The following is a 72,089-nucleotide window of genomic DNA, read 5'->3' on the forward strand; positions in this document are numbered from 1 at the left end:
GGAAAGCAATATGGAGGGTCCTCAAAAAATTAAAAGTAGAAATACCATATGATCCAATAATACCACTACTGGTTATTTACCCAAAGAAACCAACAACACTAATTTAAAAAGCTATATACACCGCTATGTTTATTAAAGCATTATCTACAATAGCCAAGACATGGAAGTAATCTAAGTGTCCATTGATAGCTAAATGGATAAAGAAGATGTGATACCGCTCACCCTACACACAGGAATAGTATGCAGCATTAAAAAAGAATGATATCTTGCCATATGTGGCAACATGGATGGACCTAGAGGGTATTATGCTAAATGAAATAAGTCAGTCTGAGATTTCACTCACATGTGGAAACTAAAGAACAATCAAAAAGCAGAATTAGACCAAATTGATGGTTGCCAGAGGGAACGGGGATAAGAAGATGGGAAAAATGTCAAGAGGGGAATGGGAGAAACAGACTTGTAGTTATGGAATGACTAAGCCATGGGGATGAAAAGTATATCATAGGGAATAGAGTCAATAATATTGTAATAGCATTGTATGGTGATAGATGCTAGCTACACTTGTGAGCATAGTATCACGTACAGAGATGTTGAATCACATTTTACACCAGAAGCTAATGTAACACTGCATGTCAAATATACTCAAATAATAAAAATATAAAGCCTATAAATGAAATATGGGTAGCATAGGAGAGCAAATGGAGTCCTAGGTAGAGTCTAGATAACCTATGCTTGAATTAGTCTATGACTCTGCTATTTACTTCCTCCACAGATTCTCAGAAAATTACTTAACCTTCTGGGCTCAGTCTTATCTGTAGAGTCACTTACCAATCTTAATGGCTTAATGGACCCAATAAAATACATTAAAAAAATTTAAAAATAAAAAAACAAAAAACAAAAAAACCTACCCGAGTGGCTTTCATGAAGCATTTTCTAGATAACTGTCCAGAAACATGGCTACTGCTACGCTGTACTGCAATTTAGGAGAAAAGCAAATGATAAAAATACTGGGAAGGTATTTTGAACTTAAATTTTATATTGACATTATGGTCTCCTGTCAAAAACAAAACATACCTGGCTCCACTTTTATTTAATATAGTATTGGAAGTTTTAGAGCAATGAGGCAGGAAAAAATCAAAGGCATCCAAATTGCAAAGTAAAGTCAAACTGTCACTATTTGCAGATGACATGATTTTCTATATAGAAAATATAAAGATTCAACAAAATTTATAGACTAAATGAGTTCAGTAAATTTCCTGGGTACAAAAATCAATATACAAAAATCTACATTTTTTACACTAACAATGAAATTTCATAAATAAAATCCCATATATAAGCATCACAAAGAATAAAATACCTAGGAATAACTTTAATCAAGGAGGTAAAAAACCTGTACACTGAAAACTAAGACACTGATGAAAGAAATTGAAGAGGACAACAGTATATGGAAAGGTATTCCATGCTCATGGATTGGAAGAATATTGTTCATATTTCCATATCACCCAAAGCAGTCTACAGATTCAATGCAATCCCTATCAAAATTCCAATGGCATTTTTTCACAGAAATAGAACAATTTTAAAATGTTTATGGAACCACAAAAAATCCTGAATAGCTAAAGCAATCTTGAAAAAGAACAACAAAGTTAGAGGCAACGCACTTCCTGATTTCAAACAGTATTACAAAGTTATAGTAATCAAAGCAGTTTAGTACTGATCAAGAGACAAAGGCAGAGATCAATGGAACAGAATAAAGCCCAGAAATAAACCCATGTACATACGGTTAAATAATACATAACAAAAAAGGAATGAATATCCAATGGAGAAAAGTTAGTTTCTTCAATAAATGGTGCTGAGAAAACTGGACAGCCACATGCTAAAGAATTAAAGTGCATTATCTTATACCATACTCAAAAATTAAAAAGTTATCAACTATAAGTCCAGCAACCACAAAACTCCTAGAAGAGAACAGGCAAAAATCTCCATGACATTGGCTTCAGAATTTTTTTTTTTTTGGCTGTGACTCCAAAGCAATGGCAACAATAGCAAAAATAAACAAATGGGACTATATGAAACTAAAAGGCTTCTGCACAGTAGAAGATACCATCAACAAAATAACATACTGAATGGGAAAAGGTATTTGCACATCATTTATCCAGTAAGGAGTTAATAACTAACCAAGAAATAGATAGAATTCATACAACTCAACAAAAAAATCCCAAACAATCCAATTAAAATTAGGCATAGGATCTGAATAGACATTTTTGCAAAGATATACAGATGGCCAACAGGCACATGAAAGGATGTTCAATATCACTAATCTTCAGGGAAATGCAAATCAAAACCACCATGAGATATTGCCTCAGACTTGTTAGAATGGCTATTATCAAAAAGATAACAGGTATTGGTAAAGATATGGAGAAAAAGGAACATTCATTCACTGTTGGTGGGAATATAAATTGTGTGGCCACTATGAAAAATATGGAGCATCCTCAAAAAATTAAAAATAGAACTACCATATGAGCAACTAATTACACTTATGGGTATTTATCTGAAGAATAAGAAAAGACGTACGTACTCCAATGTTTATTGCAGCATTATTTTCAATAGCCGAGATACGGAAACAACCTAAGTATTCATTGATGGATTAACTGATAAGATGATGTGGTATATGCAATGGGATACCACTTTGCTCTAAAAATGAATGAAATTGGGGCACCTGGGGCGCTCAGTCAGTTGAGCATCCGACTTCGGCTTGGGTCATGATCTTGCAGTTGACAAGTTCAAGCCCCTCATCGGACTCTGTGCTGACAGCTCAGAACCTGGAACCTGCTTCGGATTCTGTGTCTCCCTCTCTCTCTGCCCCTCCCCACTCATGCTTTGTCTCTCAAGGATAAATAAATGTTTAAAAAAATTAAAAATTAAAATGAATGGAATCTTGCCATGTGTGACAACATGGATGAACCTAGATGGTATTAGGCTAAGTGAAATAAGTCAGAGAAAGACAAACACCATATGATTTCACTTATAAATGGACTCTTAAAGGCTAAACAAATGAACAAACAAAACTCATAGAGAACAGAATTGTGGTTTCCAGAGGGGAAGGTGGTAGGAAGTAGAAAAAACAGATTACGCAGATCAAGAGGTACACATTTCCATTTATAAAATAAATCAAAGGGATGTCATGTACAGCATTGGGACTACAATCATCAATACAGTGTTGTAAATTTCAAAGCTGCTAACAAAGTAAATCTTACAAGTTCTGACAAGAGTTTTAAACTCTGTACAGTGACAGATGGTAACTAGTCTTATTGTGGTGAACATTTCACATGTATACAAATGACAAATCATTATGTCGTACACCTCAAACTGATAATGTGTGCTAATTATACTTTGAGTTAAAAAAAAAAAAAAGATACCTGACTCCATCATCAAGTCATCAAGCTTAGGGAATGTGATAATTAATCAAATATTTGGACTAAGAGGAAGTTATCAAGGGGTACTTGGGTTTATTTTAAAACCGTTTTTAAAAAAATGCAAGGCATTGAATGCATTTGAAGTTGTTTTGAGACTCCATATTTATTTATAATGCAGACCCTTTAGTTACCATTTTGTCACTATGAATACCAATAACTACCCAAGTACTTCCTGACCTGTTCCAAAAAGCAGGTAGGAAAGATTCCATTAAGGCCATGGAAGAATAAGTACCAATAAAAGTACGATAACTGTAAGTATTTTACAATTCTGTTTGCCAATATACCCCAATACAGCTGGAAAAAAAAAAACAACAGTAAAATAGGGCTATTAGGATATGGCCAAAATGAGTAGGAAAAAAAATCCAATGAGGTCAGGAGAAAGATTAGTATACAAAATATATTTTCTGATCATAACTTTTCCTGAGTTTTGTGCATACAACCATTTTTATGAACTGTGAGGGACTTTATATTAAAAAATGTTTATTAGAATTATCTATAAATATTCTCAAAATTCATCATCAAAACAGCTTTTAACTTACATGACCACTTTGGTTGTGTTCTAAAATGATGGACATATACACATTATATGACACACATACTTTATATATAATATATATAAGATTTTTTACTATATACACTATTACAATTATATTATGTGTACTATATAAATTCTATATAGTATATATATACCATATGATATATATACTCTGTGTATAGATAAGTCCTATTCGTTTAGATATCTAAACAAATCATATATATATATATACTCACACACATATAAATAAGTAATTTTAAGTAGTGTTGGAGAATTTGTTAAAATTGAATAAATATAATCCCACCAATAATAAACACTTTTTATTCTAAAGTGAATTCAGATCAGTGCCTTCTATTTTATTTTTAAATATACAAATATGTCATTTTATATGGCTTATAAGCCTTAAGGAAACCTAAATTTAACTGATCAATCATATCACTGGAGTTTCATCTGAGGTTTATAAAAATTAAAGATGCATCTATACTGTACAATTTCAAGTTAGCATTGAGTTTGGGTCAGAGATAGGTCATACTTTAATAATAATGATTATTAGGAGAATCTGCCCTGAACTATTACTTTGCAAACCATATCAAAGCCATGTATACTCAGGGACATGTCTATAAGATTGCAGATATTTTATCTAATGACAATTTTTACCTAATGGAAGAAGATAATATGGTACTTTCAAAAGGAACTGATTAATGATTTAACAAACGAATGAATAAGAAAATCTATTCACTATTTGTGCTTCTCTCACCTCCTACCTACCACTCCAACATGTCAACATTCAACAGGGCTGAAGCTTTGTCTCTTATTTAGGGTTGTAACCTGGGATCTATCACAGTGTCTGTACAATTTTATCAAGTACTTAATAAAATATGAATGTTCTTGAACAAATCAATGAATTAAAGGCAAATAGTGTAACTCATGCTCTAACACTAAATGAATACAAGTACAAAGCTAAAATGCACATAAACTACATGTTGAATATTCTACAGTCTCAAAAACCAACCCTTTTATGTGGATCCTGAGAAACTTAACAGAAGACCATGGGGGAGGAGAAGGAAAAAAAAAGTTAAAGAGGGAGGGAGCCAAGCCATACGAGACTCTTAAAAACTGAGAATAAACTGAGGGTTGAAGGGGGGTGGGAGAGGGGAAAGTGGGTGATGGGCATTGAGGAGGGCACCTTTTGGTATGCTGGGTGTTGTATGGAAACCAATTTAGCCATAAATTTCATATTAAAAAAAAAAACAACCCTTTTATATGACCCGTACCTAGTGTTATAGTCAATTACTTCTTCATCTGGTTTCACAAATGTAGCATAGACCACCTGAAGGCTGGGATCAACCACCGTCACTTGCGTAAGTTCCAAACCTTTGGCTGTGTAGCACTATCAAGGGGGAAATATTAAACTCATATATCATATTGAGTAAACATATTTTAACATCTAAGATATCTTAAAGGAGTATTTCTAACTAGAACATACAATTTAATCATATTATTCAGATTTACTAGCAAAAGCCAGTCAGTGGATCTGACAGTCTTGTAAAAGATGTTCCAAGCTTTAATTTTTTTCCTTAATGTTAGTAATATTTCTGCTAAGAAAATAATTTCATTTTCTGGACTTAGCCTTTACAATTGCTTTCATTAGAGATCAGTGCTATCCAGGAGAGCCTTCTGTGATGATGAAATGTTCTACTGCTATGCTGTCTAATATGGCAGCTACTAGCCACAGGTGGCTACTTAGTATGCGAAATATGGCTAGTGTGACTGAGAACTTGAGTGTTATTATATTGGCTAATGCAGTTATAGCTCTTGTTGAATGAAAAAAAGAAAAACTTTACCATAAATATCAATGTGGCACTGGAGAGGACAACATGCTAATATTTTATTTCAAAGCCTGAAGCAGCCTGAATTGTTTCCAGTTGAAGACCTAAGCTGGAAACTGAACAATGTCCTTCTCTATTTATTGTAATTCACTCTAAAATCCGCTCTCCAAATATAATAGAGGGAATAAAAACTTTATGTCTTGGTAGAGACAACCGTTCATGTGATGTTTGACACGTCCCACGTACATTCCCTTATTTTAGTGTATCTGATTCTTACTGTTACCGTGGAACGATTATTAACCCCATACTTGACAGAGTAAAACATCCATTATACCTGCTCCAGGGTGACAGAAGGAAAGCAGTGAAGCTTCCCAGGTCATATGATTCAGTTCTGTTTGTTCCCTACTTTCTCATATTGATTCTCAGATAAAGAAAAATCACCATAAATATTTTGCTGCCTCTATAAACAATAGTTTCTGAAAATTCGTTCAAGTTTTTATGCTGATGCTGGGGATAACAGTATTATTTGTAACATTTTCCACCCGCACAATTTCAGCAATTTGAGCAGGAGAAGCACCACTGGTGATAGATTAAGAAAAATTAATAAATAAAAAGAGACCCACGGACCAGTTCCTGGCCTCATTTCTTACTAAGTACAGAAATTCCCCCAAGTCACCTCTCCTGCACTTCAGTTGCTTCTGAAGATCGGTGTATTACACGCAGAACTATGTGGCCTCAAGAGAAAGCCCAGCCAAGTGATGTTACACACACCGTGCCAAGTGCTCCACAAGGATTCAGTTGTAATTACTGCAGTAAGAGAGAAAACACGGACGTACCACCTCACAGTTCACAGCAAATACACCATGATTGCCGTCGGGGGGCGGGGACTTGACAAAAGTCTTCACAAAGCCCTCTAGGTTTTCCTTTTGGTCATGAACGTGAAGCTGAAATAAACATTGCCAAATAAATTACCGGCTATTTCTGCAAGCACCGTTAAGCTCATAAAAATTTCACCAACTAAAAATTAGCTTAATTAACCCTTTCAAATTCTTTCACATCTCTGGAGGCAGCAAGTCTGGTTCTGAAACAAGCAGCGGTCTGGGTGACAAGCCCTACCTTGGCGACCTGACACCCGGCAGAGCCAAGGACACCTTCACAACAGCTGTACCGTGTTTCTGAGCCACCGAGGACTGCAAACCAATCAAAAAATAAAAATCAAATCAGGCAAACTTTATAAGGCAGAGTGGCTCACTCCCAGAGCATGTGTCTTATCTTACCCTCCAAGACCTGTAAGGACACTGTGCAAGTACTTGATGTTACTCCTCCCCGTAGTCATGTTTTTGGATATTCATATTGAACAGGAAAAACCAACTCCTGGAACAGAGTTCTTGTGGGTTGCACTTTGAAGGTGAATTACAGTTACCAATGTCCTGAACACCTTCCACCCCCTTACTTCTCTTATTTTGCCCTGATCCCTCAGCTCTCCTCTGGCATCACCCCCTTATTCTGCTTGGACTTAACCTCAAGTATGTTTTCAACATCTTCCCCACTCTCTGACCTTTTCTTCCCCACTCCCTGACCTTTTTACTCTGGCTGAGGGGCTCCAAGTACCACATTCTCCCTTCCTATGTCTGAGTTGTTGATCTGATCCAAGAAACATCACCCAGTTATGTAGACTGAGACCATGACGCAGATGTCATCTCCAGCCTTGGCTGGACCTACCAAATCCTGATGCCCTCTCCTTCTGTATCTTTGCCCAAGTACTATGTACATTTTCACAGCTATAATCCAAAATCTTCCTATCTCTTACCCCAATCCCATAATCCAGCTCATCTCTTCCCATATCCACCTTAGCCCTTCTTCACTCTGGCCCAAGGTAATGTTCTCCCAACTGTTCCTATTACTTCCTTCTGTCTACAGTGGTTTCTGCATCAGTTTTCCTATAAAATGGGCTAGAATGATCTCCTTAAAGCACACATATTCATTTTATCACTTTCCTCAAGTCGTTCCCTTGTTTATTACTGATCAAATGCAAATTTCTCAGGCTGGTGCTGAAGGCTCATGCTTAATCAGTCTTACATTACTCATCCAATCTTGACATCCCACAGCTTTCTCTTACCTTCTCCTGTGATAAGTAAAGAAGGCAGAGAACCAGTATTAACAGAGCATCTGTTATAAGCCAGGACTTTGACATGTCAGCTCACTCAATTGCCACATAAAGCTCATTCTATGAAGGTGGAAACAAATGCTCAGAGAGCTTAAGTGACTTGCCCAAGGTCTCAGGGAAAGTTGATGTCAAAAGAGCCCCAAATCTCAGGTCTGCCAGTTCCAATGTCCTTGTTCTGTTCATTATGCTGTATGGTCTGGTTAGCCCCGATGGTCTATCTGCTACACTTACTCCTCTTCAGTGCCTTCCCTTCTTTGTTCTACTCCTTCTGGAATTCATAGTCCCTCCACCTTCCAAAACTAAGCCCTCCATGCTCTCAACACTCAGGCCAAAGTTACCTGATTTATTATTTATCCATGTATTTATTCAGTCATTCAATCACACCCACTGTTCTCTTCTATTTTCTCCCGGCTTTATCTTCTTCATACTATTACAATATCATTCACATTCATATCAATCTCTACATCAATAGTTCATCTGTCCACCCATCTCTCCAAATGTTTATTGACAGTCTATATGTATTAGGTACTATGCTAAGTGCTGGGGAGAACATAGGGAGAAAAAAAAAGAATGGATGGTGGTCCTTCCAAAGCTCACAGTCTTTTGGAGATGGCAGATAAACTAGTAGATCATTACAAAATGTAGTTAAGTGCTATGAAAGGAAGAGGCAGGATAGAAGAAGGCAGACCTATTTCAGACGGTGGGGTTGAGAAAGGACCTTGTGGAGGTACTACTGAAGCAGAGACACAAAGGATAAAAAGGAAACAGCCATGGCAAAAGCAGAGAGAATAATGGGTAAGAAGGCTCTGGACAGGGGGTCAGTGTGGTGTGAAAGTAACAATGGACAGGGGAGAAAATGGTGGGCAGAGACTAAGTCAGGCAGGGTCAGCAAGGTAACCAAAGGGTTTTAATCAAAGCAGGCAGAGACAGGACCAGATATGTGATGTAAAAAATTACTCTCGAGTTTCTGGGGTGAAAAATAGACTGGGGAGGTGCGTGGGTAGAGAGAGAAAAGGGTACAGTACAAGCAGCGAGACTGGGCAGGACACTGCAGCAATTGGGGACCGAGATAGGGATGATTTGGACCCAGACAGTGGCAGTAGAGGTAGAGAAGGGACAGGCTCAGACTACATTACTGAGGGATAATACCTAAGACATACACACTGCTAAGACAAAAAGGTGCTAAGACAAATGACAGCACCCAGGTTTTTGGTTTGAATAGGAAAAAAACACAGCTGAGTGGATTGTAGCAAATTTATGGTGTTGCAGGCAAGATGGGGGCCGGTGGGGGAAGGAATCAACAGTTCATCTTCATTCAGGGCAGGGGCGGGGGTGAGGGCAGCAAGGAATGGAAGCTATTGACAAAGAAATGATTCTAATGCTGGCAGGTGCAAAGCAGGTGACATCAGGAGGCAGTTGACTGCTGTGAGGTCTTCCCGCACCCCCCTCACAGCCTGGGACTCCCCACACCAGTGGGCCACAAGGGTAGCGAGTGGTGGTCAGAAGTAGGTGCTTGTAATTCAAACTTCAGATTCGGTACAGTTTCTCTCGACTGGACTGCACCTGACAAATACAGTGAACTGAATACTTTATCGCACTTTTCTCTGAACAGCTCTGGCACTGGCTTGTCAAATAAATGAAGCAGAACTACCAAATACTTGCCTTTCTGAGTCAGCACTCGGCCAAAGTGGTAGTAGCATTCTTCTACCCTACTGTGTTTGCCTGCGGGAGTCACACCATATATTTTCCCACAACGACAACAGATCTTCCTAGAAGCTGAAACAAAATATGAAATTATTCATGAATACTTGGGGAGAAAAGACAAATGAACCAAAATGCAGGGAATTAACTGCCTTTGCATTCTTGATCACGCATGGATTACACGCCCAGGGTTGACCGTGAGGTAACAGGGAACTTAGCAGGATTACCCAAAGCAATACTTGTAGGTGACCAGCTCCCGGCACCAGGGGTGCCTGTCTTCCAACAGGCATCCTGTCTGCCTCCAGATTCAGCCTAATGCCAGATAATTGTGGTTTTAGAGCCATAATTTGACTGTAGCCAACTTGATTAATTATCTACTTTTAGTACATAGTAACTCCTGAAATAGGACATATGTCTTCCTTATTATCCCCTTTAAACATGGATGGGCCTGCATGCTTATTAAGTCATTGAGAGTAGATCTGGGCTTTTCACTAGACCCATTTGTGAACATTGGTTTTCAGTGATAATCCTCAAATTGGTTCTGATGATGATGGCAACTCTTAGTTGCAGTCTATTATGAGCCTCTGAGGCAGGTACTGTGCCGAGCACTTCGCATGCATTCTTGTAACTGATTCTCACAACGACCTGAGGGGGTAGCTGTATGATCCAGATTTGGGAAAACCAAGGCTGGGGGGAAAACCAACAACCAAATGCAGGTTTCCCTTCCTCCTTCAGAGCCCCTGTTCTTAACTGGGTCAAGGGTTGAAAAAAAAAAGGTAACTCAAATGGCAAAGACAATAATGAGAAAAATTCTAAAGATACAAAAGATAAATATTTTCTAGTCATTGAAAAAAATATTTTAAAATGTTCATTTATTTTGAGAGAGCAAGTGAGAGAGCATGAGCAGGGGAGGAGCAGAGAGAGAGGGAGAGAGTGAATCCCAAGCAGGGTCTGCACTGTCAGTGAGGAGCCCGATGGAGGGCTTGATCCCATGAACCATGAAACTATAACCTGAGCTGAAACCAAGAGTCAGATGCTTAACTCACTGAGCCACCCAGGCACCCAGAAAAGTATTTCTAAAATTCCATTTCCAACTCCAATGGACTTAAGGTTTGACAGCTGGAATATTAAATATTCTCTCTTTCTTCTTGGTGGAAGGAATGAATTTTAACTATGCCTAGTATTTAGAGAAAATGTAAAATAGTAACACTAATTGTAAATCTTTCTTATAAGAAACTGACACTGCATATGAATAGTTGGTAGGAGTAGGGACTCCAGAATCAGACTCCTTGGGTTCAAATCCTGGCTCTCCTACTTATTTTCGGAGTGACCTTTGACAAGTCATTTGACCTCTGTGAGCTTCAATTTCCTCATTTGTGTGAATGGAGGTAATGCTAGTACTTACCTGAAATGATTATTAATAATTAATAAATTAAGAAAATAAACTTCTAAGACAATGGAAATGAAGTAGAAAGGGAAATAATCCTTTTAGTGTTCCAGCCTTAGCATGTAGCAAGGATCATTTTCAGTCCCATACACTTACTGTCATTTAGAAGAGCTTTGGTCATGCCCGGGTTTAAAAGAATACTTCCTGGTTTTTCAGGGCTGGGTTGTGGATAGTCATTTTCATGTAACTGTTCTTCCGTTAGAAGGTAGTCTTGCAGATGTCTGTAGAGAACAATTCCTGTGAGTGCTAAGAAAAAAAGAAGTGTGGTTCAATAAAATTTAAATAACATGTTTTAAGGTAGTGGTAAGGTTAGAGTCTGTCTACTAACCCTTTCAGATATGAAAAGCTCAAATGCTGATTAACATTAAGTAAGGAAGTAGTCTAAAAAAACCAAAGTCTTCATATCCTTTGATATGATCCTATAGATATGTAGATACTGATTGCTCTCTGCATCATCTGAGGTCCTATACTATGGCTAAGAGAAGGGGAAGTAAGAATCCCATCAGTAATAGCCAGTGCATATTAAGCATGCCAAAAACTATTGTCAGGACTTTGAACTTTATATTAACCCAGAAGCGAAAACCTATTGACCTCATTTTTACAGACAAAGAAAATGAGGCTCAGAGAAATGAGGGCACATGACCAAAGTTACACAACACAGTTAATACACAAACTCAGGTCTTCTGACTCCAAATCATGCTTATTGATTCTTAATAAACACTGAGATAAGCAGAGTACAGAAGCTTACAAGCAGGAAACATGGTAACTCTCACAAGGGCAAAATGCTCAAGTTCAAGGATCTCTTTCCAACATCACTAACCCTAACCCTGCACATGAATGGATTCCTAAAATTTCTCCTAAGGCGTTATTTAAAATTCTGGAAGAATTTGCTACACTATCTTTGGCAAACCCTTTTTGTACAAAAAAGAATTCTTCTGTGTGAGAAATATTAGGAGATTCTAGAAGGACCTGCTTTGTTTCAGACAAGTACTTAGAGGACAAGACAGGTGCTACCATCTGGTTTTATTCAAAATACGACCAAAATCAAGTAACACTTTTTCTTTAGCTTTTTGATCCTGGGAGTTTGTTACAAATGCAGACTTGGAGGCTGTTCCCAGACATCCTGAATCAGAATCCGCACTTGAACAAGATTTCCAGGTCATTCCATGCATGTTAAGTTTGAGAAGCACTACTCTCACTGACTGGATAGGTATTAAGTATCCCCTCCTGCCACTCTTCAAAAAGGAGGCTGAGAATTCAAATGCTGCCTAAGTAGAGCCCATTTTTTCATCTATTTATACTAATTTTTAAAAAGGCTATTAAATATTCAGTCTGCAGATGATCCTTCATAAACACAAGTTTATTTATTCATTTGTTTTCATCTCCATTCTCTGAAAGAGAGAACGAGTGGGGGAGGGGCAGAGAGAGAGGGAGATACAGAATCTGAAGCAGGCTCCAGGCTCTGAGTTGTCAGCACAGAGCCTGACGCAGGACTTGAACTCACAAACTGTGAGATCATGACCTGAGCTGAAAGTGGACGCTTAACTGACTGAGCCACCTAGGCGCCCCAACACAATAGTTTACTAATTGCATCACACCACATTTACTTCTCCTTTAAGGTAACAAGGACAAGAGTCTGTCAACATTGCACCAAACTTACCACTTTTCTTTTCATTCTTTTTCAATCCAGTTGTTTTATCGTTGTTATTGCTTCCAGGGACACCTAAAACATATAAGAACTCTTCTTCTGAGACAATGAATTATTTTTGTCTGCTTTATAAAAAAGTATAAAACATGAGAAAGGTCCACAGCACAGTTAAGTCTTTATTTTTACCTTAAAATAGGCACCCAACATGGGAGACCAAACTACTTCATAACCAATGCTAAGTTGGGAAAAATGGTAATTTATGAAATAATTAGATCAGGACTTCATATTTTCTAAAGCTACTATATTCTGTGTATTGGTTAGAGTATGTCTAAATATGAGTCAATGAGTTTTACATCATTACTGACTATAACTCTCACAATTTGCAAACCATTTCCATTTCATTGCAAATATCCAAATGTGTACTTAGACTTCTATGTTCAGTGTCTTTATGCTGTATTTAATACGAAGAGAAGGGAGGGGAGTGAGAATACCATGAAAATACTAAAACAAGAGACCCTGTGTATTTTATTTTCTTATTATTTCAATTTTTATTTTATTAGGTTTTTTGTTCTACTTCCAGTGTAGTTAGCATAGTGTTTTATTAGTTTCAGGTGTACAATATAGTGATTCAACAATTCCATACATCACCCAGTGCTCATTGCGATAAGTGTATTCTTAATCCCCCTCGCTAGTTTATCCCATCCCCCACTCTCTTCCCCTCTGGTATCCATTAGTTTGTTCTCCATAGTTAAGAGTATGTTTTTTGATTTGTCTTTTTTTTCCTTTGTTCTTTTTTTCCATTTTTCTTTTAATGTTTATTCTTGAGAGGGAGAGAGAGGGAGAGAGAGGGAGAAGAGAACATGAGCGGGGGAGGGGCAGAGAGAGAGGGAGACACAGAACCTGAAGCAGGCTCCAGGCTCTGAGCTGTCAGCACAGAGATGAACTGCAAGATCATGACCTAAGCAGAAGTTGGACGCTTAACCAACTAAGCCACCCAGGTGTCTCTCATTCGTTGTTTCTTAATTTACCCATGAGTGAGATCATATGGTGTCTTTCTTTGACTTACTGTGCTTGGCATTATATACTCTAGATCCATCTTTGTTGCAAATGGCAAGCAAGATTTCATTCTTTTATATGGCTGAGAAATATTCCATTGTGTGTATATGTATGTGTATATATATATGTATACACACACCTCTATCTATATACATCTTCTTTATCCATCATCTACTGATGGACACTTGGGCTACCTCCATAATTTGGCTGTTGTAAATAATGCTGCAATACACACAGGTGTGCATACAGCCTTCTGAATTAGTGTTTTCATATTCTTTGGGTAAATAAATACCCAGTAGTGGGATTACTGGGTCACATGGTAGTTCTATTTTTAAGTTTCTGAGGACCCTCCACACTGCTGTCCAGAGAGGCTGTACCAGTTCACACACCACATCCTCACCAACACTTGTTTCTTGTGTTGTTGACTGTAACACTCTGTCAGGCGTGAGGTGATATCTCATTGTCGTTTTGATTTTATTTCCCTGAAGATGAGTGATGTTGAACATCTTTTCATGTGTCTATTGGCCATCTATAGGTCTCCTTTCAAGAAATGTCTGTTCTTGAGACCTTGTATATTGTAACACAGGTATTCAAGTCTATTTCAAGTGCTGTACATAAAAAAATGCCATAGGGGCGCCTGGGTGGCTCATTTAGTTGAACATCTGACTCTTGATTCTGGCTCAGGTCATGATCCCAGGGTTATGGGATCAAGCCCCGTGTCAGGCTCCACACTGAGTGTGGAACATGCTTATGATTCTCTCTCTCCCCCTCTGCCTCTCTCCCCTGCTCATGCTCTTTACTATAAAATTTAACATTAAAAAAAATGGTTTAAATGCCATAAATTATCAAGTTTTTATATTCTTGAAATTAAAATAGCATTTCTAAGCATGACACAAAACCCAGAAACCAAAAAGCAAGACATTAATTACACTTTTATTTATTTATATACATATATTTTTTTAAATGTTTATTTATTTTTGACAGAGAGAGAGAGAGACAGAGACAAAGCATGAGCAGGGGAAGGGCAGAGAGAGGAAACACAGAATCCAAAGCAGGTTCCAGGTTCTGAGCTGTCAGCACAGAGGATGATGTGGGGCTCAAACCCACAAATCGGAGATCATGACCTGAGCCGAAGTCAGATGCTTAACCGACTGAGCCATGCAGGTGCCCCTAACTGCACTTCTAAAATAGCTTCTAGGGGTACCTGCGTGGCTCAGATGGTTAAACGTCTGACCCTTGATTTGCCTTAGGACATGATCTCGCGGTTCATGGGATAGAGCCCTGCCCCAGGATTCTGTCTTCCTCTCTCTGCTCCTCCCCTGCTTGCATGCACGTGCACACGTGCTCTCTCTCTCTCTCTCTCTCAAAACAAACATTAAAAAAGAGAAAAAAGTAAAAGTGAAAAGCTTTATTATTACAAACTTCACAAATAAGGCTGAAGTACCAGTGAGTGACAAACTGAGGAAAACATTTGAAGCCCATTAAAAGGGGATATGCGAAAGGTTGTTGCAGATGAATAGGCTGATAATAAAAGGGGACAGAAAGATGCAAAAAGGCAATTTAAATTGAGATAGATAAAAGGAAGATCTTCAACCTTATAATAATAATAAAAAGCTAAAATAATTTCATTTCTGGTCTATACTTTCACACTCCAGAACGGGATAAATGAGGAACTTTTCCAAGGTGTGAGGAAAAAGCTTATACTCCTACCCTATTAGTGGGGAATGTAAACAGCAAATGTTTTCTGGAGGCAGTTAGCAGTATTTACCCATTTTAAACATGCAGACCTTTTCTGCTAGCTACTCTGTGCACAGGGATTTATGTTAAGGATACATAGGCTCTAGTATGAGGAAATGTTTGAGTTCACACTCCATTAATCACAGAACGTAAAGTAGAAAAAACATGTAAGCCACTTAGATACTCAGTGCGTGTGTTTCTTCTGTATTCTACACTCTACACAATGGAGTATCAGTACTACAGGTCTGTACAACAGAGTATCATGTAGTCATTAAAATGTACGATACCGATCTGGATGTTAACACACATTCTAGATCAACTGATGAAAGATTTCTAGGATCCTTTATTCAGTGAAAAAAGTTAGAGCATACATCAAATGACTGCATTCATCTCAATTATTAAAATTACATATATTTCTGTAGTCATTATGGAAGGGTCTATATCAAAAATTTGGAATAAAGTTGTCTTTGGCTGTTTTGTTTTTTTTAATGTTTTTCTGTATTATTTGAATCCATGCTATATATTCTCGAATACCCCCAAGGAAACAAAATTGGGGGTAGGATTACCCCCAAGCAAACAAAACTGGCTCTTGAGGAATAAAGAAAAAAAAATCATAGATATTACAATGGTATGTGGCTTTCCAAAACTCAGCCTTACCCAACAAAATATTATTCCTTAAGTACTTAATACTACTGGAGGTTGGGGGTGGGGGTGGTAGAAAAAACAATGTCTAAAAAAGATCTTAGGGGGGCAGTAATGAAAAAAAAGAGCTGAGAAATACTATTTCACATGGAATGAGTTACTTTTATAACTAGAAACCAAATTTAATTATCTCCATGATAACTGCTCTCAAGGAGTTATATTCATATGTCTAATTTCAAATCTAATTTGTTATTTTCAACCAAAAATCCCACTTGCATGTTCTACTCAAGAGAATATTTTTAAACTATGTTTCATTGAATACCTAAAAATGACCCTGCTAATGAAAAAAACATGTTTAATGTCAGGTGTTGATCACAAGTTTTTATCTTATCACTTGATTAATTATAAAGAAATTACCTTGATCTCTCAGTTTCTTAAGAGTATTTATCGCTATGTTCACATACATATTTCTACTGCCACAGCGTTCATAAATGGCCTTTTCTTCTATTTTAGCCTAGACCATGAAGTGAATAATAAAAGATATTAAATCTCAAGATGATGGATAATAAATGTTTACAATATAATGGAATAAATATGGCAAAATATAACTCAAGGGATGGGGGAAAATGGCACAAATAAAAAGCAACTTATTTTACATTTTTCTGTTTATGGCTTTTGAGAGGAAAGAAAAAAAATTACCCCATGAATCAAATCGAGGAACTAGATACTTCTCTTCACAAACTAAAACCACAGTATAGAGTACAGAAAGCCTACAGTGCATATTCATTTGATTCTCAAAGCAAGCCTCTAATGTATCAAAGGTGCTTATTATTATTCTCGTTTGAGGAACAAAGGTTCAAGGGGGGGAGAGAGAGGATAAAGAGGACAGAGAGGAGAGAGAGAGAATCCCAAGCAGGCTCCATGGCCAGCGCAGAGTCTGATGCAGGTCTCAATCTCATGAACTGTGAGGTCATGACCCGAGCTGAAATCAAGAGTGAGACACCCAGGTGCCCCAGTAATCACTATTTTTATGCTAGGATTCATGAAAATCCTAAAGGTCAGTAAAAGAAAACAAATGGATAAAAAAATGACAGAAACCGGTAAGGGTAATATAACGATAACATTATATTAACGCTTTATTGGGCACCTAGTATGTGCAGGTTTGGTAGAATAGTCATTAAATGTTTTCTCAGTCTTCATTGTGAATCAGTAAGAATGGGTGCCATCATGACTAACTTGTATGAGGCTCAAGAAAAAGTAGATATCTTACTGTTGCAGAGCTAGTAAATGAATCCAGGAGTGACCAAACGTCAAAGCCAAGATTCTTCTCACTACACTAAACTTCACAGAGAGAAAGCCATGGGGGGTTGGGGAGAGGAGAGAAGAAAAGCAAATTGAAATAATAAAGGATAACATGTCTCTGTAACAGGTTGCTTTTTTGTCTGTCTTTGCATTGCCATTATTCTTCAACCAGTATAGAATCCTGGAGGAGACAGACTTCCGGAATGGCTGAACAAGAACGTTCATGAACTCACCTTCCCATAAAAATAATTAAAATACTGGCAAAACAACTAAAGTGACCATTTCAAAACTCTGAAAATTAACCAAAGCCACAGAACAAACTGAGAATTACTTAAGAGAAACTACTGAACCTCGGTAGGACAATGGAGTCTATACCATTTTAGCTTGAGGGTTTTCCCATTACCCACTTCCCACATGCCAGCTTAATGCCATAGTGATAAAAAGTTGGCAGCCTGGTAGCCAACAGAGAGGATGGACTTCTTTTACAGCTACACTAAAAACATCATCCCCAGAACACAGACAATATTTTGTCTGAATAAGCAGCTCCCTGGAAAATCTATTCTCAAGGTGTTGTGGGTATTTGAGTCAGAACTCAGCTCATGGTGGGTGCGGGGGGACCCTATTGCCTGGGTGCTACTAAAACAATAGCAACTGGGTGGCAAGATGACAGCCACCTAAGGTTATGATTTCTTGTTGGGCAAACAGGAACCTGGCCAGGAATTTTAATTTTTTAATGTTTTTAATGTTTATTTTTTTTGACAGAGAGAGAGAGAGAGAGAGAGAGAGAGAGAGCGAGCAGGGGAAGGGCAGAGAGACGGGGAGACCCAGAATCCAAAGCAGGCTCCAGGCTCTGAACTGTCAGCACAGAGCCTGCAATGTGGGGCTCGAACTTACCAACTGTGAGATCATGACCTGAGCTGAAGTCGGAAGCTCAACTAAGCCACCCCAAACCTGGCCAGGAATCTAAAAAACATTTTGGAGACCTAGGTGACCACAAAAAACTTTGAAAGGTCCTGACATATTCCTGGAGCTTAAAAGGTGGCCTGGGAAAGACCTGGGGAAAGATAAGACCCTACTCACTCACTACTGACTGTTCTTGAAGCCCTGGAACAAGGACGTAAAAGCTAAGTCTGGCTGTCAACCTAAGTTTTAAGGCACTTCTTCTCACATAGATTCCCCCTGGCAAAGGGAGGAAGACATACAGACAAGGCATTTAAGGAAATTTTCTAACCAGTCATTGGCGAACAAGTGGATTATGCTGACAGAGGGTGATCCTTTTGAAGGAGGCCTTAAAATAAAAATTAAAGGCAAGAACTTAAAAATGCTACTGGAGAACTTAGTGGCCGTACATTGAAAGGAATACAGAATCTACAAAATTAGTTCAGTAAAGTCACTAAACAAGTAAGTAGCAACAAGAAAAACCAAAACCTAGCAACAAAACAAAAATGTACCTGAAAACAGTTATTATTTAATCATACAGTTTGTAACAAAAAAATTATGAGTTATGTAAAGAAACAAAAAAGTGTACCTCATACAGAATAAAAACCAGCCAAGAGAAAATGTCCCTGAGAAAGTCCACATTTTGGACTTTAAGTACAAAGACTTTGTAAATATGTTTTAAAAATGAAAGAAACTATGTTTAAAGAAGCAAAGAAAATGGGGTCTTACCACATGGACAACATGAATAAAAAGAAATTTTAAAAATAAAAAGTTTTTAGGAATTCTGGAGCTGAAAAGTGTAAAAATTTTTATCAGTACTCTAGGGGGTCCACAACAGATACACTAGATGGTTATTTGAATTCACATGAGAATTAATATTGGTAAATATAACTTTATAGGAAAATATCAAAGAATATATGTGTTCGTATGTAATCATTTTCTCCTGTTTTAACAATGGCATAGAGCAGTAACTACAAAATGGTGTTGATAGGCTTATATAATGTTATAATCCATGTAATAATAATGGTATAAAGAAGGGGGTAGGAAACATACTGGAACAAAATTTTTATAGGCTATTGAAATGAAGGCAGTTTTAATCTGAATTAGATTGTTTTAAATTAAAATGGTAAGTGTAATCCTAAAGGCAAAAAGACAGTAACCAAAAAAATATAGCCAAAGAAATGACATGGGCATTTAAATGATACACTAGAAAATATCTATATAACACAAAAGAAAGCACTAATTATAGAGAAAATAAAAAGACACAAGACATATAGAAAACAAATAGCAAAACACATGATGTAAATCCTCTTATTGGTCAGTACTTACTAAATGTTAATTGATTAAATACTCCAAGTGAGGGAAGAGACTGGAAGAATCATGAAAAATATGTAACTCTACACTGAATACAAGGTAGACACTTTAGATCTTTAAGTAATATCTGCACCCCACATGGGGCTCAAACTTACAACCCCAAGATCAAGAGTTGCATGCTCTACCAACTGAGCCAGCCAAGCACCTCTAGATAGACACTTTAGAGTCAAAGACCAAACAGGTTGAAAGTAAAGGAGAAAAAAAGATGTACTTTGTAAATAGTAAAATATATGTGAAGTGGCTATGCTAGTATCAGACAAAGTAGATTTTTAAAACAAAAGTTGTTACTAGAGACAAAGACATAATGATAAGAGCCAATCCATCAGGGAGACCTAACAATTATTAACAAATATGCATTTAATAACAGAGCAGCAAAATACAGAAAGCAGCAGCTGACAGAACTCAAGTGACAAATAATTCAACATTAAGAATGGATACCTAAAGTTTCTCTCTTCTCCAACCATCCAAGATGCTGAAAGGAAGGAATGTCAAGGAGAGGAAGGTGGCCTGGTGCCTGCTGTTGTGAAGAAGCAGGAGGCCAAGAATTTAGTCAATCCCATTTGATAAAAGGCCCAAGAATTTTGGCATCAGACGGGACATTCAGCCTAAAAGGGACTCACCCACTTTGTCAAATGGCCTTGCTACATCTAGCTGCAGCAGCAAAGCGTTATTCTCTATGAACGTTTAAAAGTGCCACCTGTGATTAGCCAGTTCACCCAGGGCTTGGACCACCAAACAGCTACTCAACTGCTTAAACTGGCCCACAAATACAGACTAGAGATAAAGCAAGAGAAGAAGCAGAGATTGTTGGCCCAGGCTGAGAAGAAAGCTGCTGGCAAAGGGGATGTCCCCACTAAGAGGCTGCCCATCCTGTGAGCTGGGGTTAATACTGTTACCACCTTAGTGGAGACAAAGAAGGCTCAGCTGGTAGTGATTGCACATGATGTGGACCCCATTGAGCTGGTTGTCTTCCTGCCTGACATGTGTCCTAAGATGGGGATTCCCTAGTGCATTATCAAGGGGAAGGCCAGGATGGGTTGTCTGGTTCACAGGAAGACTTGTACCACTGTCATCTTCACACAGGTTAAGTCAGAAGACAAAGGAGGTCTGGCTAAGCAGATGGAAGCCATCAGGACCAATTGAAAAGACAGATATGATGAAATCCACCCCCACTGGGGAGGCAATGTCCTGGGTCCAAAGTCTGGCTTGCATTGCCAAGTTGGAAAAGGCAAAGGTTAAAGAAATGGCCACCCAGCTGGGCTAAATGGATGCTGAATTTTCTGTACATAAAGCAATAAAAAGTTCTCTTTCAGCCAGTGTCAAAATAAAAAAAAAAAAAAGAATGGAGACCTCTGTACCCTACTTCAATAATGGGAACAAGTCAAATGGTGAAGAAAATAAAATATTTCAACAACACTATGAATCAACTATACCTAGAAGACATCTATAGAACACTCTGTGCAACAATAGCAGAATATATAATGCCTCTCAAGCAGATACAGAACATTTTCCAGAACAGATCATGTGTTAGGCCATAAAATAATGCTCAATAAATTTAAAAGGATTTAAATCACAGAAAGTATGTTCTCTGATCACAATGGTATTAGATTATAAGTCAACAACAGGAAATTTGGGAAATTCACAAATGTGTGGAAATTACACAGTGGGGCAAAGAAGAAATCACAAATGAGATTTAAAAATTGAGATGCATTTAAATGGAAACACAACATACCAAACCTTTTGATTAGAGAATAATTCCTATTGTAAATGGCTTTACTAAAAATAAAATGGAAATTAAAAACTTTGCCTTCCATCTTAAGAAACTGTAATTTTACTAGTAAACCAAACCCAAAGAAAGCAGGAAAGAAATGATAATGAGTAGAAATAAATGAAATGAAGAATTTTCTAAAATAGAGATAACTAAAAAAGCAAAAGTTGGTTCTTTGAAAACGTCAACAACATTGACAAAACTTTGGCTAGGCTAAGAAAAAAGAAATAAGACTCAAATTACTAAAATCAGTAATGGAAGAGAAGGCATCACCACACAATTCACAGAAATAAAAAGAATGATAAAGAAATACTATGAACAAATATATACCAATGTATTATAAAATTTAGATGACATGTGAAATTTTAGAAAGATAAAACCTCATGAAATTGACTCAAGAGTAGACCTATGAGATGAATTGGTAATTAAAAAAATATCCACAAACCCAGACCTCATTGATGAATTCCCCTAAACATTTAAACAAGATTAAAAAAAAAAAAAAAAAGGAATAGTAACCATTCATAAGATCTTCCAAAAATTAAAAAAGGGAACATTTTACATCTCATTCTATTAGGTCAATATAACCCTGAGACTCCAAAAAAAGAATAAGTTACTACAAGCAAAGAAAGCTACAATGTCCATCACTAGAATAAAGAAAATGTGGTACCACAAGTAATAAAGTATTATTCAGCTGCCAAAAAGAATGAAATTCTGATATGTGCTACAACATGAATGAACTATGGAAACATTACACTAAGTCAATGAAGCCAGAAACAAAAGGACAAATATTGCATGACTCAACTTAGATGAGGTACCTGTAGTAAGCAAATTCACAGAGACAGAAATTAAAATAGAGGTTACCTGGGGCTGAGGCGGGGAGAGAAGAATGAAAAGTTATTCATTACCTTAATAGGTACAGAGTTTCTATTTGGGATGAAGAAAAAGCTCTGGAAATGGATAGTAGTGATGGATAAACAACATTGTGAAGGTACTTAGTAACACTGAATTGTGCACCCAAAATGGTTAAAATGAGAAATTTTATGTCATGCATATTTTATCACAATAAATATAACAGTAATGGGGTACCCAGGTGGCTCAGTTGCTTGAGTATCCAAGTCTTGGTTTCAGCTCAGGTCATAATCCCAGGGTTGTGGGATGGAGCCCCATGTTGGGCTTCATGCTGAGAAAAGTAGTATTTAAAAAAAAAAATACAGACTCGTGTCTGTAGACCTAATTAACATTGACACAAAAATTCTAGCACACTGAGTCCAGCAACATAAAAAGACTATACACCATGACCAAGGGTGTTTATCCAAGAAATGCATGAGTTTAAGATTAATAAAAAAAATTAATAAAAAAATTTTATTTATTAATAAAGTCAAGATGATAAGACACTTAAACTAGGAATAGAAGGGAACTTCCTCAACTTGATAAAGGACATGTAAAAAAAACAACTAAAAAACCACCTACAGTAACCACTGTACTTAACGGAGAAAGACTGAAAGCTTTCCTCTTAGGGAAAGGAACAAGACAAGAATGCCCCCTCTTACCACCTCCACGCAATATTCTACTGGAAATTTATGCTACAGAAATCAAGCAAGAAAATGAAATAAAATATATACAGATTGGAAAGGAAAGAGTAAGACTGTGTCTATCTGCAGTTGATATCATCTTCTTTGAAGAAAATCCCAAGGAATTCACTGAAAACTATTAGAGTTAATAAATAGGGGCGTGCCTGGGTGGCTCAGTCAGTTAAGTGTCTGGCTTTTGACTTTGGCTCAAATCATGATCAAGGTTTTTGAGTTCAAGCCCCTCATTGGGCTCTGTGCTGTGTGTAGCCTGTTTGGGATGCGCTCGCGCTCGCTCTCTCTCTCTCTCTCTCTCTCTCTCTCTCTCTCTCTCTCCCCCCCACTCTGTCCCTTTCCCACTTGTGCATGCTCTCTTTCTCTCTCTCTGTCTCAAATAAATAAGCTTAAAAAATTAATAGGCATATAAGGGTTCAAGACACAAGATAAAAAGTATTAATTGTATTTTTGTACACTGGCTATGAACAATATGAAAATAAAATTACAAAAATAATTCCATTTATAATAGTGTTAATACAGTATCTAGGAATAAATTTAACAAAAAAGTTAAAGACTTATACTCTGAAAATTACAAAACACTGTTGAAAGGAATTAAAAGATAAAAAAAACCCACAAGACATTCCATGTTCATGGTTCACAAGACTTAATATTGTTAAATGACAATCCTCCACAAATTGATCTAGAGATTCAAAGCAACTGCTATCAAAATTATAATCCAGTATTTCTGTAGGAAATACAAGCTGAACCTAAAAGTTATATGGAAATTCCAGGGACCCAAAACAGTTTAAAAAATTTAACAAATATGGAGGAGTCACGTTTCCAACTTCAATACTTACTACAAAGCAATAGTAATTAAGATTGTGTAATACTGGTATAGGATAGAAATAGAGATCAATGTAATAAAATGAGTCCAGAATTTATGTTCATTTATATCTAGTATTTATGATCAACTGATTTTTGACAAAGGTGACAAGACAATTAAATGGCGAAAAAATAATCTTTTCAACAAATGGTGCTGTGACAATTGGATATCCACATTCAAATGAATGTTTGGACTCCCTGCCTCATACCTTATGTAAAAGTCATTTAAAAAAGTGAATCCTATGCTAAATGTAGTAACTAAAACTGTAAAATTCTGAGAAAAAATAAAGTAGTAATAAATCTTTGTGTTCTTTGTTTCTTAGATAGGATACCAAAATCACACGTGACAAAGAAAAACAGATGAATTGGAATATATCAAAATGAAGAACTTTTTGTAATGCAAATGATCCAGTCAAGACAGTAAGAATACAACTCAAAGAAAAAATATTTGTAAATACTGTATCTACTAAGACACTTGTATCCAAAATATATATAGAACTCTCAAAACTTGATAAAAAGACAACTAAAAATATATGCAAAGGAACTGAACATGTGTGTACAGACATATCCAAGAAGACATACAAATGGCCAAAAAGCACAGAAAAATATGTTCAACATCATTAGGCATTAGGGAAATCAAAGTCACAATCAGATACCATTTCATGCCCAATAAGTTGGCTCCACAAAATACAGGTAACAAGCACTAGCATGGATGTAAAGAGACTAGAACTGTTCACATCACTGATGGGCATATACAACAGTGTAGCTACTCTGGAAAACGGTTTGGTATTTCCTCAAAAAGTTAAATATAGAATTGTCATTCAACCCAATTATATGCTCAAGAGAAACATCATCATCTGTTGACACAAAATCTTACAATGTCCATTTATGTACAAATGTTCATTAATAACCAATAAATGGAAATAGCCCAAATGTCCATCAACTGATGAACAGATGTGTATATCCATAAACCAGTCTTATTTGGCAAGAGGAAATTAAGTAATGATGCATACTACAGTATGGATGACCCTTGAAAACAGTATTCTAAGTGAAAACATTAAGCTGGTCACAACAAAATCCCTTATTATCAGAGTCCTCATTCTAGAAATGTCCAGAAGAGCAAATTACAGAGAAGGTAAGTGAGTGGCTGCCCAAGGCTAGGAGAGATATGGAGGGCTAGGGGAGTGACAGATGAACGGTAACAGATGATCTCTTTGGGGTGATAGAATTGTGTTAAGATTAATTGTAGTGATTGCACAAGTGGTTGATTTGAGTATATATACTCAAAGTCACTCCAGTGTACACATAAAATGGGTGAATTAATAGGGTATGTGAAGTATATCTCAATGAAACTGTTAATAAAGAGAATCTTCTGAGTCCTTCCTCGCTCTTAATACAAGAATCTGTTATGATGACAACTCACTTATATCCCCAATGTTTCTAGCAACTGGCAGTTCACTACTCTCTAAGAAACAGCAATTTTATGGGCAGAGGTGTCAGTTATAAAGATCTTCCTCACAATTGGGTAAGATTTGCCTCTCGTTGCTTTCACTCATGGTCCTTTTCATAACCTCCCAGAGAAGTGGGAATTAGCCTCAACCAAGCCCAAATCTAGTGTTCAGATGTGTGTTTGTCTAACAGTATTTAAAATATTAAAAATTTTAATATTTAAAATATTAAAATACTTTAACATAAAAAGTCTTCGAGGACTAGAAATCTGTAAATATTGACCTTGAATTGCCAAACTGCAATTATCAGATGGAGCTGAGTAGTGTTTTTCCCCTTTAGATTGCACTTATTGTGTGTATGAGCCATAGTTCCCTGACTCCTTATTACTCCCAGAGTCCACAAAGGCTTTTGAAGATATGCATGGGGACAGGAGCTATGGTTATTGCTCCTGATTTGTAAGGTTTCATTTTGGAAAAAAAAGGCTTTGAGTAGATTTGCAAAGACAAGTGCCTCCAAGAGACCAGATCTGGCCCATAAATGAGCATAAATAGTGGTATGTAATAGGGAGTAGTGGGGACTATGGCTCACTTGACAGTATATGCTTCATATAAAGGAGGGGAGACACTGCTCAGATTAATATACTATTGGCCTTGACAAGTGGGCGCCTGAGTGGCTCAGTCGGTTAAGCACCAACTTAGGCTCAGGTCAGGATCTCAGGATTCATGAGTTCAAGGTCCACTTCAGGGGAACCCTGCTTCTCTCTCTCACCCTCTCTCTCTGCCCCTTGTGGGATTCTCTCTCTTTCTGTCTTTCTGCCCCTCACTCACTTGAGCCCTCCCCCCAAAAATAAAAAATTAAAATTAAAAAAAAAAGAAAATTACAGGACTAAGACAGTTTTTGTCACTAGAGTAACCAGGGTACTCTTTACAACTTAAGGATAGCAAAAAGATCCTCTAGGAACCAGTCCCACAGCCTGGTTTTGAAAAAGGGAAAGAGAAAAAGAATAAAGTTGTTTCTTGAGGTTTTTTTTTTTTCCAATATAATACTTTTGAAGTGTGTGTCTTCAGATATACTGACCTTGTTAACAGCCTCATCCTCTGTTTTATAAACTGTCAAATACTTCTCAACGAAGAGGTTGACATAGCGTTGTCTTACTTCCTCAGGGACTTTGACAGAGGATTCTGATGTGACTAAAGCCCGCTTCCGATGAGCCACTTTGTATTTCGGCATCTTGTTAAAAAGAGTTGTTGATTAGCGAAAAGAAAAACACATTTTTCTGTTTAAAATTCCTACTATGTGTAGGAAACAAGTACAACTATCTCAGTTAAGTTCTCTATCAATTAAATTCAAAACTAATTTAAAGTTATAAATTCATTAAAAATAAAGTAAATAGGAAGGCGCCTGGGTGACTCAGTCTCATGGTTCCTGAGATCAAGTCCTGCATCGGGATCTGCACAGTGAGGAGCCTGCTTGGGATTCTCTCACTCCCTCACTCTCTGTCCCTCTCCTGCTTGCACACATGTGCTCTCTCTCTCAAAAAGAAACATTTAAAAAATAGAATAAATATAAGGCATAATGTTACCTACACTCACAAAAGGGAGCCATGAGGATGTGGAATCAGTGAAGCTACCTGTGAGTACCCCATTCTAGCTGACCCGATTACTCAAATCATCTCTCTACTCTCCACAGCCAGAATCTTAGAGCTCTGGTGTGCTCTTCTCAGCAAATAGGAAAGTTTGTCACGTACCATTCTTAAGAAGAATTTATGTCCCAACGTCAGTTACCATTTCACAAAGAAAAATGCTCAGATTAAATAAAAGTTATCAAAGATTTATACATACTCAATATTGTCAGTAATATCCCAGCTATAAATAATGTTAGCATTCCTTTAGAAGAACTTATTGATACTTTGAGAACTGTACAATCAGTGAATCTGTCTCACTTTTGGGGGAGGGGGGTAAAAAAAAGTTACACTTTCCTGTAGTTGTTCCCTTGAAGCACAAAGATGTTTTAGGAGGAAGAAATCCTTAAAAGTGACAGGTAGTTTTCTGCTGAAGAATACTTAGTAAACAGAAAAAAAAAGTAATTGCCACAAATAGGAGAAAAATTACTAAGGAGGGACTGCCATCACTGATGGCATAATTTATGAAAGGTCCACCTGCCTCTCTCTCTCTCTCTTTCACATACACACACATATACACCCCTCACTGGATGTCTCTGGAAAGGTATATTCCAATGTGAAACTTTCCTTTGAAAAAAAGTTGAGAAGTCTTAATCAGAGCCACTGAAGTTTTACGTCTAAAATATGCCTAATATTTCCAGGAACAGGATAAACAACATAGTTAAATATGGACACACAGACACAAATCCCATCATAAAATGATAATAACTATCTGACAGTAACTAGAAAAAGCTGAAATTTCTCTCTGGTGTCTGCCATGTATCTGAAGGAGGGATCTCCAGGAAAAAAAATATATATATATATTTTGTTAATATAAAATATATTTTTATATAAAAATATTTTTAGATAAAATATAATTATATATATATTCAATCTCCCAGGACCTCTATATGTAGACAGGTAAGTTGATTATTAGCACTAAAATTCTGGCCTTCAGACCTAGTTTATAATACCTTTACAGGAAAAGCAGCAACACTTTTCACAGGAATGTGTGATCTGCTTGGTTTTGCATTTGGCTTTTCCTTTGATAGAAATACATCCTGATGAAGCTTGTTTGATAGAAGTGAATTTTCTGAGATGTTTCAATGACAAAAAAAAAAAAAAGAAAAAAAAAGAAAAAAAAAAGGTAAGAGTTAATGACATTAGCCTCAGATGATTAGAGTTTAATTATCAATTCAAGGTTTCATAATACTTCCTTTACAGACTATTTTTTTCTTGAAACAAAATGTAAACACAAAAAATTCCCAATAGCTAACCCCAGTATCATAAGAACAAATTTAGATAATTTATAAAGCAATTCACTTTATGTAGAAATGCTTATAAGGTATTACCATCTATAGCTTAGCATTTAGGGACAAACAGCATACATTATATAAATATCATGCTAATCATATTTTTCACATAAAGTTCCACATGAGTGACTCAGCTATAATTGGTAATATATGGATTGCATAGGAAATGCTTTTTAAAATAAGGTAAAATCCCATTTCTTGACTAAGTGATTTTCTCATACCTCCTGAGACTCTCCTTTGGGTCTGAGAGACTGGACATGCAAATGTAGTTTTCTTTTGTTCTGAAGTGGCAGCAACAAAAGCCTGCCCACTCTTTATGTCAGCCGTGATCTGTGCTGCCTGTTGCTGGGCACGAAGGATGCCAGGGCGACTCATCAGTGGTGCCACTGGCTCCCTGAATGGGCTAAGGATGTCTTTACTGGTTGGAACCTATACAGCATCAACACAAAACGGAAGAATGATTTTAAGAAGTTTTAAAAAGACTGATCATTTCACTATCTCTTTTTGCACAAAGGCTTGTGGAATGGACTACATTTGTAATACCCCATGTGATTCAACACACACATAAGTGGAGTATCCCCAGAAATATGCAGAGATAAAACTGAACCTTTGAAGCATTTACTTTAGTAAAACTTTTGTGAACTGAGAGACCTTAATTCTCATATGAAAATGACACTTCACTTTGTATGAAGGTAAAAGTGTTAATCAAACTGCTAACAAGACATATCTGACCAAAGTGACTAGAATTTGAAGTTAAGGAAAGAATTCTTTAGGTAACCAGGCTTAAGTATCCGGTGACTCATAAAGGGAGAAACAGCAGGCTAGCATCAGACTTCTCTACAGCAACATTCATTACAATAAGAGAATGAAGGCGTGCCTGGGTGGCTCAGTCAGTTAAGTGTCTGACTTTGGCTCAGGTCATGATCTCACAGTTCTTAAGTTTGAGCCCTGCATCCTGCTCTGCACTGACAGCTCAGAGCCTGGAGCCTGCTTCAGATTCTGTGTCTCCCTCTCTCTCTGCCCCTCCCCCGCTCATGCTGTCTCTTTCTCAAAAATAAGCATTAAAAAAAATAATGAAAAAAGAAGAGAATGGAACACCAGAATGTTTAGCTTGATTAATAACAAATGTCCTATAAAATGTCCTACATTCGTAGGAAATGTCCTACAAAACAAGGAAATAAAATTTCACCCAGATTGACAAGGTTTTAAAAAATATTTAATACCCATTTTTGGTCAAGGTTTGTGGGAAGGGAACTCTGAGACACCACATAGGAATGTACACTGTCACAATCCTTCTGGAAGGCACTATGGCGATATACTTTTAAAATGTTAAAACTATCTTCCTTTGTCCTGTTGCTTACGATTTGTGAGAATTTATTTTAAGGTGGGGGGGGGAATCACTGATAAAACCAACCAATACTTAAATAGAAGAATGGGGGGGGAGTTACATAGCAAAGTAAAATGAAAACTATAAACACTGTATTATTTGCCAATAAAGGAAAATAATGTTTCCAAAAATTTTTTCCTAAGAGAAGGGGAAAGAAATTATTTTCGTAAGTACCTATATATCTGACCCTTGGATACTCAATATCACCATTTCACAGATAAAGAAAATAAAGCTCTGATAAATTAAATAACTTGCCCAAGGACATCCAACGTCAACAAAGAACTAGAATCCAAGTTCTTATTTGTGACTTGGGAGCATAAACTCTTTTGATGTCATGCAGAACATTCTGTTGTCAGTGTGTACGAAGTGCAAATAACACAGAGAATTGAGCAGAGAAATAAAGCTTGTTAAATGGCACTTTTTAACACAGAAGTGTTAAAGGAGTACTACTCACACCAGTGCCTTTTAACTTCTTTACATGCCAGCATTTACCATGTTACAAGAGATTTACATGATTTTGAGAATCTACAGTCGATTCCCCTTATTCACCACACTTCTGTTCTATAGAGTCCCACAAACAATGAGTTAGTGAATACTGAACCATTGCTCCTAGGGCATATACAGAGTCAGGTTCAGGTGAGTCTCTGATCACACTTTTGCCAACCAATCAATAACCTAACCTTGCTTTCTGTGTGTTTCTGTTTAAAGACACCTTAGTTAGTACATATTGCTGGTTCATGAACATTGAATTCGTAGTCAATAGCACTGTAACTTATGCCTATAAAAAGCTTATGTAACACATCTCTGTAAGGCAGACTTCTTGCTCTTAGGAACACTGGATGACCCTATATTTGGGGGCCATTTTAAATAGCAAAATCACCAACAAACAACACAAACATGCAAAGAACGCGGCACTAAATAGATTAAGAAAAGGACATATGTTAACAGTATGAGAACTAAAACAAGAAGGCAGTATTGCCTTGTTCAGCCTTAGCTGAGAATGTGTGTGGGAGGTAATTTTTTTGCCATGACACAGGCCTACAAAGGTCCCCCAAAACACGAGTCATGATTTTAAGGTTACAAATTAACTTCAGTGAAGAGAAGAATTTGCAAATGCAGAATCTGGAAATACTGAAGATCAACCATAGTCATTTTGGTTAGAAGTCTATGTGATAACAACATCCCTGCTTTTTATGAAAATGTTAGATAATGGGGGAAAAAGTGAATAATGTGGAAAACGCTTACAAACAGATCAAGTTACTGAGTGTACACTTGTGCCCCCAGGTGGCTAACAAGACACTAAGTATTGGAATATACTTAAGGCTCAAAATGGCAAGGCATGCATTTTATAAAATAATGTGCCCCGTAAGACAGGAGCTAAGGAACTCACATTGAACTTGGCAATGTGTGCAATTCTCTTTTTGGGTCCAGAAAGGTTTTGATAACACAACTTATCTAATCCCGTTTGCTTTCCTGAAGCCTAGTGGGAAAAAGATAAGAATTACCCAATTTCAGCAGACTACAGGCATATTTAGCACGTTTCCTGAAGAGCCACAGGAATCCAAGCTATAAAATACTAGGCAACTTATTTATTAAGCAATAATTCACACAAAACCTAACTTGAATAATTTGACATGCATACACGACTACAGAGGATTCCTCTAAGCTGGGAAATCAACTGTAATCATGTAATACCGTGGCTTCTTCAGGCTGTTGAGTCTACACGACACTATAGCCAGCCAATTGTCAAGGTTTTCACCGTGTTGTTCTAATAGATTATTAGCCCCAAGTATTAGAGCGTATATATTAGATACGCCCGTTATATAATTTCTATTTCTACAGAGGGCAGAATAGAGTATGCGTTTAAGGGAAATGCCTTCAAATTTAGGAAAAGGATTTAGAAGAAAAAACGGACTGACCTGTTTAGTAGTCTCTCCCTTACAAGCTTCACTTTCTGTGAACTCTGTGAAAATTCGAAGGCATTCCTTCCTAGTGTCACCGGAATGAGAGGGAGTGTCCTCCTCAGTAGGTTCCTTACCAAAATCAAATTGGACTACCTTGCGGTCCTCAAAAGTAGTGAGGTCCCGACTATTGTCTGGTCTTTCTAACACTTCGCCTTCTGCACGCTCACCTGCGGGAGAGACCCGGGGCCGGCTTGAATACCAACCTTCAGTTTCTTCATTGTGAGGACTGTCAATTGTTTTTACATATTTTTTGTGATGTGGATACCTTTCATTATGCATTCTGTTCTGTTTTTCTTTGTCACTGAGAGGTCCATGAGGTATGCTCTCTCCGGAAATACAGACATAGTTTTTCCCACCACCACAGCTTCCCATCTTAGGGAGCTGGTTTTTAGCACGATTCAAGTTTACGTTACTTTTAATATCTAGTGAGCTATGCGTGAGCAATTCTGGTGGTTCTGATTTGTTATCGTCATCATCTACTTGTGTGGTTAGTTGGGTTTTATCGATTTTTTCCTCTTCTGTGCCAGTAATTTGAAGACTCCTCTCCTCTGGGGACATTATAGGTACCCTTTCATCCATATTCTGATATTTGAAGCCTCTCAATGGTTTAGGTTTCTTAGAAGTAGGCATGATTGGAGGTACATCTATTACAAGGTCATCTTCATCAGATTCTTGAAGATTTATTGTAATTCTTATTGGTGAAACATGAGGCCTTTGGCTCTCCTGGGACATGTGGCGATTCTCATCCACAGATTTTTTCAAGCGGCAGACTTGCTGTTCGTCAGGCTCAGCCTGTGTCGCTTTCGATGCCCCAAGCAGCTCTGCAGAATAATTCAGCAAGGGATCATATTCAAGATCAGTTGCTGGACATTTGTGGTCCAGTACATACTTTCTGGCCTGACTCTCTTCATTCTTTGATGGCTCGTGCCACTCTTCCTTTGGAAGCAGGCGATTTTCAAGAAAATCTTGCCTCATATTTGTATTCCTGAAGGAGGTCATGTGACTTTGCGATGGCTCTTCATGTGTTAAAGCAAGCTTGGAGAGGCTCTTCTGCTTTTCTTCAACCTCAGTCTTGACGGATTCAATTTCTTTGCTGAGCCTTTCCAGTTCTTCCATGGTTGTGCCTAGTTTTGTCAATGCAAGAGAAGTTTTGTTTTATCTTTAAAAATCACTTCAGATGAAATGCAGACTCCAGAATATCCTGGACAAGGAGTTTACTATCAAAAGGACATTAGCTCTTCCAAACCCAGCCATCTACTAACTGATCGGTTCTTAGAAGCAGAAGAAGTCAAGAACTAGCTCTGTTTAAGTCTTTGAAATGTCGAGCTCATCTCCATGACTGATTAAAGTACATTCGTGCCTTATTACTAAAGTGCCCCACCGATGTGGGGCCAGGTTTATACATAATTATTAAACTCTGTCAAACATGATATAGTTTGGATATAGCCTATTGAGATTATTTACCAACCAATGACAATTTGGAACCAGTTCCAATACCCGAATGCCACTAACACCGAATTGTACATCGTTTCATACACCAATATATCTTCTCTAAGAAAACATTATTTAAAGCACTAGTCTTTCCTTAATTCAGTGGGCTTCAAAATTTTCATTAAGGTCCCTGGTAGTCTACTGATTGTCTCAAACATAAACTGCCCCCTTCCCTTGCCCACCAACATAAAAAATCTTAAAAAAAAAATCAATCAATAAAACAAAACTCTAGAGCAGCTGGATTCACACTCCTGAGAAAAAACCAGGATAGTAACAAGAGAAAAGGCTCACAGTAACAGCTGTTCCCAATACCTGGCAGCTCCTTTCTGACTTTTAACTAAGGAAATCAAAAGTTTCTTCCCTCTTTTCAAGATACATTTTCCTATATCATTTATGGGATAATTTATACACTTCTCTCTTCTCTCAAACAAGAGATTTCAGATAGAACATGTGGTCCAACTTTTAACCTGTGAATTTATTTTCGATAATCCACATGTTTTGATAACACACATGCTGCTTTTTTACACAAGGAGCTCTCTCCTGGCTCAACAACCTCTCTTTTCCTGTTACATTAACACTGCTGAAATGTACAAGAATGGGTTACAAAGGTGAATGACATTTGGGGGGAGGAAGGAGAAGGCCAAGAGCAAGCCCCAAAACGAGAACTATCCTAGGATCCAAACATAAACGCCTGGATCTAATTTCTCTTTAAATAAACGCGGACAGGGGTCTAAACTCAGGATAACCAGCCGGAACTGCATTCTGGCATCAGCTGGGTTTCATTTGGTTGCCTTGATTGAGGAAGGACTGTTTAAGCAGTGCTTTGGGGGCACTATTGAAAAAAAAAATGTGTTTATACTTTCTCTCCATCTCACAAGTTAAAAAAAACAAAAAACTTTTTTCCCCCACCAGAAGCTATATTTGGAGGGTTAATTTTGAAGTTTGAAGGCACACTTAAGAACCTTTGGTCAGGCTACAGGTGCCTGAGAAAATCTCCTTTGGATTATAAACACTTCTTGCTGCAACCAGGGTCCCACCGCACCTCCTTTCACCAGAGCATAGTAAACCCCTTAGAGTAATTCCATGATGGGTATGGGTGACACAAGTCCACGCACATCCATCTTACAGCCAGCAAACCTGTGCATGCCTTTCTAGGATCCAGCGCGGCGGGAGCAGGCATCTCCTGGTCGGTAGCAGGGAGACCACAGCCCAGCGAGCGCCGCTCACCCCGCCTCCCTGATCACGTGACGACGTGGGCAGGGAAACCCAGGTAGAAGGGGGCGTGTGCGCGGGGCTCTCAGTCACTGCACCCCATGTGCCCTGTCCTTTGGACCCAGGAAAGAGGGGCTCTTGAGACAACCAGCCCACTCCATCTTCCCGAACATTACTGCCCCTCCACGCCCAGGTTTCAGGAATCATGGGACCACCCAAAAGGCCTGAGAAAAACTCTCCCACTTAGGATCCCCATAGCACCATTACTGTTCAACATATCTCAAAACATACTTTTCATGGGAGGGATAAAGAAAAAGGGAATAGAGGTTGGCACTTAAGGCTCCTGATCCTGGGTGTGATGCTGGGGAGATTTTGCCCTTGGAGACTCGGGGACAACTTGGTTCTTCTCCTAAAGCAAGAGCTTTTCTCTTTTAACAGCCACCCTTAAGGAATTGCCCTTAAGTAGCCAGTAGGAAAATAGATCAAAGTACCTCTTTGTGGGCTGGGGAAGAGGCAGATTATGGGCATCAGAGAAAGGAAATAAGAGTCGAGACAGAATGCTTGGGAGACAGAAATTAAAAAGCAATTTTTCATGACCTTTCAGGGCAAACAGAGATCTAGAGAACCTGCTGAGGAAATGTACGTTTGGTTAGTAGAGGACAAATGAGGCACCCCCACCCCCAACACACAGACAGACAGGCACACACCAGCCCGGGCTTACTTCTTACTTCTCTCTCTCCTTACTTCTAGACCAAGCAAGAGGCCAGAGGTGGATACTAGTAAGGTTACCTGATATGCTTCATGCCCCACCCCCACTATAACTTGACTGAACTTTACAATGGTATCTGCAGTGGTCTCCACAAGCTATGCCAATTGAGGATGAGACACCAATTTTTAAAAATATGGTTTACATCTCTTTTGGCCATTTAAACTATAGTAATGAAATATTGATTAATTCTCTAATACTTTTGAGTCCTGGAGAGAAGTTGGGTCATTAAAATGCGACTTACATCTATTTCTATCAAGGAAATTTTCAAGGGTGGGTGAAGAAAAGAGGTGGGAGTGAATGGTAGTCAACCCCTCACGCCCACCTGACATTTTTTTCCATAAGCCCTTTCTCACCCCTGGATTCAACATGGCTCCCATGGCTCCTCCACACCTGGAGGACTTTCAAGCAGCTGCAACCATCTGCCTCACTCATTTCCCACTGCATTTCCTGGTGTCTGAACTGACAATACAAATGCTGGCACTGACCCCCGGGACGGTCCTAAGGGCACGGAAAATGGCAAAAGGACCCAGCAAAGGGTAGCATGGGCTACTGCTCAAGGCCACCCCTGAGTCACGATCTGTACACTCTCTGAGCCTACCTGAGATGAGCTGCCTTGCCACGTCTTTTCGCTCAGGGGTAGGTCTTATATAGTCCCAAGCTACTCAAAGGCGGAGCTTCCTAGCTTTCCCAACCAATGGTAAGACTGGGGCTGGAGTCAAGGGAGAAAACAGGGAGTGAGAAAATGACTGAGAATCCACAGTAGGGGAAGTGGCAGGTGAGTGGAAAGAGTGTGTCTATCCTCCATGGGGAAGGTTCATAGAGGCATAAGCTAGGGGTGGGGAGAACAATTTTCCAAGAACTTAAAGGACCCTCAGTTAAGGAGGCTTCCACCATATTTTTGTGGGACTGACCTTGCTCCTAAATGGCGTCCTTTGGTTTTTGTTATATTTGACTGTTAGCCTTCACGGATCACAGAGAGAACCATGCTTTGGAAGAACATCTTAGTTTTGCCCCTCTCACTCAGGTGATCTTAGACAAGGCATCTGACTTACCTGAGTTTTCATTTGTTGATCTGTGAAATAAATGTGCTTTTCATAGGGTAATAGAATTCAGTGTGATATAATATACCAAACTGCCTAACATAAAGTAGGTGAGAATTTAGGAAGGCAATGAAACCTAAGTTCTCCCCCAACCCCCAGCTCTACACACATCCACAAAAGACCAGATGCATGTTCCTAAAATCTTTCCTGTTGAAACTAATTCCTCAAAGTGAAACAATATCCATATTCCATGGGTCTTCTTTGTAAACTGAAATACTCCTGGGATGGAGAGCCTCCTAAGTCACTGAGAAGTTGACGACTTTTAAACAAGAATGCTAGGAGGCTCTAGTACTAATTTAGTTTCATTTCTTGATAGGGTACAACTGTTTCACCAGTAAAACACAAACAGGTGTGTTCTTTTTGCTTTGGGGTGGGGCGTAGGTAATTGTGATTACCCTGAAAGTCCTCAGAATACAGATAAGATAAATATCTAAATGTCTTCATTTTAAAGAGAACCAGCCTAAAGTGAATACTTTTCATAAGTCACTGTCCAGGATTATTTTTACCGGATGAGTTTTCCACACCTTAATTTATTTTCTTGTATTTTTTCCATTATAAAACTTTTATGGCTGAGATAATTTTATTGAATACATCCTCTTTTTCAGACATCAGAAAATTTAAATTCCTCAGCAGAGTTTCCAAGTCATGACCTTAATGAGAGTCCCAAAGAAATTGCTTTCTGACTTAAACTTAATGTCTATTCAATCTGTGGGAGTTTCTTCACCTGGTTCCTCACTCTGAATTAAATCTGACTCATCATTCATGCCTGTATCATCTGAGGCTGTGGAAATCATGTCCGTTGTTCTAGATTTTGACAATGTGTCTTCTTTTTTCAATTCTGAAGATGTAGTACCCCAAAATGTGCTGCTGTCAGCACTCTTAGAAAAAGATGTGTCTGATACACCTTCTGACGGGTGGAAGTAAGACAGAGTTGCCAGCTCTGGGTTGACGGAGTATTCGGTTAGAACTGGACTTTTATAACTGAAAAAGAAAACAGGTATCAAGAATTGTTCCTAATTACATACATTTGCAGCTCAACTCAATTCAGAAAGGCATCACAAAAATTGAAACAATATGGAATTGGAATTCTGTCCAATTACTTGGTATAATGCCATATAAATAAGTAAAAAATGTTAGACCCTAAGTAGATGTGCTGTTGAGAACAGAGGTCATAGTTCTTTTGTTCCCAAGCTAGAAAAAAGAATGCATATCTAAATTCTCTATATCCTTTTCGATTGACTAGTGTTATTTTTATCTGTAGATGACTAAAATACTAGGGAAAAATTCTCCCTGCGAGACAACCCCATGCTCCTTTCTGAATAGAGGAAATGGAGCCTAACCTCGTATCTTACAGATAAATTTGGGAGCTGCATTTCCTAACAGCCTACTAAAGAAAGGAGGGTGTGAGCTTCATATCACACCTGTTACAAAGACTCCAGAGGTCTGCAGACTTACCTCATTGTCTTCACCTTGTACAGCAAGGCACTGCTGATGGCCAAGATGACGACAAAAAGGAAGAGGGTCATCAGGGAGATGCCCAGCATTAATTTTAACTTGATTTCCTGTAGCTGTGTCATGTTATCTTCATTTATGGCATTCAAATCAGAGTCTGAGAAGAAAGAAAGAAAAGGCAATGGGAAAGAGTAACCGAGTCCAGCATGTTTCCTGGAGAAGTAAGGATAGCAGAGCAACTGCAGAAAAGCGTTCGCCATCCAGAGTAGTCACTACTCACGCCCACTGCTCATTTACCATGCAGAGAAGACTGTAGGCTCCATCCTATGGCTAAGTGCCCTTCACTTTTTTTTAAACCTTCACTAGAGTCCTGGAAGAGCTGTTCTTAGCTCCATTTTACAGGATCACAGAAGTTTATGAATTTGCCCATGGCACCTAGCTATTAAGTGGCAAAATCTGGTTTCAAACCCACATTACCAGGTGCTAAAATGTGTATATAGGAATCTTCCTCCCTGACTAATAAAAACCACTGGAAAGATGACTATTGAAAATATGATGGACTCACACAACAGGGGTTAGTCCTTCAGCAGAGAAAGATAGAATTTTACTGTTCGGAACTGCATTGATTTTTCTCTGATGCCAAAAGGATGGTGTACTGAGGTTTAAGAAATGAATTTTCCATTTTATTACTGAGATCAAACCTAATGTATATGATGCTAAAAAAAGAAATGAAAACTTACTGCTTTCTAAAATAAGTTATGTGACAAAAATCATCTCCAGACCCAGAGCTATCAAAGATATCAAATCTATTGATGAAAATAGAACTTTACTGCCAAATTTTATATTTTCCTGAATTTATGCCTCACTTAATAGCCATTTATTTAATGCGACTTTAAATGACCATGTTGTTATTTCTCTCTTCTCCCAGCTTTCTCCCACCCAAAACTTACAAAGGTTTTCATTATTTGTTAGGTAATGATGTTTTGGATAAGCAGTGACAAGCTCCCACGTCTGTATTCTCTCATTCTGTTAATTGTCAGAGTACGATCTTAGACCAAGTAGAGTGAAATGTACAACTATCATTGATTATCTTGACTTCAAGGCAGATTACTTTGGGAATAATCAAACAAATGATGTTGAAATGGGCTGTGCTCCTGAATTGCTTTGCTACTCCTTAAAAGTTTTTTTTATAAAGAGGTGTACTTCTAGTACATTTTGTTTTTTGAGGTGATGGTCAAAACTAGAGAAGGGTTTGGAATTCTCAACCACTGGACATTATGACAAAGCTTATTACAAGTATGGACAGGTTTTCTCTCTCAGCCTCAGTTCTCTTGTCTGTGAAATGGCAATAATACCAACTTCATGGAGTTGCTGTGAAAACTGACATAATGTATGTAAAGCACCTGGCATGTAATATGTACTAAATACATGACAGAAAATAAATCATGCCCAATCTAATTAGTTGGAAAGACAAAGTATTTCTAAGGTAATGCAGCCTTTGTCATTTCTACATACAATTTTTCTAAACAAAGAAGTCTCTTCATTCTCTTTAAACACTGCAAGGCGAACAGCTGTATTTATTACAAATAATCCAATGCAGAAGAGAGTTGTCAGGACTTAGATGTATTACCAGGTGCAATTTTTTCCCAGTAGTTTATTTGTAGGACAGAGGTTTTGGGGGTAAATTAATGTATTGCCTTATTGTGACATTTTCTATTGAAATCAGTTCTTTTACTCATATAAATACGGCTAATCCATTAATGAAAACTACAAGACTGCATTCAGCAGCAGGAATTTTCTTATTCCTTGCTGGTGGGAATACAAAACAGTATAGCCACTTTGGAATTCAGTTTGGTAATTTCCTACAAAGCTAAACAGTTTTACCATACAATCCAGCAATCACGGTTGTTGGTATTGACCCAAATGAGCTGAAAACTTATGTCCACACAAAGACCTACATATGAATGTTTATAGCAGCTTTATTCATTATTGCCAAAAATTGGAAGTAATCAAGATGTCCTTTAGTAGGTGAAAGGATAAATATATTGGTACAATTTATTGTACATTGTCCAATTGTGTGGACAATGAAATGTTAAATAGTGATAAAAAGAAATGAACCATCAAGCCACAAAAATACATGGAGGAATTTTAAATGCATATTAACAAGTGCAAAAAGCCTTGTGAAAGTCAATATACTATAGTTACCAACTATAGAACATTCTGGAAAAGGCAAAAATATGGAGATGGTGAAAAGTGCAGTTGGTAGCCGGGGATTAGTGACAGAGGGGATGGATTGGTGCAGCACAGGGGATTTTTAGGGCAGTGTAACTACTCTGTATGATTGTAATGGTGGACACATGACATCATGCATCTGTCAAAACCCACAGAACTGTACAACACAAAGTGTGGACCCTAATGTAAACTATGGACTTCAGCTAATAGTAATGTATCAACATTGGCTTGTAAATTATAAAACGTACTAAACCAATGCAAGTTGATAATGATAGGAAAAACTGAGTAGAGGAAATATAGGAGAAATCTGTACTTTCTGCTCATTTTTTTTCTGTAAGCCCCAAACTGCTCTGAACTTAGAGTCCATCAATTAAAAAAAAAAAACTGTGTTCTATATATGATTCACTTGCCTACTCCCCCATTTGATTTATCTGTTTTAGGAATAGAAGTTATAAAACGGGAAAATAAAAATAGCCCTCTCCAACATGGTACCTGGAGAATAATGCATAGGGACAATTGCTTCTCTAAAACAGCAACTGTCCTCTCTGATATAGTGTTAGCCACCGTGCTACCCTTTCACATACACTTCACATTACTGGGGAAAACACTATTGCCACACAGTGAAGTCACACACTAAAATGTGTGCTGGCATTGATGCATCCATTTAATTGAAGTGTTTTGTGCTTACATGGAATTGGGTGAAATAGTTGATCTTTTTCCTCAAGCTCCTCAGCTGTTGGTGTTGCATTTAAAGCTGTTAAAACAATAAATTGGCGTTAAGGTAAACAAAATTAACTTCCTAAAATTACTGTGTGTGCGTTTAATATGTAGAATTTATTCTCATTATTCATGACACTTATGTTCCATAAAGTCATGTGAACACTGAATTAGTGAATACCAAACTGCTGCCCCTAGGGGAAATACAAGGTTAGGTTGCTGTGAACCTCTGGTCACATTTTCATCAACCAACAAATACATAACCTTGTTTTCTCTGTGTTTCTGTTTAATGATATTTTATTTAATATATATTGTTGATTCATTAACAGTGAATTCATGATTAACAGCATCATAAATATGCCTGTTATCTGACACATATTTTCTCCATAAGGTATATCACAGCCTTCTTGTGCTTAGGAATACTAACCAGTATCTTAATACTACACTTAGGGGCCATTTTAATTAGCAAAACCACCAACAAAATGCACAAACATGCAAAACACGCAGCACTAAGTAAACCACCAAAAGGACACTTAATTACAGTGTAAAAGCTAAAAAAAGGAAGGCAGAGCGTTGCCTTCCTTGTTTTACCTCAGTTGGGAACATTGAGTGTCAGGCAATTAAATTTTTTGCTGCTCTGGGCATGTCCACAAGCGACCACGAAAGTAATTTGGGGGGTTACAAATACTCTTTAGATGTAGGTAAATTCACAGATACAAAATCTGCAAATAATGAGGATCAACTGTGTATGTATATATTTCATGTCTACAATGTACATATATGTGTATGCCACATGAATTAAATTTACTCATGTGTGCATCTACATATGATATATACATTTATACATGCATATATATCAATGCACATTACATTTATTCATGTATGCCTATATGCTTTTGACATATGCAATACATATTACATATGCATTTTGACAGATGCTTGCATATATTTTGATATATACTTTGCATTTATTCACACATTTCCATGTGCTTATGGGCAAATTGCTTCAAACACAGAGAGGGACTATATTGAGCAAGAGCCTTACTTAAAATTTTTAATCATAAATAAATTGAATGACAAGGCTGCAATATTTATAGGAGAATAAACATTTAGGAGAGGGAATCAGAAAATGCAGGACACGGTCAACTTTGTGGTTTTGATTTGCATTTGCTATTATGTATGATAATGGCAGCAAAATGTTGACTTATTAATTCTTAATTAATTCTAATATTAATCCTTAATATTAGAACTGACTCATTAGAACAAAATTACACTGGTCTTGGCTTTCTTGCATAAGACTTTAGAAAACCAAAACATTTTCTCAGCTACCTAACGACTATCAGTTTACCTTTAGCTAACATTGTCCAAAATGCAGGCTCATTTGGACGGTTGGTTCGTCCTGTTTAAAAAACAAAATAGAACAGGATAACTAGGTAAGGTGAGTTCGCTTTAGTAAATTTAGGATAGAACATTTATTCACTTTTCTGTTGGTCATTTAACAGTTATACTTTGAGCTCCTACCATGTTCCAGACCCTGTGGTCGGCACTAAAGTTACAAAAGTGACAAGACATGGACCTTATGCTGAAGGAACACACCCTCAGTTTGGGAGACAGACAAAAATCACTATTCATTATGTTGCAGGATAACGGGGGCTTCAATAGAAACACACAAGTGGTGTGCACATAGAAACCAGCTGCAAAGGCCGGAAACTCTTCGAAAGGGAGATGATGCTCCAATGTAGTCTTAGAGGACTAGAAATTGTTTGCTAGGCAAACAAGGGAAGAGTGAGGTTATTTCACTGTGAACAAAGTCAGAGTCGTGAGCAGATTTGGTGAGTTCTAAGAGCCTCAGGTAGTCTGAAGTGAAGAATGTGGGTGGGAAATGGGACCACAGAAGAAACTTGAACCTTTCCCAGGGGTCAGATTGTTTCAGATTTAAACGCCTGGTTTAGTAATTAGAACATGATCCCAAACCTAGTAGTAAATTACTAAAGATATTTAAGAAAGGATATCACTAGGATGATTTTCTAGTTCTAAATATATAAAAAAGATGACTAAGTTGTTTGTTTTAGTAGTGTTAGAGATGCAAACTAATTCACAACAGTCACGTGAGAAACATACTTGGATTGCATGAACTGGAGAAAATAGGGTTTCATGTAACGACAGGTCCATTGTCTTCAATTAGACCACTTGTTCAAGACCTTAGAGGAGAGCCATCCTGGGGGTTATGTTTTCACAAATATTTCATAAGGAACAATATTATCAGCAGGAGAGATAAATGATGATTTTGATTTTGAAACCTCTCACTACCAACCGCCCCCCACCCCCCACCAATAATTTTGGGAAACACTAATAATTGACTCTAATTAGAAATAAATTTATTCCTCAAGCAGATAGATACTTGTACATTATTATTTTTAAAATAATATTAAAATGTATTAAATATATTTATATGTTGAATATAAATATAAGTGTAATACATTTTGTTAAAATAGATTTTATTTTAAAAAGAGCTCACACCCTCTCCCTTCATCAGGTAAATCTAAAGATGGACTCAGACTTCCATTGTTTCAAGGATTTTCAAGTGACTTTAAATTGCAGCTGTGTAAGTTCTTTATAGCACGCTATTACTTTATGAGACATCCAGAGTAATGAGACTTAAATTAAATCATATAATGAAATGCTCCAGGTAGGACTAATGTGTAGAAACTTTAATACTTCGATATTGTTTTTGAGGGGGTTCAGTAGCATGTTCTTCACTGGTGGCTATCCCAGGAAATGACGTAGTTGTTTCATTGAGGAGTTTATCTAGGAAAAGGGATAATAAATTATCAGCACATACAAATATTGACAACGTCTGTGATTAGGCATATTTTTTAAGCTAAAAAATGGAACATAGAAGAAAAAGAGAAAGATGTTGACATTTTCCTGAGATAGCGTAAAGGAGGGGAAAGACGAAGGCATTGAAGAAAAAAGTTTTGGGAAAATGGGTTGCCCGAGAGGGGATTAATACACCTATAATTTGTGGGAAAGAGGAAAAGCTGGTACTGTGGGGCCAGAAGCTTCTTTTAGAGGTAAAAGAGGTAAATACCAGATGGTATTCTGAGCAGAACTTGAAGTGATACTATCAGCCCAGAACAGCTTGGTTGCTGGTCATTGTCAGGAAGTGGAAGAGGAAGGTACATCAGTATCCTTGTAAATGGGAAGCGTTTCCTTTACTATTCAAAACAAAATCAAGGGTTTTCAGGCCTGATTTACTATGTATTTCAGTCTATAATGTGCCCCTCTTCTGGAGGAATGTCAGTAAGAGTGTATTTGGCAACAATTGTGACCCGAGACGTTTTCCACCCCTCCCCACCCCCCATGGTGGCCATTTCAGTCAATTTTGTTTAATGCAGGCGCTAATGAAGTTCCACACGAAGTACAGGCAATCTTGCTATAGAAAAAGTTCTACATAGAGACAGAGTTAATTCGGACTGAGGCTACCAACAGCACCATGACAGGTGCCTTGTTGGCAAGAAAGCTATGGAAAAGAGAATCTGTTTCCAGACTTGACATGATTCAGGCAGGACTCCAACAAAATTGGTAAGTAATCCTCGAGGTCTGCTATAGAACCCTCCTACTCTATTTTGGCAAAAAATCATGTGGATTTCCCCCTTGCCCTCACAGTTCTAGTTCCAATTGTTAGTCAAAAATTTTCTGCAGAGTTCCAACTCCTTGAGGGGCTTGCTCCCCTAGAATGTCCCTACCATGTTAGCATATGTCCTTCTGTCAGATCCCCATTTTAAATGGCAACAATTTCTTATCCCTATCCAACTTTCTTTGACAATACTCTGGAGACCTGAATTGTGGGAATAGCAATTAGGTTTTGCAATTTCTTTCATGGGTCCTATGGTCCTCAAAAATCCATCTCTTAAGGAATTTGAGCTACTTGGTCTAAGACCTGCCTTTCTGTCTCTTGTCCCAAACAACTTAAGATGATGTTTGGTGTATACAAACAAAATTCCTGTGAGTGATTTGTTTAATTAACACATGCCCTTGAAATGTCCCTAATTTATTTCCCAAGGTTTGGAATTGTTCAAAATATTCCATTATTATCAAATAGCTTTTATTAACAATTAGGTATTACTGAGTCTGGCTTTTCCCAATATTAAAGTTGCCAGAGCCAGACACATTCTCTCTTCTCTATTTAATTTTATCCTCTTTTCCTTGTCTTCTGTTTTATGCTTGGGGGTTTTATAGATTTGAGCTGCCAACACTTCATGGTGAAAGATATGTATATCTTTAAACATATACATATAGATATGTATATGTACTTTGGAGACTGTTAATGGCCTCCAAACTCACATGCTGGCAACAGCTTTATTTAGCAAATTCATTATGCTTGGTGGAAAGACACAAAAAAGAAATAAGAACATTTGAAGTTGGAGGTATAAGCAGAAAGGAGTAAAAATGTGGGCTTAAGAACGACATACAGTTTTATAGAGCTATACATTTAGTCATTTATCTTTCCATGAAAACCAAAAACATGAGGCTAAGAAATGCAAGAACCTTCTTGACTTCTAACTTTATTAGTGCAAGGGGTATGGAGTCTCCTTATTTTGGAGGTAGGATTCTCTGACACTAGCTCCACTAAGACCTTTTTCCTACTTGATACTCTCTAGAGCTATTTTGAAATCTTGCTTTAAGGGCTCTTCCTATTTGCAGTGGTGGTTTTCACTACTTTCAGTACTTACAGTTTCTTAGAGCAAATTGCAAATCGGTTGTTGCTCTCACAGATATTTCAGACTGGCTGCCATTTACATTTTGCGTTGTGAACACATCTAAAAACACAAGATCAAATATTTTCAGCAACTAGCTAAGTTACTTCTTGTTCCTTTAAATTTTTCCTCATCTGATTTTTTTTTTCTTAAAACAAAGGTACTAATTCCAAGAAAAGAATAATAAAGTATTTGAGATATTCTTCATCTACAAATTGAGGCAATGGGGCATGGTTTAAAAATAAAACTCATGGGGGAAAAAGCCAAATTGGTATCCTGATATTAAATAACATTCCAAGGAGAAATTATTGAGGAAATTATAACAAGTGCTAAAGTAGATTTGTAGGTGTATATTATTATCACTGTATTGATATAATCAAAAGCCAAGTAAGAAGCATTCGTTTGCCCCTGAACCTTCTGTTATATTATAGAACAGCTTAAACAGCATATATTTCAATAACAATAACAATCACAGTCTCCCATACATGTTCACATTTACATATGTACATAAAGAATCTTGCTCTTAAAAGTTGTCAGTGGGGTTGGTTATAATTCAAAACCAATGGATATATCCACCCAGAGTAAGAGTAGATTGGATCAAGATGGCTGACTGAATCATTGACATATGAATATATATACATGTCTCTTTTTTCCAAAATCTCATGAAATGACAGAAAATCTTATATGTATGTGAATACATATGTGTGTTTAGTACATACACATCTATTCATTCGTCATACCACTCAGGCTTACACTCATGCTTACACATACACACATATGCACACACACACACAGTCCTATTAATGTATCATGATTTTTGAGGAATTTCTGAGCTAGATCTATGGAAAAATGTAGCAAAAGGAAGCAAAAGCCCAACATGTATGTTGTAAGTTATGAAAGTATAGAAACTAAGACACAGTGGTATTTTTACAGGGAAAGACAGATCAAAGAAACAATAAAAAAGGTAGCAACTGACCCAAGTTCAAATGAGAGTATATATTAAATGGGTTTCACATAAGTAGGAAATTGGTGTTCAATATTAGGCAATCCTCCTTGAAAAACACAAAGTTTCATGCCTATTTTATGCCATATACAAAGATAACTGATTTAAGAACTAAAAGTTAAAGACAAAAATATGAAATCATTTGAAAAAATAGGAAAATAATTTATCTTGGATTGAATAAGACCTATCTAACCAAAATACAAATTTTTTAAAAAAATAATCAACATTGATTTCATAAAATTAAAATTTTTCTCTGTGATTAAGATACCTAAACAGGTTTTAAAGATAAGCAATAGCCTGGGGGGAAAATACCTGTTAACTATTACTATAGCAAAAACAGTTTGCTAAACATAAAAGAGCCCCTACAAACACATGAAAATACAACCTGATAGAAAAATGGGCCATGGATATGAATAGGCAAATCATAGAAGTAGGAATAAAAATATCCCAAAAATACAGAGAAAAATGCTCAACTTCATAAGTAATCAGAATGCAAATGAAAATAGTCATGGAAAATTCTCATTTATATTCACAAAACATGGTTAACAATTTTTTTTTTTATGAAATTTATTGACAAATTGGTTTCCATACAACACCCAGTGCTCATCCCAAAAGGTGCCCTCCTCAATACCCATCACCCACCCTCCCCTCCCTCCCACCCCCCATCAACCCTCAGTTTGTTCTCAGTTTTTAACAGTCTCTTATGCTTTGGCTCTCTCCCACTCTAACCTCTTTTTTTTTTTTTTTCCTTCCCCTCCCCCATGGGTTCCTGTTAAGTTTCTGAGGATCCACATAAGAGTGAAACCATATGGTATCTGTCTTTCTCAGTATGGCTTATTTCACTTAGCATTACACTCTCCAGTTCCATCCACGTTGCTACAAAGGGCCATATTTCATTTTTTCTCATTGCCACATAGTACTCCATTGTGTATATATACCACAATTTCTTTATCCATTCATCAGTTGATGGACATTTAGGCTCTTTCCATAATTTGGCTATTGTTGAGAGTGCCGCTATGAACATTGGGGTACAAGTGCCCCTATGCATCAGTACTCCTGTATCCCTTGGATAAATTCCTAGCAGTGCTATTGCTGGGTCATAGGGTAGGTCTATTTTTAATTTTCTGAGGAACCTCCACACTGCTTTCCAGAGCGGCTGCACCAATTTGCATTCCCACCAACAGTGCAAGAGGGTTCCCGTTTCTCCACATCCTCTCCAGCATCTATAGTCTCCTGATTTGTTCATTTTGGCCACTCTGACTGGCGTGAGGTGATACCTGAGTGTGGTTTTGATTTGTATTTCCCTGATGAGGAGCGACGCTGAACATCTTTTCATGTGCCTGTTGGCCATCTGGATGTCTTCTTTAGAGAAGTGTCTATTCATGTTTTCTGCCCATTTCTTCACTGCGTTATTTGTTTTTCGGGTGTGGAGTTTGGTGAGCTCTTTATAGATTTTAGATACTAGCCCTTTGTCCGATATGTCATTTGCAAATATCTTTTCCCATTCCGTTGGTTGCCTTTTAGTTTTGTTGGTTGTTTCCTTTGCTGTGCAGAAGCTTTTTATCTTCATAAGGTCCCAGTAATTCACTTTTGCTTTTAATTCCCTTGCCTTTGGGGATGTGTTGAGTAAGAGATTGCTACGGCTGAGGTCAGAGAGATCTTTTCCTGCTTTCTCCTCTAAGGTTTTGATAGTTTCCTGTCTCACATTTAGGTCCTTTATCCATTTTGAGTTTATTTTTGTAAATGGTGTGAGAAAGTGGTCTAGTTTCAACCTTCTGCATGTTGCTGTCCAGTTCTCCCAGCACCATGTGTTAAAGAGGCTGTCTTTTTTCCATTGGATGTTCTTTCCTGCTTTGTCAAAGATGAGTTGGCCATACGTTTGTGGGTCTAGTTCTGGGGTTTCTATTCTATTCCATTGGTCTGTGTGTCTGTTTTTGTGCCAATACCATGCTGTCTTGATGATGACAGCTTTGTAGTAGAGGCTAAAGTCTGGGATTGTGATGCCTCCTGCTTTGGTCTTCTTCTTCAAAATTCCTTTGGCTATTCGGGGCCTTTTGTGGTTCCATATGAATTTTAGGATTGCTTGTTCTAATTTTGAGAAGAATGCTGGTGCAATTTTGATTGGGATTGCATTGAATGTGTAGATAGCTTTGGGTAGTATTGACATTTTGACAATATTTATTTTTCCAATCCATGAGCAGGGAATGTCTTTCCATTTCTTTAAGTCTTCTTCAATTACCTTCATAAGCTTTCTATAGTTTTCAGCATACAGATCCTTTACATCTTTGGTTAGATTTATTCCTAGGTATTTTATGCTTCTTGGTGCAATTGTGAATGGGATCATTTTCTTTATTTGTCTTTCTGTTGCTTCATTGTTAGTGTATAAGAATGCAACTGATTTCTGGACATTGATTTTGTATCCTGCAACTTTGCTGAATTCATGTATCAGTTCTAGCAGACTTTTGGTGGAGTCTATCGGATTTTCCATGTATAATATCATGTCATCTGCAAAAAGCGAAAGCTTGACTTCATCTTTGCCAATTTTGATGCCTTTGATTTCCTTTTGTTGTCTGATTGCTGATGCTAGAACTTCCAGCACTATGTTAAACAACAGCGGTGAGAGTGGGCATCCCTGTCGTGTTCCTGATCTCAGGGAAAAAGCTCTCAGTTTTTCCCCGTTGAGGATGATGTTAGCTGTGGGCTTTTCATAAATGGCTTTTATGATCTTTAAGTATGTTCCTTCTATCCCGACTTTCTCAAGGGTTTTTATTAAGAAAGGGTGCTGGATTTTGTCAAAGGCCTTTTCTGCATCGATTGACAGGATCATATGGTTCTTCTCTTTTTTTTTGTTAATGTGATGTATCACGTTGATTGATTTGCGAATGTTGAACCAGCCCTGCATCCCAGGAATGAATCCCACTTGATCATGGTGAATAATTCTTTTTATATGCTGTTGAATTCGATTTGCTAGTATCTTATTGAGAATTTTTGCATCCATATTCATCAGGGATATTGGCCTGTAGTTCTCTTTTTTTACTGGGTCTCTGTCTGGTTTAGGGATCAAAGTAATACTGGCTTCCTAGAATGAGTCTGGAAGTTTTCCTTCCCTTTCTATTTCTTGGAATAGCTTGAGAAGGATAGGTATTATCTCTGCTTTAAATGTCTGGTAGAACTCCCCTGGGAAGCCATCTGGTCCTGAACTCTTATTTGTTGGGAGATTTTTGATAACTGATTCAATTTCTTCGCTGGTTATGGGTCTGTTCAAGCTTTCTATTTCCTCCTGATTGAGTTTTGGAAGAGTGTGGGTGTTCAGGAATGTGTCCATTTCTTCCAGGTTGTCCAATTTGTTGGCATATAATTTTTCATAGTATTCCCTGATAATTGTTTGTATCTCTGAGGGATTGGTTGTAATCATTCCATTTTCATTCATGATTTTATCTATTTGGGTCATCTCCCTTTTCTTTTTGAGAAGCCTGGCTAGAGGTTTGTCAATTTTGTTTATATTTTCAAAAAACCAACTCTTGGTTTCGTTGATCTGCTCTACAGTTTTTTTAGATTCTATATTGTTTATTTCTGCTCTGATCTTTATTATTTCTCTTCTTCTGCTGGGTTTAGGCTGCCTTTGCTGTTCTGCTTCTATTTCCTTTAGGTGTGCTGTTAGATTTTGTATTTGGGATTTTTCTTGTTTCTTGAGATAGGCCTGGATTGCAATGTATTTTCCTCTCAGGACTGCCTTCGCTGCGTCCCAAAGCGTTTGGATTGTTGTATTTTCATTTCCGTTTGTTTCCATATATTTTTTGATTTCTTCTCTAATTGCCTGGTTGACCCACTCATTCGTTAGTAGGGTGTTCTTTAACCTCCACGCTTTTGGAGGTTTTCCAGACTTTTTCCTGTGGTTGATTTCAAGCTTCATAGCATTGTGGTCTGAAAGTATGCATGGTATAATTTCAATTCTTGTAAACTTATGAAGGGCTGTTTTGTGACCCAGTATATGATCTATCTTGGAGAATGTTCCATGTGCACTCGAGAATAAAGTATATTCTGTTGCTTTGGGATGCAGAGTTCTAAATATATCTGTCAAGTCCATCTGATCCAATGTCTCATTCAGGGCCCTTGTTTCTTTATTGACTGTGTGTCTAGATGATCTATCCATTTCTGTAAGTGGGGTGTTAAAGTCCCCTGCAATTACCACATTCTTATCAATAAGGTTGCTTCTGTTTATGAGTAATTGTTTTATATACTTGGGGGCTCCGGTATTCGGCGCATAGACATTTATAATTGTTAGCTCTTCCTGATGGATAGACCCTGTAACTATTATATAATGTCCTTCTTCATCTCTTGTTACAGCCTTTAATTTAAAGTCTAGTTTGTCTGATATAAGTATGGCTACTCCAGCTTTCTTTTGGCTTCCAGTAGCATGATAAATAGTTCTCCATCCCCTCACTCTCAATCTAAAGGTGTCCTCAGGTCTAAAATGAGTCTCTTGTAGACAGCAAATAGATGGGTCTTGTTTTTTTATCCATTCTGATACCCTATGTCTTTTGGTTGGCGCATTTAATCCGTTTACATTCAGTGTTATTATAGAAAGATACGGGTTTAGAGTCATTGTGATGTCTGTATGTTTTATGCTTGTAGTGATGTCTCTGGTACTTTGTCTCACAGGGTCCCCCTTAGGATCTCTTGTAGGGCTGGTTTAGTGGTGACAAATTCCTTCAGTTTTTGTTTGTTTGGGAAGACCTTTATCTCTCCTTCTATTCTAAATGACAGACTTGCTGGATAAAGGATTCTCGGCTGCATATTTTTGCTGTCTAGCACCCTGAAAATCTCGTGCCAATTCTTTCTGGCCTGCCAAGTTTCAAAAGAGAGATCAGTCACGAGTCTTATAGGTCTCCCTTTATATGTGAGGGCACGTTTACCCCTTGCTGCTTTCAGAATTTTCTCTTTATCCTTGTATTTTGCCAGTTTCACTATGATATGTCGTGCAGAAGATCGATTCAAGTTACGTCTGAAGGGAGTTCTCTGTGCCTCTTGGATTTCAATGCCTTTTTCCTTCCCCAGTTCAGGGAAGTTCTCAGCTATTATTTCTTCAAGTACCCCTTCAGCACCTTTCCCTCTCTCTTCCTCCTCTGGAATACCAATTATGCGTATATTATTTCTTTTTAGTGTATCACTTAGTTCTCTAATTTTCCCCTCATACTCCTGGATTTTTTATCTCTCTTTTTCTCAGCTTCCTCTTTTTCCATAACTTTATCTTCTAGTTCACCTATTCTCTCCTCTGCCTCTTCCATCCGAGCTGTGGTGGTTTGCATTTTGTTTTGCATTTCCTTTAAAGCGTTTTTCAGCTCCTCGTGACTGTTCCTTAGTCCCTTGATCTCTGTAGCAAGAGATTCTCTGCTGTCCTGTATACTGTTTTCCAGCCCAGCGATTAATTTTATGACTATTATTCTAAATTCACTTTCTGTTATATTATTTAAATCCTTTTTGATCAGCTCATTAGCTGTTGTTATTTCCTGGAGATTCTTCTGAGGGGAATTCTTCCGCTTGGTCATTTTGGATAGTCCCTGGTGTGGTGAGGACCTGCAGGGCACTTCCCCTGTGCTGTGGTGTATAACTGGAGTTGGTGGGCGGGGCCGCAGTCAGTCCTGATGTCTGCCCCCAGCCCACCGCTGGGGCCACAGTCAGACTGGTGTGTGCCTTCTCTTCCCCTCTCCTAGGGGTGGGATTCACTGTGGGGTGGCGTGGCCCGTCTGGCTACTTGCACACTGCCAGGCTTGTGATGCTGGGGATCTGGCGTATTAGCTGGGGTGGGAAGGCAAGGTGCACGGCGGGAGGGGGGGCAGGCTTAGCTCGCTTCTCCTTAGGTGATCCACTTCAGGAGGGGCCCTGTGGCAGCCGGAGGGAGTCAGATCCGCTGCCGGAGGTTTGGCTCCGCAGAAGCACAGAGTTGGGTGTTTGCGCGGAGCGAGCAATTTCCCTGGCCGGAACCGGTTCCCTTTGGGATTTTGGCTGGGGGATGGGCGGGGGAGATGGCGCTGGCGAGCGCCTTTGTTCCCCGCCAAACTGAGCTCTGTCGTCCGGGGGCTCCGCAGCTCACCCTCCCTTTGTCCTCCAGCCTTCCCGCTTTCCGAGCAGAGCTGTTAACTTATGACCTCCCAGACGCTAAGTCGCGCTTGCTGTCGGAACACAGTCCGTCAGGCCCCTCCGCTTTTGCAAGCCGGACTCGGGGGCTCTGCTTGGCTGGCGAGCCGCCCCTCCGCCCCGGCTCCCTCCCGCCAGTCCGTGGAGCGCGCACCGCCTCGCCGCCCTTCCTACCCTCTTCCGTGGGCCTCTCGTCTGCACTTGGGTCCGGTGACTCCGTTCTGCTAATCCTCTGGCGGTTTTCTGGGTTATTTAGGCAGGTGTAGGTGGAATCTAAGTGATCAGCAGGACGCGCGGTGAGCCCAGCGTCCTCCTACGCCACCATCTTCGATAGTTCGGTTAACAATTTTCATTGTAGGTAAGATTGTGGAGCATTCTTGGAGGCTATAAATTGGTAGATGCTTTTTGGCAGTGTCTGGGTGGCTCAGTCGGTTAAACATCCGACTTCAGCTCATGTCATGATCTCACGGTTTGTGAGTTCGAGCCACGCCTCGGGCTCTCTGCTGACAGCTCAGAGCCTGGAGCCTGCTTTGGATTCTGTGTCTCCCTATCTATCTGCTCCTCCCCTGTTCACTCTCTCTCTTTCTCTCTCTCTGTGAAAAATAAAAATAAAACATTAACAAATAAATAAATAAATTGGTAGATGCTTTTTGGAGGGCAATTTGGTGGTATCTATCAATATTTTTCAAGATTCATTTTTTTATTCAGCAATGTCCAGTACTCGGTATCTATCTAAAGGGAGATACACTTAAGCATATATGAGAAGAATGTCCAAGGGAAAAACTGCACATAATCTAATTCTTTAAAAAAGATAGTGGCTTAATTATGGGACATCATTTTCTGGAGTACTAGGTATCCACCTAGTGGATAGATGTGAAACGAGCTCGAGGTGTTAAATGAGAAAAGTAAATCTTGACACATTTTTGGTAAGATTTCATTTATGTTTTGTATGTATTTGTGTGTGTAAGAATGATTTTTTTCTTTAATCAAAGTTATCATCAGGCTCTTGATTTATACCCTCTGGTTAATTCCAGAGGTACATCCTGAAAGGGGAATGGTTGAACCATGTGCACACCATAGTGGCGGTCTGATCCTGGACAGATTAGACCCCACTCCTTCTGACTCTGCTTTTGGTAGCTATGAAACCTGGCAATTGACCTCTCTGAGCATCAGGTGTTTTTTGCACCTACAAAAGACAGATATTGATTCATCAAAGAGAAAATAGAAATACAACTTACGCATTATTGTGATCAAAGTACTTGAGTGTATATATTTGTACATGTATATATATGTCTATATCTTGATTGTATTTCTATTTTTAATTTGATTAATGTTAATAAGAATCCCAAGATAATTAGATTTAATCTTAATTTTTTTATTTTTCATTTTTAAAAAGTTTATTTATTTTGAGAGGGAGCAGGGGAGGGACAGAGAGAGAGAGAGAATCCCAAGCAGGCTCCATGCTGTTAGCACAGAGCCCCACATGGGGCTCGAACCCACAAAGCTCAAGATCATGATCTGAGCCGAGAGCAAGAGTTGGACAGTTAATCGACTGAGCCACCCAGGCACCCCTGTTTTTATTCTTAACAAGAGTTTCTTAGGAACTTTTCACTTTTTAGAATGGTGGACCTTACAAGGAGATGGAAAGAAAGCCCATATGAGTAATGATGAATAAACTGAAGTTTGATGGACCTTCCAAACATCTTAAAGTCATCTTGACATGAATTGAATTTTGCCCCCCCTCCAAAAGTCTGAACCCCCAGCACCTCAGAATGAAACCTAATTCAAAATAGGGTTGTTGAAGATAAAATTAATCAAGATGAAGTCAGCTTCTTAGTCTGGCTGCCTTGGACAGGGCTGGGCAGGGTAAGGTGGGGTAGAGTAGGGTAGGGCAGGGAAAAAAAGATGGAGTCACCCTGGAGTAGGTTGGGATCCTCATCTGATATGGTGTCCTTACAAGAAGATGGAAATGGACAGAGAGACAGAGCAAGAGTGCCATGTGAAGATGGAGGCAGAGATGGGAATTCGTGACAAGCTGAGGAATGCCTGGGGCTACCAGAAGCTGGAAGAGGCAAGGAACGATCCTTCCCTAGAGGCTCTGGGGAGAGTATAGCATGACCAAAACTTTGGTTTTGGATTTCTCGCTTCCAGAACTGTGAGAGAATAAATTTCTGTTGCTCTGAGCTACCCAGTCTGTGGTACTTTGTTTTAGCAGCCCTAGAAAATGGATACACACCTCCAAAGAAAGTTTGGTTAACAAAAAACCATAGAATTAGATCAATTGCAAATCACCAGAATGCCACGTGCCCTCTGTTAATTACAGACCATTATTGAAAGAATCTTGTTAAACTTCATAGCGTCTCATGAAAACAAAGTGATAGAAAATAAAAATTTCATTTTACACATGGAAACATTTAGAAGGTAAATAGGAATTTAAGATGTAGGAAATAAAATGATAGAGTTTTAAAAAGAGTTAAAATAAATCAAACCAGAATAACTAGCTTTTGCATATGTATTGCTATTAACTTTAAAGACTTACATTGTTTTATATCTTTATAATAATTGCCACTCTTCTCATTAGCAGGAGTATCCACCTTATTTTCCGGTGGCTTATTTTCTGGTGGGTCCTTATTTTCTGGTGGTTTATATTCTGGAGGTTCCTTATTTTCTGGCGGTTCCTTATTTTCTGGTGGTTCCTTGTTTTCCGGTGGTTCCTTATTTTCCACCAGTTCTTTGTTTTCCGGCGGTTCCTTATTTTCCGGTGGTTCCTTATTTTCCAGTGCCTGTTTACCTTGTTTTTCAGGTAGCATCATTTGAGATAACATCATGTCCCCAGACTCTGTAAAAAGCATGATCAGAAATATGTTGAGTTCTTTTACTACTTTCCCCTTTTCAGCTACATTTTTTCACAAGGATTTGAGGCCGAGATTTAGAATGTACATTATGCCATATTTCCAATGATAAACTTTACATCGACCTCTAGAAAACTGTCACATACCAATTTTCTAGGGTAATGGGTCATCTTATCTGCTATTTCTGTAAAATCTTTAAATACTTACTCTCACCATCATTATGGGAAGTCATATTGGGGAGCTGTGAGGAAAAAACCCCAGATACAAAAATATACAATATAAAATTCATTGGGAAAATGATATGATTTATCCAGTTATCTACTGCGTCTCCTCAGGGTTTCCTTTCTGTTGCCCAGAAGATCTGACAACTAGCTAGGTCATTATGATGTCACTGCCAAGTGGAGGTCAGAATGTCGGGTAGGAGTTTCCAAAAGCTTTGTGACTCAATCTGACATCTATTTTATCTTTGGTACTCTGGTGGTTTCTAGTTTTTTAAAAAGAAACCATTATCAGACTTTCTTTGAAAATTAAGAAATATATTTTCATGAAATAATGTGAATTGTTAGTTCCTGGATTTTAAAGAACCATGAATATTGTTGCTAACAAAATGAGAACATGCTTTGGTTTTCAGAGCATTACAATATCATGTGTTCTTTTGGATAGCTGCAGCAAAGTATCTGTTAAAAACCAATTAGAGATACCAAGATTCAAGCCATATGCCCTTCCAGTTCTGGTTCATGGACTACCTTAACTATAACTCTTTAGGAAAAGTGTTTTGAAACTCATCTTTTATATATATATATATATATATATATATATGACCTGTATCCTTCATGAAATATAAAATATTTGTTTTCCTTAAAACATTTTTATCAATGAAACCCACCTTTACCTCACATACTGATTGAAAAAATAATCTAGGACCTGGGGAAGATGGCTGCGTAGGAGGATGCTGGGCTCACCGCGTCCTTCTGATCACTTAGATTCCACCTACACTTGCCTAAATAACCCAGAAAACCGCCAGAAGACTAGCAGAACTGAGTCTCTGGAGCCAAGCGCAGATGAGAGGCCCTCAGAAGAGGGTAGGAAGGGCAGAGAGGCGGTGCGCACTCCATGGACTGGCGGCAGGGAGCCGGGGCGGAGGGGCGGCCCGCCAGCCAAGCAGAGCACCCGAGTCTAGCTTGCAAAAGCGGAGGGGCCGGATGGAGTGTGTTCCGACAGCAAGGGCGACTTAGCATCTGGGAGGTCATAAGTTAACAGCTCTGCTCGGAAAGCGGGAAGGCTGGAGGACAAAGGGAGGGAGAGTTGCTGAGCCCCCGGATGACAGAGCTCAGTTTGTTGGGGAACAAAGGCACTCACCAGCGCCATCTCCCTCGCCCATCCCCCAGCCAAAATCCCAAAGGGAACCAGTTCCTGTCAGGGAACTTGCTTGCACCACGCAACCCCCCAAAGCTGTGCTTCTGCGGATCCATCCCTCCAGCGGCAGGTCTGACTCCCTCCCGGTGCCACAGGGACCTCCTGAAGCGGACCTCTGAAGGATAAGTGAGCTGAGCCTGCCCCTCCCGCCCCTGTGCACCTTGCCAATCCACCCTAGCTAATACGCCAGATCTCCAGCACCACAAGCCTGGCAGTGTGCAAGTAGCCCAGACGAGCCACGCCACCCCACAGTGAACCTCGCCCCTAGGAGAGGGGAAGAGAAGGCACACACCAGTCTGACTGTGGCCCCAGTGGTGGGCTGGGGGCAGATATCAGGTCTGACTGCGGTCCCGCCCACCAACGCAAGTTATTCAAGACAGCACAGGGGAAATGCCCCGCAGTCCCGCACCACTCCAGGGACTATCCAAAATGACGAAACGGAAGAATTCCCCTCAAAAAAACGTCCAGGAAATAACAACAGCTAATGAACTGATCAAAAATGATTTAAAGAATATAACAGAAAGTGAATTTAGAATAATAGTCATAAAATTAATCGCTGGGCTTGAAAACAGTATAAAGGACAGCAGAGAATCTATTGCTACAGAGATCAAGGGACTAAGGAATAGCCAGGAAGAGCTTAAAAATGCTAGTAATGACCTGCAAAATAAAATGGAGACAACCATGGCTAGGATTGAAGAGGCAGAGGAGAGAATAGGTGAACTAGAAGATAAAATTATGGAAAAAGAAGAAGCTGAGAAAAAGAGAGATAAAAAAATCCAGGAGTATGAGGGGTAAAATTAGAGAACTAAGTGATTCACTAAAGAGAAATAATCTACGCATAATTGGTATTCCAGAGGAGGAAGAGAGAGGGAAAGGTGCTGAAGGTGTACTTGAAGAAATAATAGCTGAGAACTTCCTTGATCTGGGGAAGGAAAAAGGCATTGAAATCCAAGAGGCACAGAGAACTCCCTTCAGACGTAACTTGAATCGATCTTCTGCACGACATATCATAGTGAAACTGGCAAAATACAAGGATAAAGAGAAAATTCTGAAAGCAGCTAGAGATAAACATGCTCTAACATATAAAGGGAAACCTATAATACTTATGACTGATCTCTCTACTGAAACTTGGCAGGCCAGAAAGGAATGGCAGGAGATCTTCAATGTGATGAACAGAAAAATTATGCAGCCAAGAATCCTTTATCCAGCAAGTCTGTCATTTAGAATAGAAGGAGAGATAAAGGTCTTCCCAAACAAACAAAAACTGAAGGAATTCATCACCATTAAGCCAGCCCTACAAGAGATCCTAAGGGGGATCCTGTGAGACAACGTAACAGAGACATCGCTACAAGCATGAAACCTACAGACATCACAATGACTCTAAACCCATATCTTTCAATAATAACACTGATTGTAAATGGATTAAATGCGCCAACCAAAAGACATAGGGTATCAGAATGGATAAAAAAACAAGACCCATCTATTTGCTGTCTACAAGAGACTCATTTTAGACCCGAGGACACCTTTAGATTGAGAGTGAGGGGATGGAGAACTATTTATCATGCTACTGGAAGCCAAAAGAAAGCTGGAGTAGCCATACTTATATCAGACAAACTAGACTTTAAATTAAAGGCTATAACAAGAGAGGAAGAAGGGCATTATATAATAATTACAGGGTCTACCCATCAGGAAGAGCTAACAATTATAAATGTCTATGCGCCAAATACAGGAACCCCCAAATATATAAAACAATTAATCACAAACATAAGCAACCTTATTGACAAGAATGTGGTAATTGCAGGGGACTTTAACACTCCGCTTACAGAAATGGATAGATCATCTAGACACACGGTCAATAAAGAAACAAGGGCCCTGAATGATACATTGGATCAGATGGACTTGACAGATATATTTAGAACTCTGCATCCCAAAGCAACAGAATATACTTTCTACTTGAGTGCACATGGAACATTCTCCAAGATAGATCACATACTGGGTCACAAAACAGCCCTTCATAAGTATGTAAGAATTGAAATCATATCATGCATACTTTCAGACCACAATGCGATGAAGCTTGAAATCAACCACAGGAAAAAGTCTGGCAAACCTCCAAAAGCATGGAGGTTAAAGAACACCCTACTAAATAAAGAATGAGTGGGTAAACCAGGCAATTAGAGAAGAAATTAAAAAATATATGGAAACAAATGAAAATGAAAATACAACAATACAAATGCTTTGGGATGCAGCGAAGGCAGTCCTGAGGAAAATACATTGCAATCCAGGCCTATCTCAAGAAACAAGAAAAATCCCAAATACAAAATCTAACAGCACACCTAAAGGAATAGAAGCAGAGCAGCAAAGGCAGCCTAAACCCAGCAGAAGAAGAGAAATAATAAAGATCAGAGTAGAAATAAACAATATAGAATCTAAAAAAACTGTAGAGCAGATCAACGAAACCAAGAGTAGGTTTTTTTTTTTTTTTTTTAATTTTTTTTTAAGGTTTATTTATTTTTGAGGCAGAGAGACAGAGCATGAATAGGGGAGGGGCAGAGAGAGAGAGAGAGACACAGAATCTTAAACAGGCTCCAGGCTCTGAGCGGTCAGCACAGAGCCCGACGCGGGGCTCGAACTCACAGACCGTGAGATCATGACCTGGGCCGAAGTCGGACGCTTAACCGACCAAGCCACCCAGGCGCCCCAAGAGTAGGTTTTTTGAAAAAATAAACAAAATTGATAAACCTCTAGCCAGGCTTCTCAAAAAGAAAAGGGAGATGACCCAAATAGATAAAATCATGAATGAAAATGGGATTATTACAACCAATCCCTCAGAAATACAAGCAGTTATCAGGGAATACTATGAAAAATTATATGCCAACAAACTGGACAACCTGGAAGAAATGGACAAATTCCTAAACACCCACACGCTTCCAAAACTCAATCAGGAGGAAATAGAAAGCTTGAACAGACCCATAACCAGCAAAGAAATGGAATCAGTCATCAAAAATCTCCCAACAAATAAGAGTCCAGGACCAGATGGCTTCCCACGGGAGTTCTACCAGACGTTTAAAGCAGAGATAATACCTATCCTTCTCAAGCTATTCCAAGAAATAGAAAGGGAAGGAAAACTTCCAGACTCATTCTAGGAAGCCAGTATTACTTTGATCCCTAAACCAGACAGAGACCCAGTAAAAAAAGAGAACTACAGGCCAATATCCCTGATGAATATGGATGCAAAAATTCTCAATAAGATACTAGCAAATCGAATTCAGTAGCATATAAAAAGAATTATTTACCATGATCAAGTGGGATTCATTCCTGGGATGCAGGACTGGTTCAACATTCGCAAATCAATCAACGTGATACATCACATTAATAAAAGAAAAGATAAGAACCATATGATCCTGTCAATCGATGCAGAAAAGGCCTTTGACAAAATTCAGCAACGTTTCTTAATAAAAACCCTTGAGAAAGTCAGGATAGAAGGAACATACTTAAAGATCATAAAAGCCATTTATGAAAAGCCCACAGCTAACATCATCCTCAATGGGGAAAAACTGAGAGCTTTTTCCCTGAGATCAGGAACACGACAGGGATGTCCACTCTCACCACTGTTGTTTAACATAGTGTTGGAAGTTCTAGCATCAGCAATCAGACGACAAAAGGAAATCAAAGGCATCAAAATTGGCAAAGATGAAGTTAAGCCATCACTTTTTGCAGATGACATGATATTATACATGGAAAACCTGACAGACTCCACCAAAAGTCTGCTAGAACTGATACATGAATTCAGCAAAGTTGCAGGATACAAAATCAATGCACAGAAATCAGTTGCATTCTTATACACTAATAATGAAGCAACAGAAAGACAAATAAAGAAACTGATCCCATTCACAATTGCACCAAGAAGCATAAAATACCTAGGAATAAATCTAACCAAAGATGTAAAAGATCTGTATGCTGAAAACTATAGAAAGCTTATGAAGGAAATTGAAGAAGATATAAAGAAATGGAAAAACATTCTGTGCTCATGGATTGGAAGAATAAATATTGTCAAAATGTCAATACTACCCAAAGCTATCTACACATTCAATGCAATCCCAATCAAAATTGCACCAGCATTCTTCTCGAAACTAGAACAAGCAATACTAAAATTCATATGGAACCACAAAAGGCCCCGAATAGCCAAAGGAATTTTGAAGAAGAAGACCAAAGCAGGAGGCATCACAATCCCAGACTTTAGCCTCTACTACAAAGCTTTAATCATCAAGACAGCATGGTATTGGCACAAAAACAGACACATAGACCAATGGAATAGAATAGAAACCCCAGAACTAGACCCACAAACGTATGGCCAACTAATCTTTGACAAAGCAGGAAAGACTATCCAATGGAAAAAAGACAGTCTCTTTAACAAATGGTGCTGGGAGAACTGGACAGCAACATGCAGAAGATTGCAACTAGACCACTTTCTCACACCATTCACAAAAATAAACTCAAAATGGATAAAGGACCTGAATGTGAGACAGGAAACCATCAAAACCCTAGAGGAGAAAGCAGGAAAAGACCTCTCTGACCTCAGTCGTAGCAATTTCTTACTTGACACATCCCCAAAGGCAAGGGAATTAAAGGCAAAAATGAACTATTGGGACCTTATGAAGATAAAAAGCTTCTGCACAGCAAAGGAAACAACCAACAAAACTAAAAGGCAACCAACGGAATGGGAAAAGATATTTGCAAATGACATATCAGACAAAGGGCTAGTATCCAAAATCTATAAAGAGTTCACCAAACTCCACACCTGAAAAACAAATAACCCAGTGAAGAAATGGGCAGAAAACATGAATAGACACTTCTCTAAAGAAGACATCCGGATGGCCAACAGGCACATGAAAAGATGCTCAATGTCGCTCCTCATCAGGGAAATACAAATCAAAACCACACTCAGATATCACCTCACGCCAGTCAGAGTGGCCAAAATGAACAAATCAGGAGACTATAGATGCTGGAGAGGATGTGGAGAAACGGGAACCCTCTTGCACTGTTGGTGGGAATGCAAATTGGTGCAGCCACTCTGGAAAACAGTGTGGAGGTTCCTCAGAAAATTAAAAATACACCTACCCTATGACCCAGCAATAGCACTGCTAGGAATTTACCCAAGGGACACAGGAGTACTGATGCATAGGGGCACTTGTACCCCAATGTTTATAGCAGCACTCTCAACAACAGCCAAATTATGAAAAGAGCCTAAATGTCCATCAACTGATGAATGGATAAAGAAATTGTGGTTTATATACACAATGGAGTACTACGTGGCAATGAGAAAGAATGAAATATGGCCTTTTGTAGCAACGTGGATGGAACTGGAGAGTGTGATGCTAAGTGAAATAAGCCATACAGAGAAAGACAGATCCCATATGTTTTCACTCTTATGTGGATCCTGAGAAATTTAACAGAAACCCATGGGGGAGGGGAAGGAAAAAAAAAGAGGTTAGAATGGGAGAGAGCCAAAGCATAAGAGACTGTTAAAAACTGAGAACAAACTGAAGGTTGATGGGGGGTGGGAGGGAGGGGAGGGTGGGTGATGGGTATTGAGGAGGGCACCTTTTGGGATGAGCACTGGGTGTAGTATGGAAGCCAATTTGACAATAAATTCCATATATTGAAAAAAAAAAGAAAAAATAATCTAATATTTAGGTAGTCAGAAAAGGGCTTAATTATGTTGTTATACTTATATTAATAAAATTAATAATATTATCCATATTTTTCTCATATAATAGCTTATATAATAAGAAATAGAAGCCTAAATCAAATGGACAGTATCAACAATATTGTTCTTCGTGATATTAAAGGATCACTTAATTCCTCCTCTCTCAATTTTAATTATTATTGATAGATAGCCTCTGGCATTAGAGAATATTCCTAATTAAAGTTACAGAAGCATCAGGAAAAAACTAAACAAATTTGAAAAGACTTGAAAGTTTTTTCAGCAAAATGAAGGCTCACAAATTAATTCCAATCTGGTGTCTCTGCTGGGCATACCTGACGAACTAGAGGGGCACCTGACTAGGAATGTAATTGCCTAAGTGGATGAAGGGAAGCAGAGAGGACTTACCCTGAAAGAAAAGATGGTCAAGATCAAAGTTGGTCCTGTTTACAGCACTGTTTTCTTTAGGCTCTCTGGCCCATTCTTCTGAGCAATGGGAGGGAGAGAAGAGATGTGCATAAAGTGCTCGAAGGCCTCTGCAGTTCTTTACTTTGGTATCTAACAAGGTGCAAACATAGAAAAGGAGACACAGCTGAAGTCGGCACGCACCAGGTTGCTGTAGACCATCACAGTTTTGCATGACGGAGCCCAGCTGTGATGAAACTCAGGAGACAGAGGTTCCCGGGGTGGGGGGAGAGATGGCATCCAGTGGAATTACCAGTTGTAGCTGGTGTTGCAGAGAGAAGGAACCAGCTGGAGAAACAGGTTGACTACGGTATGCCCAGAGTATGACACACTGCATGGCACATCAAGTGCTTGAAAATGAGTTCAGGAATCACTTACCTGCCACAAGTCAATGAAGCATTTCCTAATGACACAAACAAAATTGTGTTTTTGTCATCTATCTTTCTCTCTTCTAAATCCTCGTGCATTCCCAGGATGGTTATGTTTATTTTCTGATGTGACAAACCCTCTCTACAGGTAGTGGAACTGGCAGAGTGCAGCTATGGCCAGACTTTTTAAAAACAATGTGTTTGGTGAAACTAAGTTAAAAAACAAATTCCAATTGTCCTTTGTCCCATGATCAGTACTCTTTTTACAACATATTACTAGGTGTTACAGGTTGAGACACGCCTCCTCCCCCGCATTCATACGTTGAAGTCCTAACCCCCTAGTACCTTGGAATGTGACCATGCTTGGAGATGGGGTCACCATCTATGTGATCCATTAAGAGGAAATCATACTGAAGGAGTGTGGGCTTCTAATGCGATATGACTGGAATGCTCATAATAAAGGGAGAGCTGAACACAGACACATGCAAGGAGAATGCCATGTGAAGTAGAAGACAGAGATTAGGTGATGCAGTAGAAATCAAGAAACGCCTAAGATTGTCAGCAAACCACCCAAAGCTAGGAGAGAGGCGTGGAACAGATTCTTCCTCCCAGCCCTCAGAAGGAATCAGTCCTGCCGGCACTCTGATCTTGGACTTCGAGACTTGAGGACTTGTAGTCAACACATTTTTGGTGTTAAAGCTGCTCAGTGTGCCCTGTTACGTCAACCCTAGCACATTAATACTAGATAAACTCCTGTGGGTTCTTGGGAAGATGTTAGGAAAACTAAAACTGAATATGCCCTCTTTGGATGTCATCATCATTTTAGGCTGTAGTTAACCTTTCCACAAATGTAAATACTCTATTACCCAAAATAGAGCCTTTTCCTAAAACAAAACAAAACAAAATAAAACAAAACCCCGCGAGTGTACATTGACTTTTAAAGGTTGCCCTGAAAAGGAACCATTTCTAATACCAAGAATGTCATTAGATATAATTCATAACCTCTGATTATGTTCTAGTTCCTAAATGTTTTCATGTTTGTTGACTGTGTCTAGATTACAAGCTCCTCTCCTATTTTGGTGTTTTCTCCTGCAAGAGCACTGAACCCAGAGTAAGAGGACATATGTTTGGGTCTTAGCTCCATCCCTTCCTACCTGTGTGATCCTGGACAAGTCAGCTCCTTCTGACCCTGAATTTGCTCATCTGGAAAATGGGTAAATTAAATATTGCACCAAGTAGGTATTTGAGTCATTTACTGGGTTGAATTTTATTCCTGAATGTATTTACTTCAAAAATTTCTATACAGATCATTTTTCTTCATGCCTAAAAGGATTAGAGGTGGTAATATTTTCATATATCCAGTTTTTTAAGAGGCAAAACATATCAGTTTCCTACTCAGAAACTTAATATAAGTAGACTAGGTAATAAAGTAGAAGATACACAAATATTAAGAAATGACCCAACATATATTTTTGGAGACTGTCAACTCATCCTGATCTTTTAAAAAAATGTTTATTTATTTTGAGCGAGAGAGTGAACATGAGCAGGGGAGGGGTAGGGAGGAAGAAAGAATCCCAAGCAGGCTCCACGCTATCAGTGCAGAGCCCGATGCAATGTGGGGCTTAATCTCACAATCAACCATGAGATTATGACCTGAGCTGACATCAACAGTCTGACACTTAACTGGCTGAGCCACCCAGGTGCCCCCTAATCTTTGACAGACTCTATTAAACACCAGTAAGTTTCATAAAGCACAAATCACTTGTTGCCATCCATGAACATAACCACCAAAACCTTCCTTAAAACATTAATTTGAATACTTAAATCTGAATAGTAAATTCACCCACTGCATAAAAGAAAGTATTTGTTGATGTTAAACACTTGGATTTAAAATTAGATCTTTCATTCATGGCATAATAGAAGATGCAAGGAAAGATTTCATGTAATGTGGACATGCTTAAATTGTTTAATTACGTTGCTATTTTAAAACTTCCAGTTAACCTATGTCATAAGGACATTGCTAATTAATGGCTATCCAATGATCCAGAGAAACAGGGTGGGTGTATTAGAACAGAAGGGCCAGAACATTGAGGTTACTAAGAAAAGAGTGGAAGAAGAGATTTACAGTGGGGTCTGGGAGTTTAACATTTCAAAGCTGGAACAGGGCAGTGTGCTAATGAGGTCCAAGGGCATGGTTTCAGATTGCTAAATTAGATTAGAGGGGAAGAGCATTGGCACTGGGATGTCACGTAAACTGAGAGACCAAGCTGTTGCATGCACTGCCCATGTGGCCAAGGAAGTTCCCTACAAGAGGAACAAGAGGAAGTGGGAAATGGGTGCCAATGGGTGAATTAGGGCAGGTTTGGAGGATAACAAAAGGTGATGATGGTGGATGGGTGGTAGATGGAGGGCTAAATGGTGTAAACCCTGAAGGACAGATGGTATTTGAGAGCAGGAGTCAAGGTCTTGAATCAGCTAGAAGGCCAACCCCACCTCAAGGCACTGATATATGCTGGCATACAGAAGATATATCAGAAGGGCTTCTAGAAGGCTGCAGTGAAAAGCCAGACCTCAGAGCTTGTGCTCAAACTGGATCTAGATGTTGAATTTATAATTTAACATTATAAATTATAATAAACTCATTCTCATAAACTCAACATCTAGAAGACATCCAACTTAGTGAATATTCATAACTTTTTTGGGTCATTTGCCCTATTGTTTGTAATTTGGGTTGTTTCCAGTTTTCCTTATTATAAACAATGAAGTAATGAGCATAGTTATGACTAAAATTTTTTCAGCATTTATGATTATTTCCTTTAGAAATTCCTAAAAGTGGAATTTCTACCTTAAAGCATATGAACATTTTCCAGGTTCTTGATGCTCATTATTCCATAGTCATTTTGGATTTTCTCTGCCCTAGCCCTAGAACCAACCATTTCTCCAAGAATTCCAGGCTCCAACAGCCCATGCCAGGACATCCTCTCCCACCATGGATTCCCTCCTGACTCTGATTCGGTTCCCACTCCTCTTATTCCAATGCCCTCTTCACCTTGCTTGAGCTCTGGGCCATTGTGACTCCCTCCACCCCACCCTGGCACAGATGCCTACTGTGTTTGACCTAAGGATTTAAGGATGGGTATTTTCAGGAAGACGAAGAGGGAAGTAACAATGTAGTTACCTTGAGATTTAGTGGGTTCAGAAATATTCTGTATTGCTGAACACTATCCTCTCTTACTTTCTTCTCAGTGATCACCTTCGTCCCAAATCCTGTTCTAATTCCTTTTGCCCCTAGCTCATATCTTCTCATTCAACTTGGAGTGATTATCCATGTTCACATCTTCTAAAGGGGAATTCACACAGTCAAAAGACCAAAGATACTAACTAGTCTTTTAATGAAAACTAGAGGCCTCTAGATATAGATTGAAGTTAAATGATTTGCCCTCCAAGTGGGAATGTGAAGTGGGCATGTTCGAATGTAACTGGGAACCTGGGCAGTGACCAAGGCTGACTGAACAAGTCATTATAACATCTACACTGATTTTATGTGATCTTTGTTTGGCCCATCTTATCCCAGGAAGGATTTTAGGAAGTGTATAAGAGGCACAGGATATAACTGGAGAGCATAAGTAAAATATGGGGGTGAGGGTTGGGAAGAGAAAAGCAAAGACAGGGACCCAGTTAAGCAGGAAACAGCTTAAAATGCAACTGTAAAGTCCCATGATCATGTTCAAGGTTGGCATACAATTGCTATTCTTCATAGCAAGCAATACAAAAAACCAATCTTTTCGTTACATGACCCACGGTGTTGAGAGAAACAAGGAACTACTTCTCAGAGGACGGACATCTATTCTGGGTGTTGGAATCGGACAGGCTTATTTTCTGTGATCTACTTCCCTATTCAGCTGCATGCGTGCTCCATGCTGCCTCCTTCATGGGGCCATAGCTACGGAGATGCTCTTTCAGCCCCTCAAAGGTGCCAAGCCTGTTCTTGCCCAAGGGTCTTTCTCCATGCTGCCCTCTTTGCCTGGAGGTCTCTTTCCCTTCTACCTGCCTGGCTAACTCCAGACAAACTTGATGGTATAAGTCTAAATGTGCTTCCCCCAGGGAAGCCTTTTCAGACCCAAGACCAGGTCAGGTTTTCCTGTTCTTACGGTACCTTGAGCCTAGTCTGTTCTTACAGTGCCTTGAGCCTATCCTTAGAGAACTTGTCACAATCCTAAAGAAACCTTTGCCTGTGTATTTGCTTCCTGAAAGTCTTTCTTTGCTAGAATATGAGCTCTGTGAGACTCTGTGTATCTCGTTAACTGCTGGATCCCCAGACCCTAGCACATAGGAGGTGCAAAAATAAATGTTGCAAAAAATATTTGTGAGAGGCTCCTTAATGAATTTTATAGGTACAATGTCTTGTAACAACCCATTTTATAAGCTGAAGGTCTAAGTAGTTTGGGGACTAAGTTGGGAATGTTTGCAAAAGGCCATCTGCATGAAAACTCATGGGGAATGTGCTACAGGCCTACTAGGATTGTGCTGTCCTGTTCCTGTTCCACTAATGGAACAAAGAGAGCCCAGCAGTGGCCACTTGCACGTGACTCTTACAGACCTGCCCACTCTGGTCCCTTGGGTTGTCCTTTCATGCAGAGAGGGCATCAGGCAGGTGAAGTGAGGCAACACAAAGCCACAGGTGCAAAGTTTATTATTTGTATTGACATCACCCTATGCGACAGGTCTCAGAACCTAAGAAGCCCTGAAGACATCACCTCTTCAGTACATAAGTGAGACTCTTTCCCTTATGGTCTGATCTTTTATTTGCTACCCAGCTCCCTCCCAGCCTCCTCCCTGACCTTCTTGCTCTGCACTGACTCACCGTTTACTTTGAATGCATGTGCTTTTCCATATGAGGATATCATATTAATGAGAAGCGTTTCCTTTGTCAGGGCAACTAAGGGAGACGCTTGCTCAGTTCAGCCTCTGCTGAGACGTCAGACTCCTGCTTGGCTCTTGACTCACCTCACTTGTGTAGATGCAAGTAGATTAATACTCTGTAGCTTTCTGTTCTATTCGCCCATGCCCTGATGACAAATACTCCTGCCTCTGACGTAATCCACTTTGTAAATGCCTACTAACTAAAATGAACGCATTCTGTTCTTCAGCGTCAGAAGTGCCCCTCCAGATTAATTCTGCAAAGTACTTGCACCAGCGACACCCAGGAAAGCCTGGTGGGTCCTTACCTTGTCCTGGTTCCATTCTCGCTGCTCTGAATGGGCATCTAGCTCCTCACAACCTGCTCTACTCCTTCCCAGGTGCCCCGAAAGGGCCGCCGCAGGAGAGGTGTGTGGTGATTAAGAGTCCTGGCTTTGAGTTGAGTCTGATGATCTGAGTTTACATCTCCACTCTCTGACTAACTATTGGTTTGACCTTGAGCAAGTTGCTTAATCTCTTCGAGACCAGTTTTCTCATCTATAAAATGGGGGAAATTATGGTAACTACCTCGTGGAGTCGATATGGTAATTCAGTGAGGTAACACATGTAAATCAGTTGGCACAGCGCCTGGCACACAGTAAACACACTGTAGTTATAATGTCTTAATAGAAGTCTGTAAAGCAAGAGGTGCCTTTATTTATTTTTAAATGTTTTTTTTTTTTTTTTAATTTGGAGAGAGAGACAGAGAGAGACACAGAGAGAGGTAGCACAAGCAAGGGAGGGGCAGAGAGAGGGAGAGAGAGACACAGAATCCAAACATAGCAGGCTCCAGGCTCTGACCTGTCAGCACAGAACACGACGCGGGCCTCGAACTCAAGAACCATGAGATCGTGACCTGAGCTGAAGTCGGACGCTTAACCAACTGAGCCAGCCAGGTGCCCCAGGTTGTGCCTTTTGTAAAAACAAACAGGCCACAAAGAGTGAATGCATCATACAGTATATGCTACAAAATTTCCTTAAAATCCTCTTCATCCAAAATCTTTCCCACACCCCTTTTATTGTCTCCTAAAATAACTCTCTTCTTTGTCATTCCACTAGCTCCTCTTTAGTTTTCTTCCCCTTCCACCTTTGCTTCCTCTCCTCAATTTGTATCTATTTATTTGTTTTGCCAGTAGTTCCATGTTGTTTTTCATTTAAAATAGTTTACTCCCCCCGCCAACTCTAAGATTAGTTTAAAAAATCAACCTTTTGGGGGCACCTGGGTGGCTTAGTTGCTTAAGCATTTGACTTTTTTTTAATGTTTATTTATTTTTTGAGAGACAGACAGAGTGTGAGTGGGGGAGGGGCAGAGAGAGAGAGAGGGACACACAGAATCCAAAGCAGGCTCCAGGCTCTGAGCTGTCAGTACGGAGCCCAGCGTGGAGCTTGAATCCACAAGCTGTGAGATCATGACCTGAGCCGAAGTCAGAGGCTTAACTGACTGAGCCATGTAGACGCCCCTGCGTTTGACTCTTGATTTTGGCTCAGGTCATCATGGCCTCATGGTTTCTGAGTTAGAGCCCCGCATTGGGCTCTGCACTGACAGCATGGAGCCTGCTTGGGATTCCCCCCCCAACGCTCTCTCTCTCTCTCTCTCTCTCTCTGCTTCTGCCCGTCCCCTGCTCTCCTGTCTCTCTCAAAATAAATAAATACACTTAAAAATTTTTTTAATCAATATTTTTTCTGAGTTCTTTTATGATTTCATATTTCTTTACTTTTTTTTTTTAATTTTTTTTTTCAACGTTTATTTATTTTTGGGACAGAGAGAGACAGAGCATGAACGGGGGAGGGGCAGAGAGAGAGGGAGACACAGAATCCGAAACACGCTCCAGGCTCTGAGCCATCAGCCCAGAGCCCGACGCGGGGCTCGAACTCCCGGACCGCGAGATCGTGACCTGGCTGAAGTCGGACGCTTAACTGACTGCGCCACCCAGGCGTCCCTCATATTTCTTTACTTTTAAATTTATGATCTAAAGCACAGACTGGTAAATATTCAGTAAGGACAAAATTATAAATATTTCAGTGCTTTTAAAAAAAAATTTTTTTAATGTTTATTTATTTTTGACAGAGAGAGAGACAGAGCATGAGCAGGGGAGGGGCAGAGACAGAGGGAGACACAGAATCCGAAGCAGGCTCCAGGCTCTGAGCTGTCAGCACAGAGCCCGATGCAGGGCTTGAACTCACGGAAAGCGAGATCATGACCTGAGCCAAAGTTGGAGGCTCAACCGACTGAGCCATCCAGGCACCCCTTCAAATATTTCAGTGCTTTTATTAAGACTTGTACTTGCTATTTAGTGCAATAAGGCAACAAAATGTAATAGAAAATAGAAGAAATTGGAGAAGAAGAAACAAAACTGTCATTTACAGATGACATGATGGTCTACACAGAAAATTCAAGAGTCTTCTAAGTATCAGAACTAATATGAAAATGTAGCTCAGACTTTAGGGACTCACAACTTCTACTCCTGTCTCCTACAATACTAGCTGTGGAGCTCCGAGTGGCTGTGTAAGGGCCCCTTATTGGAGACACCCCATGGAGAGGGCCCTTGACTACATGGAGAAGGAGAGGGGCCCAGCTGAGCACAGTCTGAGCATCTCTGTTAAAGCACCAGGCGTGTGAGTGACACCATCTTGGCTTCAGCTGCAAGCCCAGCCACCAGCTGAACCTCGCCAAGTGACCTCTGACATGTGGAGCAGAAAGATTGCCCAGGCGAGCTCCACCTGAATTCATGACCAACAAAATCATGAGATATGATAAAATGGGTGGGTGTTCTTTCAAGCCACTACATTTTGGCATGTTTAATTATGCAGCAACGAATAGCAAAAAATAAAATTGGAATCTTAAATTCAAACACCACTCTCTGGCATAACTTTCTCTCCTGGTAGCTCTCTAATTCGGATACTCCCACCATCTTGTTTTCCACCTCAGGAGAGTCTCTCATTTCCTGTCCTCTCTAGTCCCTCCCCATCCAGCAGCCCCCTCCTCTCTTTACTGCTTCTATATTCCAGCTTAGATTCTGTGAAAAGTATTCTGATTAAGGATGCGAGCAAATAATCATTCCTTTAAATATGTTTAGACAGAAACCCAGACTCAGACTATGGCTAGCACACAAACTATCTTTACTCTTGTCTGCCTTCCCCCCGAAACCACCTACTGGGGGAGAAGGGAAGGATCCTTCACCAAAAAAGGGGACCTGATGGTTCTAGTTCTCTGTGTTCTAGGCTGGCTTGGGCTAATGACAGAGAAGGAAGAGAAGGGAGGATGGGCAAGCCTCAACAGTCTTAAGGGTCTCAAGAAAAGAGAAAAGGGTCTCATGGTGGGGGGGGGGTGTTTCAACGGTTCTGTCTTCCAGTTACAGTGGAGGCTGTGGCAGCAGCAGGGAGGTGGTGTGGGCTTGTTCCCTGTGCTGTCCTAAAGAGTCTGCCTGCCCTCCAGGTGAAATTCTCTTACAGGCGGTCGGGCAAGCAGGATCATTTTGAGACTGACCAGGTATGGAAGGGCTGCACTGGCCAAGCACAGCAAGTGCCTCTGGCCATTCAGGACTCCCCAGGCAAAAGCATCGGCACCACCACCAGACAAACAACACAGCATATAACGATTTCAAACAACTGC

General features: G+C 39.0%; 1 protein-coding gene, 2 long non-coding RNA genes and 1 pseudogene across 3 annotated transcripts in view; 1 reads left to right on the top strand and 3 right to left on the bottom strand.

Moving 5' to 3' along the window:
• LOC115499093 overlaps positions 1-7,023 on the bottom strand; it is a 10,782-nt gene extending 3,759 nt beyond the window's left edge. The window contains exons 1-3 of the long non-coding RNA XR_004344346.1: positions 6,954-7,023; positions 6,674-6,781; positions 5,283-5,398 (exon numbers count right to left, since the gene is read on the bottom strand). This is a non-coding gene — a long non-coding RNA (uncharacterized LOC115499093). The remainder of the gene's footprint in view (positions 1-5,282; positions 5,399-6,673; positions 6,782-6,953) is intronic.
• A 10,299-nt stretch (positions 7,024-17,322) lies between these two features.
• LOC115499094 lies at positions 17,323-21,114 on the top strand (annotated as a pseudogene).
• A 7,103-nt stretch (positions 21,115-28,217) lies between these two features.
• On the bottom strand, positions 28,218-31,319 carry LOC115499624. The gene is made up of 3 exons (XR_003964221.1): positions 31,265-31,319; positions 28,709-28,916; positions 28,218-28,267 (listed from the first exon to the last, which is right to left on the bottom strand). It is a non-coding gene; the product is annotated as an uncharacterized LOC115499624 (long non-coding RNA).
• Positions 31,320-37,087: 5,768 nt separating this feature from the next.
• On the bottom strand, positions 37,088-55,540 carry EQTN (equatorin). The gene is given in 6 exon segments (XM_030292818.1): positions 37,088-37,391; positions 37,866-38,019; positions 40,783-40,848; positions 42,160-42,210; positions 45,548-45,634; positions 55,252-55,540. Coding segments are annotated over 6 exon segments (927 nt in total). The 3' UTR covers positions 37,088-37,111.
• Positions 55,541-72,089: the final 16,549 nt, after the last annotated feature.

This window comes from Lynx canadensis, chromosome D4, assembly GCF_007474595.2.
Source record: "Lynx canadensis isolate LIC74 chromosome D4, mLynCan4.pri.v2, whole genome shotgun sequence".
Classification (NCBI taxonomy): Eukaryota; Metazoa; Chordata; class Mammalia; order Carnivora; family Felidae; genus Lynx; species Lynx canadensis.